The 62,500-nt window shown below is 48.5% G+C and overlaps 1 protein-coding gene across 3 annotated transcripts; it reads left to right on the top strand.

The window, feature by feature from the left end:
• Positions 1-13,058: 13,058 nt before the first annotated feature.
• LOC144097410 (neprilysin-2-like) lies at positions 13,059-55,288 on the top strand. 3 transcript variants are annotated; one of them, XM_077630137.1, is made up of 13 exons: positions 13,210-13,520; positions 31,843-31,905; positions 32,718-32,811; positions 33,199-33,393; positions 34,152-34,346; positions 35,493-35,914; positions 37,849-38,274; positions 39,234-39,455; positions 43,942-44,087; positions 45,000-45,708; positions 47,331-47,600; positions 50,553-50,710; positions 54,235-55,288. In XM_077630137.1, the coding sequence occupies exons 1-13, from the start codon at positions 13,287-13,289 to the stop codon at positions 54,458-54,460; spliced, it is 3,360 nt and encodes a 1,119-aa protein (XP_077486263.1). In that variant the 5' UTR covers positions 13,210-13,286; the 3' UTR covers positions 54,461-55,288. The 3 variants fall into 3 exon arrangements, with proteins under 3 accessions (XP_077486265.1, XP_077486264.1, XP_077486263.1); XM_077630138.1 differs by lacking the exon at positions 34,152-34,346 and having other exon boundaries at positions 13,185-13,520; positions 54,235-55,280; XM_077630139.1 differs by lacking the exons at positions 32,718-32,811; positions 34,152-34,346 and having other exon boundaries at positions 13,059-13,520.
• The last annotated feature ends 7,212 nt before the right edge of the window (positions 55,289-62,500 follow it).

The following is a 62,500-nucleotide window of genomic DNA, read 5'->3' as shown; positions in this document are numbered from 1 at the left end:
ATATATTTTCTCTTAATGTATAGTACGATCCATCTAGACGTCGAGGCAAGCACTGTCATTGCCCAGGGACCTTAGGGCATTGGCGTAAGGAGGGCGATGTGTGTGCATGCGCTGTAGCAACGGCTTCGTGAGCACTTGGCTTGCTAAGGCTGTTTCCCGTGACGTCATTACGTCACGCTCTCTGCCTACTTTTTTTTCCCTCCTTGCACTCCGCCCACCTACCAACCTAAACCATCCTTTCCAATCTCATGCATCCTACAAGAAAGCTTGGCTTTGTTGATCATGACCTCCCTTCTCTTGTGCAAAACTGACTCAGGCGAGCTGGATCAGCGAGAAGTTGAAGAAAAGAAAACCCAAGAAGTTGCCACGTTCAAGGCAGGCGGCATGCGTAGTTCTCGCCACGGTGCTTCTGGTCCTGGCCGTCGCTGTGGCTGTGGCGGTGTACTACCGCTACTCTCCACTGTCGGGTGGCCAGCGCTTCGGAGCCGACGACCACGGGGTCTGCGCCTCGGCCGATTGCAAGCTGCACGCTTCGTTCTTCCGGAGAAGACTCGACACCCGGATCGACCCGTGCGCAGACTTCGACGCCTATGTCTGCTCGCTGTGGTCGCCCGCCAGTGGATTAGCTCGCGACCTCGTCGAAGAGATGGCGCTGTCCTGGACGCTGAAGGCAGCGCGGTTCCTGACGAAGGAGACGAGCGGTGGCCGTTATGACGCTAATGGCTCCTTTGCGCATGACCAGGTGAGTCATCCCTTACAGACTTTTTTTAGGCAGTCTGTAGACTGTCTGAAGACTTTTGTCTCTAAAGTCAATAGACTTCCTGCAAACAAGCCCTGTAGACTACCTTACAGTCAATACAAATCATATAGAAAGTCTATAGACTGTACACAGACGCTTGTCTTCAAGTCAATAGACTTTATATAGAAAGACCTTATAGACTACTCTATAGACAATACAAATTCCATAGCCAGCCTGTAGACAAGCTATAGATTTATGGCCATACGCTTTTAGTAGACTTTTGTCACAAGGAAGTCTAAAGGTGAAGACAAGACGAAGACAAGTCTCAGACGAAGACCAGTCGTCTTGTTGAAATGCAGGCAAGCACCCCGAGGCTTTCCCTTCTATGTGAACTTTGTGATTAATTATCAACAAAAGCATTTTTAAACGGGAAAGACTTTGTGAGCGCAATTTTTTCCATATATAGTAAGATTTAACTGTAAGAATTAACATATCCGCAGATCTGCCGTCGGCAGGCTTGCATTTTTTCGCTGTTAACGTTTTTGCTGTCCCATTGGTTTTCTACATTCGTCTTAACTACTCGATGCGAGCGAGGGACCCGAAAGACGCGGGTTCAATCCCGACCGCGGCGGTCGAATTTCGACGCAGGCGAAATTCTACGTGTACAGTGCGACATCGGTGCACGTCAAAAAATCCTAGGTGGCCAAAATTTCTGGAGCCTTTCACTCCGGCGTCCCTTAAAGCCTGAGTCGCTTTGGAACGCTAACCCCGCACAAACCATGCCAAATATTACAAAATAAACATTTCGCTGCATTTCGAAAGACCGGAGCATTACCTTCAATATTTCTACACCACTATCGTACATTTTTCCAATTTTCAAAGTTTTTGTCCGAGAATGTTGGACATGGTCAACGTACTGACGTGTTGAGTGAAGCGCGAGTTTGCGTCTTCTTTCTCCTCTTCGTCGCCAGGAGGAGGCTGTGAGCACCGGTCGCAGAGCCGCGGCTGCGTTCGTCCAAAAGTGCATAGCGCAGAAGGACGACGACGCAGACAGCCTGCGCATGGTGCGCCGCTTCGCGGCGTCCATCGGCATCCCTTGGCCTTACGACGAGTCGGCGACGAGGCACAGCGCGCACCCATTCGCTGTGCTAGGCAAGCTGGGCGTGCTTTGGGGACTCGAGCTCTGGTCTCAGGCAAGCGAACTTCCTAAGCGGCTCTGCCAATAGACGCGTTTTCAAGCGAAAAGCTTCATTACGCCAGGTTAAGCAGACTTCGGGTAGGCAGCGCAGCGACTTTGAACGTCCTTCAGCCCAACCAAGGATAGCCGTGTATGACCAATGTGGTACAGTTATGGTGTCTAACTCCTGACCCTGACCTTGATCCATCATCTTCAGTTGACCCTTGACATTGGGTGCACTTTGGGTTGACCTTTGACATTAAGAACATTCGATGGGGTGGTGTGAAGCCACGCGGTGAGTAACCATGTGTGCAGAAGCTTTTCGCTGAATTGCAGGGTTAGCCAAGGCAATCCACTGCCAATTTTTTTGAACACCTTGCAGCCTTTCCTAGGAGCCCAAGAAAATTAGAGTACTACGAGAAAATTTCCTCACAATGAATGAATTCGAGCGCAAAAACCTTAGGAAGCAAAAAGAGAAAAAAAAATGCAGCGCAATTGCTCCCCTGCTGAGTTTTACGCCTAAGAATTAACATGCACTAAACCAAAGTAATGTTCCACCGTTTATAGTAAGGAAACCACAGCTCACAATTGGCAGCGAGGCACCGGAAGTAGCAAGGAAATACGTGTACTTAGGGCAGGTAGTGACCGCTGATCCGGATCACGAGAGGGAAATAACTGCAAGGATAATTACGAGGTGATATGGATCATGAATGGCAGTTTACCAGTATCCTTCAAGAGAAAAGTGTACAACAACTGTATTTTGCCGGTACTCACCTACGGGGCATAAACGTGGAGGCTAACGAAAAGGGTTCAGGTCTAGATAAGATCAACGCAGCGAGCTATTTAAAGAAAAATTCTAGGTGTGACGTTAAGAGACCGGAAGCGTACAGAGCGGGTGAGGGAAGAAACGCGGGTCAATGACATCGTAGTCGAAGTAAAGAGGAATAAATGGGCTTGGGAAGGGCACGTAATGCAAAAACAAGATAACCGCTGGTCCTTGAAGGTAAAGGAGTAAATACGAAGAGAAGGCAAGCCTAGCAGCGGGCTGCAGAAGGTTAGGTGGACGGATGAGATTTAGAAGTTTGCGGGCATATAGGGTGGGCGCAGCTTGCAAAGGACAGGGTTAATTGGAGAGACATGGGAGAGCTAGACCTTTGCCCTGCGGTGGGTATAGTCAGGCTGCTGCTGCTGCTGATGATGATGATGATGATGAGAGTTTGTCTCGGTCTCTATGCTGCAGACGGTCGTGTTCAAGAACAATGGCGGGAAGGCTAACCCGCCGATGCTGGTGATTCGCAAGACGGGAATGGCTGCCGCCTGGCTGGACTTTGTGGACCTCCTCGACAAGAACGGAGGTCGGCGGGCATACTACAAGGAGATTCAAAGGTACGTTGCACCATTGTTGCCTGGGATACCAAACAATTCTGGACAAAGACGTTTTTGAATGTGAAAGAGTTTTTGAGTGCAGTTTTTTCATACATTATGAAATTTCACTTTAACAATCCGTATATCCGCAGATCTCGCTTCAGTAGGCTTGAATGTTTTCGCTATTAACGCTTTTGCTATCGTCAAAAGCGGTCGCCGTTGGTTTTCTTTGGCTGACTGGACTGCACGATGCGATCGATGGAAACACTATAAAACAACGATTTTGCTACACATTAGATGAATGAACCATTATCTTCAATATTTTTATGCCAGTACCTTACAGTTTTCCAATATTCAAAATTTTATTTGAGAATGTTGGACATGAATAAATCAGTAATCACTCATTGGAACGCATCCCTTGTAGTTAATCTAGTCATCATTGTCATCATCAGCCTGACTACGCCCACTGCAGGGCAAAGGCCTGTACCTCTACCAATGTCTCTCCATTAACACTGTTCTTTGGCCGCTGCGCCCACCCTATCCCCGAAGACTTTTTAATCTCATCCGCCCACTTAATTGTCGCCCCCTGCTACCGTTGCCTTCTCTTGGAATCCACTCCGTTACCCTTAAGGACGAGCAGTTATCTTGCCTTCGCATTACATGTTCTGCCCAAGTTCATTTCTTCCTCTTGATTTCGGCTTGGATGTCAGTAATTCGCGTTTGTTCCCTCGCCCTAGTTAATCTAGTATCTCAAGTCTACTCCACTTCGTGGGACTCCCTTAAATACACTGGAATAGCCGAAGGCTTCCTGTGAGAAAAGGTACTAATAGGGGAGGTGCTATGAAAAAAATTGGTATGGTTTTAACGTAGTTAAAACGAGTAGACGTGTGAAGGCGCCACAGGATTGTAGGGTATGATAAATATACAAATACCGTGCAGGCTCTACGGGTTACCAGTGCCGAGCGAAGCGACCATGACCGCACACCTCATCCTGGAACGGGTGGTCTTGACCACTCTTGCGGCCAGCGTCATCGAGACCGGCCGCGAAGCCGTCTACACCACGGTCGCTCGTCTCGAGTCCCTCTTCAGCAACCTGAACGGCTACCCGCTTTCCAGAACCATACTGTCCGTCTTCAAATCCTCGGGAATCGTCGCGCAAAGCGGCGTCTACATCACCGACCGCCACTTCCTGGCCGCCACGGACTGGCTGCTGGGCAAGTACAGCAGGCGACAGCTCATGGAGCACATCGCCTGGTGGTTCGACCAGATATGCGTGGTGATGGCATCGCGCAAGGCGAGGATGCTGGTCATGAGCAGCGAGGACGGCTCGCGGATGCTGAAGACGTCCCGATGCCTCGAAACGGCCGCAGCCTGGTTCGGCCCGGCGCTGTACTACATGAGCGACGCAGAGGATTTCGCGGCAGAGCGAAGAGAAGGCGTGGACAGGTTCCTCCGAGGTCTGACCACGCAGACGCAAAGGGCACTGGCGGCGACCACGTGGGTAGACGAGCATACGAGGCGCGTCATGGAGCAAAGGCTTCGCGACCACAGAGTAATGGCCTGGATGGAGCAGCTGGAGAGCAGCGGTGGCCCGCCACAAGATCAGAGTTGGGGATCGTTCTCCAACTACTGGTACGATCCCAAAAAGGTATGGCCATATCTGTTGCAAATGCTGAGATTGAACCATGTGATGAGAACGCGGAAGAAAAGGAAGACGATGCTCATTGTTTGGCGTTTTTAAAGAAAAGGGCGCGAAATGTTCAAGCTGGCCCACAGATGGAACCGTACCAATGCGTCCAGAAGAATGCCATTTGTGAATAAAGATAACAGACGATCTACGGGGGCGCAGAATCACGAAGGGGGCGGCGTATTTGATTCCTTGCGGTCTTCGTTCATATATGTAGCGTCGTTTTCATTGAAGATTCATTAATAACAAAGACAGCGAGCTGCTGTGTAACTACACTTGGCATTCGTTGTCTGTTCCGTGCTACATATGCTCTACAAAATCATCATCACTATCATCTGCCTCACTGCAGGGAAAACGCCTTTACCATGTCTTTCTAAATAACCCTGTCTATTGCCAGCGGCGCCCACCCTATCCCCGCAAACGTCTTAATTCATCTGCCCAACTAACTTTCTGCCGCTACCTGCTACGCTTGCCTTCCCTTGGAGTACACTCCGTTCCCCTTAAGGGCCAGCGGTTATGTTGCTTTGGATTTACGTGTCCAGCACAAGCCCCTTTCTTCCTCTTGATATCGACTAGGATGTCATTAACCCGCGTTTGTTTCCTCACGCACTCTGCCCGCTTCCGGTCCCTTAACGTTACACCTATCCCTTTTCTGTCCATAGCTCTCTGCGTTGTCCTTAACTTGAGCTCAGCCCTTTTCGTTAGCCTCAAAGTTTCTGTCTCTGGGCACTCAGATTATCAGTAAGGTACAGTTGTACTTTACAATCTCTCCATTACTACTAAGCTCGCGTCGACAGGAGAACTTGCATGTTCAACATTCTCGCAAAAAATACTGAGCTTTGGAATATAGTAAGATACTCTTGTTCAAATACCGAAGGTAATGGTACATTCTTCTGACGTGTACGAAATCTTTCTTTTGATCTGTTTCCTTCCATTGCATCGAACAGTTAAGACGTCCATAGAAAAGAAATGGGGAAAGCTTTTTACGATTGCGAGAACGCTAATAGAAAAAAACCCCGCTAGATTGACGTTGAGTGGTCTGCGTACTGTTACAGTGAAATAGTATACACTATATGACAAAAATTGCGTTCGTCAACGGGTTCCCGCTCAAATTTAGTTTTTCATAGAATTGTTGTTTATGATTATGAACGGCAGCTGCTAAAAGTTAATGAAGAATATCCTGATAATCTCCAATTTTCCCTATAACATGGCCTGATGACAGTGGCGTGACGAGAACTGGGTATTCCAATGTGCGAGGCATTACACGGCTTGCGCGCGACGAAACCGTGGAGCAGGAATTCCTGGAGAACTGGATCGCGGCAGCCGGGCAACGACTGCGGGAGAAGGGCGCGGGTGGGCTCATGCGTGAAGAGAAGTACTGGCTTGCCTCGCCGTATCAAGGAGTGCTGTACGCATACCTGACCAACCTGGTGGAGGTCTCCCATGCTGCGCTTGCCGGGCCGCTGTTCTACGCCCAGAAGGAGGCGGGGGTACTTCGTGCCGCCAGCTTCGGAGGCCTGGCCACAGCCTTCCTCGACGCAGCGCTCAGGATGTTCGACCTTCGCGTGAGTAAACAGTGAAGCGCGCGTTTAGCGAAGAGGTTCTACAAGTTAAATGGGCTCTGAAAGGGGCTGTAATAAAGTTCCGGTATGCCTGGGGTATTAAAGCACGCCTCTTCACGAGTATTGTTCAGGAAGTATTTTTTAATGCGTTTTGTAAACACAGAGTTATCTGTGGTCACAATATTAATAATAATTGGTGTTTGGGGAAAGGAAATGGCACTGTATCTGTCAAACATATCGGGGGACACCTGAACCGTGCCGTAAGGGAAGGGATAAAGGAGGGAGTGAAAGAAGAAATGAAGAAAGAGGTGCCGTGGTGGAGGGCTCCGGAATAATTTCGACCAGCTGGGGATTTTTAATAATAATAATAAAATTGGTTTTGGGGGAAAGGGAATGGCGCAGTATCTGTCTCATATATCGTTGGACACCTGAACCGCGCCGTAAGGAAGGGATAAGGAAGGGAGTGAAAGAAGAAATGAAGAAGGAGGTGCCGTAGTGGAGGGCTCCGGAATAATGTCGAACACCGGGGATCTTTAACGTGCACTGAGATCGCACAGCACACGGGCGCCTTAGCGTTTTTCCTCCATAAAAACGCAGCCGCCGCGGTCGGGTTCGACAAAATTTGAATTTCAGCGTCTTCGCGCCTTTCCCTTTCCTCTGGTCACATTTTGCACGCTGGAAGGTCGGCGCTCCTTCGCCGACCCCACCTCCGAAGGAGAGCTTCCTGACCCGCTGGAAATAAGCGGCTTATTGGTCGCGGCCATAGTAGCTGCCTGACGTCTGAAAGAATCTAACCAGTAGCCACCTCTCAACATGTATACGTATAGATGCGAGCGACGAAGGATGGTGCGAGCATAAAATAATCGCCGGCAATGGCTCGCCAACTTTGATGTGTGATTGTGGGTCCTCCGCTGCATGTAGAAGTGTATTATTTGGCTCAGATGTTCATGACAGAATGTAGTGATTGAGCGAGTTGATGCCCTCTCCTCGGAAAGTGTTTCCGAGCCCCTTCAAGCCGCGAGGCTATAGCCATAACTGTTGGAACGGGCATTAGCATATACCGGACACCCTTGCTGAATTTAACCAAGATGTTGAAGAACACTGAGTAACATAGACCGGCGCAACCACTTGAGTACTGTATTTCCTGTACTTAATACACTGAAAGTGCTGAATGTATTTCTAAAGCCAGCCGTTACCTCATAGACTGTTAAGCTATAAGGTGTTTTGCATATATGGCCATAAAGACTGCTGGCAGGTTTTCAACATCATGGTGGACCACAACATGGTTGCCATCTGCCGGAGGCTTCGGGCAAAGAAACAAGCGAAATTTGGGGTTGGAGGTTGTAGCTCCGGCGCACTAAGTAATGTAGAAATAACGGGCACTCCAGCTAAATATAAGCAAGATTTAAAACAGACTGAGTATACTGTTCAAAGTCGCATGGTCTAGTGAACAGCATATTACCGTTTTAAAAGTAAATGATTACTAAATTATAATTAGGCACGTTTTTAAACCATGGTGTAGGCGGCCGCAATGGCTCAGTGGTTATGCTGCTCGGCTGTTGACCCGAAAGACGCGGGTTCGATTGTGGCGGTCGAATTTCTATGGAGGCGGAATTCTAGAGGCCCGTGTACTGTGCGATGTCAGTGCACGTTAAAGAACCCCACGTGGTTGAAATTTCCGGAGCCCTTCACTACGGCGTCCCTCATAGCTGGAGTTGCTTTGGGATGCTAAAGCACCTATAAACCATGAACCGCAACAATGGTATAAGTATTAAAGTGTGAATTCGGAAGTTGTAGATCGGCTTCAAGAATAGGTAGCTGGAATGTTTGCTCCAAGGTACCATTTATGTAGGTTTATTTTACCAGTCTGAAATAAAGCCTGGAAAACAGAAAAAAATTACCACGTAACCATGGTGCTATTTCAACTTCACAAGCCGCATCTCCAAGAACAAAATTCGATTTTCACTGGGACGCTGTCCTGGGCGGGGCTTCGTCTGTTCTTTGTACTTGCGATTGAGATATGCACCAGCAGCTGTCAGTGGTAGGTTTTGCATTTCGCGGGATTTTTTAAAGGCCGCTAAATGAAGCTGCGGGAATGATACTCTGGTGTAAACATTCCATCGAGTTGTTTTGCAAGACAATCTGCAAGTCCTCGACTGACACTTTGTTTGTGCAGCTAGTGTGTAAGGCTAGATATTTCTCCTTTGATAATTATTAAAGAATAAAAATATATGCTGTAAACGAGATCAAGTGGCTGTTGACCAAGCGACCAAGCGAAGCTGATCTGTTCGCGCCTCCGCGGGTTCGCAACCAAGGCGTGGCTTACGTGGCAGCATTTATTTTATTTATGCGCCCTCAAGGTCAGGGAGGACGCAGGATTCTTGGATGGGTTTGACTCCGTGAAGTAGCGCTTTCGCACCAAAAGCATGTTTTCCAAACTAAGTTAAGAATTCCTTCATGAATTTAATTTTTGGGTAAACAAGTTTTCCAGACTTCTCATTAATTCTTAAGGAAGCTGCCTTGAATTTATAGATAATCATAACTGGTTTTGGGGGAAAGGAAATAGCGCAGTATCTGTCTCGCATCTCGGCGGACACCTGAACCGCGCCGTAAGAGAAGGGAAGTATCTGTCTCACATCTCGGTGGACACCTGAACCGCGCCGTAATGGAAGGGGTAAATGAAGGAGTGAAAGAAGAAAGGAATAAAGATGTGCCGTGAATTTATATATAAAGTTCGATTCTAGGATGGTTACTTTCAGGTTACAGAAGTCACGGCGAGCAAATTGTGGTCCCGAATGGGACCACAATTCCAAACTTTCATGTCCCTGCTGCTTTAAAATACCGTGCGTTTCCCGCATTTACTATAGCGCACTTTGTACACGCAGGGCATCCGAATAGAAGGAGGCCAGCCCAGGTCTTGGATGAGTCCATTCGCCGAGCAGCAGCTTTACAAGAGGCTCAGGTGCAGCAGTGTCAACGGCGAAAGCCTGGTCCAGGTGGCGAGCCTGCGCGTCGCCTGGGACGCCTATAAGAACGACTCAAGGTATGGCGCCGTAGCCTTGGCTCATGCGTTCATGGCCTAAATATGCATAGTCTGAAGAAGTGCGCTGCGCTCTAGTTGCCTCCAGTTGTGTCACAAGCGGTCATGCGCCTGAGCATGACGAAGGCATAGCCTTCACGTGTTGGGCTAGCCTATTAGACATGGTTCATGAATAGTCTTCACCTGTTAGGCATAGTCTATTAGGCTTTGTTCAGGTCTTGTCTTCACCTGTTAGGCATCGTGAAGGCGTAGTCCTCACATGTTAAGTATCTGTTGGGAATAGTAAAGGCGTAGTCTTCACCTGTTCACCTGTGTTAGGCATCGTAAAAGCCTAGTCCTCATTTGTTAGGCGTCGTTAAGGCGTAGGTTTCACCTGTCTGGCGTCTGTTAGGAATCGCGAAATCGCAAACTTCACCTATTAGGCATCTTTAAGGCGTACTCTTCACCTGTTAGGCATCTGTTTGGCATCGTTAAGGCGTAGCGTTCACCTATTCGGCATTTGCTACGCACAGTTCAGACATTTCAGGCGGGGTCATGAGCTTTGAGTCCTTCCCTAGGCATGTGCCGTTTTTAAAGTAACACTGAAAAAAAAGGAAAATAAGTTCGCCTACATTTACTTATTACGGACGTCTGATCGCAAACAGGTGGATTTTACTGAATATAGAGCTGTTATTAGCTCAAAAAGTATATAATCTATGAAATAGAGGTATCCCCGCTACCTACAGGTTTTCAAAAGTCTGGTAGCATCTATTGTTTTGTTGTTGATGATCTATGAGGCTAGTCTACATCGCCATTCACTCACAGCGATCACTGGGAGTTTTATTTTAAGTACAGCCTCGTCAAAACTATACAGTCCAAAGTGTATGCTTCTAAGCTGTTTAGCGGACCTGCCTACAACATCCAGCAGTCCAAAGCTTGGTAGGATGGAGGGCTCGAAGCGATTTATCATTCGAGAGATTACGGTCGCTGAGTATGCATAACCAGGCACACTGAAGTCCTCGCAAGCAAACCCCTTGGGCTGTATACTTTTGACGGGGGCTGCACGTCACGAGTTTGATAGTAACAATATTTGTATGTAGTTATCAGGTTCATATAAAACGACCGGAACCACCAATGTTGGCTTATTTACTTCCACTCACGCGTTCCTGCAGTGACTTGACGTCGGGCGAACAGCTGGGCATATTGGACTGGTCGGGCAGGCTTCAGCTCTACACGCCTGACCAGATTTTCTTCCTCATCTACTGCCTCCGGTTCTGCAACACAGGCACCAACTGCGGCGCTGCAGTGCGCAGTCTCCCCTACTTCGGGACGGCCTTCGGCTGCGGCAAGCGCCTCACTGGCGAAGACGAGAAGGACCAGTGCCGCTTCTTCCCATAGTTTCGTTTTAGCTGTTCAACTGCTTATGGAGCCCAGAGATAACTCATTATCTGACATAATTTATGCATCAATGAAGTGTGGGCCACGAACTTACCGGCAATGAACTATGGTAACATATAGATGCCTCTGAACGACATGGTTCGTGGGTAATGACCTTAATATTTGTGCTTGGCACATAGTTGTTCTAAGTTGGCGCTGGACGTCGATATGGAGTGGAAACGGCGAGCGCAAAGGCGCGGTATTCTTCCTCTTTTACTTTTTAGTCACTACCGCGATGCATTTCCTGTGTCATTTTTGATCGTTTAACAGTTTTAAGGAAGACTTGTGTCAGCAAAGCGCTATGAAAATAAAACGCATCAGTTACGAACGATAGCGGCAGCTTGACTGCTTGCAGGAAATTTGCAGCCAAAATTTTTGTTTAGGAAAATTTTAGTTTCTCTCTGTTCTCGAGTTTTGTTCTCTGATTTATTTATCTGGTATTTCGTACGTGCAAGCAGTAAAACATTTTCGGCAATATGTGTTTTGCCGGAGTGGAAAGGGGTAATATATAAATTTGGTTTGGGGTAGTGCTCTCACCTTGCCTGCACCGAGTTGCAAAATGAATGGTGTGATATGCTGTGTAAACTTGGCGCCGCCAATAATATATAACAGCTCTAAAGGTGGAACCTGAGAGTTTATATCTGGGTTTTGCCTAATTTTCTCAAATGTATAATAAACCACGGTTGAAAAGCTATCTGTTTCACAAAACCAGAAAATACTTTACGAGGAGGCAAGCTTTTTGTTTTCACTTGTCTTCAGTGTGTAAATAAAGACTGCAACATTGTAAATACCTAACGTGTTGTGAGTTATCGCGAAGTCTACTAGGTACCTCCGCACACTGAAAAATCACCATCAAACGCCAGATGAGAGAATTTATTTCCAGCTTGGCCCAAGAGGCACCATACTTGCGTAAATCTGGAGAAAGGTAACAAAAAGTGGCTGTGGCTCAACTCAGCCGAGCCAGGATATACAGAGCGAGAGCTCTGGTAAGCATGGTGAGACACTGTTTATCTTTGGTTCACCTTTATTGTTTGAAGACTTTAGGGAGAGCAAATAACGTGGTGCATGACGTGCCACAAGTGCAAGAGCGAGCGTCCAGGGCGGAGGTTGCGCAGCTGCCGACGTGACTGCCAATCGCAAGAGCGAATCACGTGACATATCACGTGCCACAGCTGGCGAGGAGCAGCGGCCGAGCAGCAGCCGCGAAGCTGTGGCAACGAAGGGAAAGATGAAGATAGAGGCAGCTGCCTCGCGCGACCGTGCACATGCGGCGCACCTACTGTTAAAGAGGTCAAATCTTAGAGCCGGATGACCTTCAGACTTGGTATGGGAGGAGTAAAGCTCTTCGATCTAAAAAAATAGCAGAGGTTTAGCGCTGGTTAAGCTTAGCGATACGAGTGAAATCCATGGTTTGACGCCGGAGTCGGTCCGGCGCTCGCCTCATCCATAGAAAGACAGAGCGCCAGGGAAGCAGCTGTTATACCCCCGCTAGTCATTTGGTACAGCAGCGGCCAGGCTCCGAGCGAGCGCAGCTGTGGCGCCTCTCAACAGAGAGTCACGTGGTATGAATTTACTTGCCACACCTCCGCTCCGTCGGCTAAAAGTCAAACGCGTGCTTTTGGCTTGCAGCCGCGGTAGGGTTCGAGCCCGGGTACTCCGGCTCAGCAGCACCAACAGCGGCTGACTGCGCTTGTTCGGAACTGGTTTTCGCTCAGTTGTTCGTGTTCAGCAGTAGCTTAGCCGATGTAATTTTTGTCCGTCGTAGCATACGCGTGTGTGCCTTAAATTACAGCTGCTCCTCATAATAATTTGGCTGCTGCCAGTAATATGTCTAGAACAAGAAAAATCCAAGGCGCGCTTTTGTCAAGAAAAAATAAAACGCAATCAGCTTCCCTGGCCCGCTAGGATGGCTGTCGATCGCGGCGCCTCTACAGTGATTGCGGCGCGTCTTCACGACGAGCTTGGTCGCGCCTTCTTTTCGTTTCAAGCGACTATCGCTGCTGTTCGCTGCTCGTTATTGCGGAAACACGCACGTGACTGCGCTTACCCGGCCAGCGAGGTGCGGGAAATTCGCTTGCTGGATCATGCTCGCTGCGACTCTGGCCGCACGCTTCGCAGCTGCTCGTCGTGTGGCAGCACAGTTTCATGCAACGGAAGAGCGCTACGCATTATGTTTTCACTCCGTGGGTTACGGCGTCGCCGATCGTCGTCGGACGACAAGGCGAAGTCGGTCAGCTTCGCTTCGATGATGAGCTCTCGTGCTCCAGTGTGGCTTTCAGGCGTGCTACCTGCTCCTCCGGATGGCTGGCACAAGCGTGGTTTATTGTGTGCCTCTGTGCGGGTGTGTGTCCGGGCCAAGCGTTCCCTTGTGTGAAATGCGTGCTGCCGACCATCTTTTGTATTTAGACGACACACCCGCCCTGAGTGATGTCTGGCAGTTCGCCCAAGATGCCCAGGCCGCAACGTGGACCCAGACCGGTGCCTACAAGGCTTCCGCTCAATGGACACCGGTACACACTGGCGAACGTCTTATGGTGAGCGAGGGTAAAGATGCATAAGTAAAAAGAAATATTAAGGCTTAGTAGTGGGAGGGAGTGCCGTCAGCATATTCTCACCTTAGCAGAAAGCAGCGATTAATAGATGTCGTTGCCTATAGAAATGTAAGCGCACTTTGTGTGGCTTTAGAGGAGTTTATTGCGCATAATTCTGTACAGTGGTAACGTTTGTAGCATACTTAGTTTAACAAAAATGACGAAAAAAGAACAAAAAAGTAGTTATCAAAATGGGCCGAGCTATGCGTTGTGTGTGATGAGCGTGTGGACTTGTATGCAGGGGCGAATTCATAAGAACCTTTTGTAAAGGGCAGTTGACAATGAAAGGGTGTTCCTGTAAGCACCAGTAATGTTTTCAGCTTAACTTTCAGAAAAATACGTACTTTTTGTGGCAGTTCAATAGAAAATTACTCGCTGGAAGGGGAGTATAATAATGCAAGCCCTTGGTTTTATAGCCACACAAACAAGCTACCATCTATCGTGGTGGCACGCGGAGACCCCAAGGTAGATGTATACTGGTAGCGAAGGCTCCATAGACGCCCATTGGTCCAAAAAATGGCGGCTCATAGGCACTTCAGCGCCCCCTGGATTTTGGGGGGCAAACTACGCAAACGTGACGTAGAATGACGTCACGCATACGTATGCTTTTGGCGCGAATTATAAAGCGGTCTTTCTGTAGAAACCGCGTTTTCGAGCCCGTATCTCTCGAAGGTTGCTGCCTTTCAGCGCGCCCCAACCTTTGCCAGTCAAATGTGCTCGAGTTCCTGCTAGTTATGGCCTTGTTAATGTGCAATTGGGAACGCAATGAAAGTGACTGGTAAAGGAGGGGCAGCATAGAAAGGCAGGCAACACTTCCAGACACTGGCGAAGCATGCATGATTCGTAGTGCAAATACTGGTGCTAGTACTTTTGAGAGCTTTTGAGTACAGCAAGGTATGATGCACAAAACACTGGCTCAAGTGCACAGTTCGCAATAGAGTGTACGGCAAGTATGGTTTTCATAGTTTCATATTCATTGTTTATTGCAGCAACCAAACAAATACAGTCACAAAGCACACCCTTGGCACACAAACAAAAAATACATGTCACAGGCAGCACAAGCAGTATTGTTTAAGTTGGCTAATCATCTCAATAGTCACAGTGCAGATAGGAAAAAGCCCTGAAGTGCCACGAACGTTGTCAGTTAGGAAATTGAAAAGTATAGAAAACAATGCTACGACAGCTTCAATTGAAGAAAACATAACATGACATAAGTAGGCGCATCAACACAGACCATAGAGCACACTGGGATTATTCTTCACATTTAATTTCTTCAGCTGAAAGAATATAGCAAGTGCGTTTACTTCTGCAAGGCAATGTTAAAGCCAGCTTTAGCACCCTCAAACGTGCTCAACGTAGGAGCAAATACCATACATTGAAAAAGACATGAAGCCAAGTACGCACAAACGGGTTACAGCTATGAAACACGAGCGAACAGCCCGGCGAAACCATATCGAAGCTATCGCGCATACCTCGAGCAGACGACACACCTGTGAAAGTCCAGCGGGAATCGGTGTAGCGTGACACCAATGGTACTATCCACGCTGTCGCAGTGTACCACGGAGCATCGTTTCTTCACATGCCGCAAGCTCATCTTGAAATGAAGCGCTAAGCGCTTCAAAAGAAGAGCGCGAAGCGTGCAGAGACGGAAAAAGACTTCGCACTGGCCGCACGCCGAAGGAAACGACAAAACCGAGAAAACTGCCGCAGCGGTGCAGCGGGGTGCAAATCTTACCGAACGGTGACAAAGAAGCGACGTGCAAGGACGACGAGAACTTCGCAAAAGGAGCATTTTGAGACCGGCGAGCTAAATTTATACGCTTTACCAGGCGCGCCATCGCAGGCAGCTGGCGATAAGAAATGGCCACTGTGGCCGGGTTAGCCGGGTATCGAAACAAGGCCTGCAAAGACGCGCTGTAATGCACCGCACACTCATGAATAGGGGGCAGGTCAAGAGTGTTGCAAAAATACAAAATTTGCCAGGTTTTAATAAAATGACTTACCTCTTTCATAAAACAAGGTGCTAATATATTTTTTTTTCTATTGGCAGATTACATTCCAATTTTGTAGTTTTATCATTTATTTATATGAGTGTTTTGCCCCCCCATCCTCTGGTTGTGCTGCAGTCGCGCTAAACCACTTTTCGGCCCAGCCTTCGCCACCACTATAAATCCGCCTTGGAGACCCTTTGAGCTCATCTACAGGATTCGCACCTGCTGTTATCAAGCTTATCATCATTGCCCTCTCAACAGCTATAGCTCTGAACATGCATGGTTGAAGTGTAGTATGCGCGGGTAACGGATGGTTATCATATCTCGTCGGACTCGGCGATCAGAAGTGATTCAGTCCCATGCCTACTACGGGCGATACGGACGGTTGTCGCAAATGCGATCGTCAAACTACTCACAAGAAATGAAACGATAACTGTGCGGGGACAACCGTTTTTACTGCTAGCAATTCCGAACACGCCGTCAGTTCTCGATGCTCTACCCTTGCGCTGTGCTCTTGTCTTCGCAGAAGCTGTCCACTCGAGACGTGTGTGTTTGAACTTTTGTTGATGCATCGTTTTCTAGTTTTTTTTCTCATAACACCGGTGGGTCGCACTCGGCGCGAGCATTTACTGGGTGAAGCAACGTTTCAGTCGGGTGTTTTCTCACCGCCTATTTGCCTATTCTCAATTTTTTTTCTCTGTGCTCGCTTCGTTTTCACTTTGGCTACCAGGAAGAAAGAAAGCCGGGCTGCATAGCAGTTTAATTAACGAAGACACGGCGGCTACGTAGTGTCAAAGTTCCTCAACAAAGGAGTTAAAAATAACATCCTTCATGGCCTTCCTTCAGAATCCTCTGTTTTTGAACTTTTTTTCCCGTGTTTTTGTTAGTCATCCTACACCTCTTTTCAAGCGGTTGCCTTTTATCATTGCTGATTAGTAAGGGAGTTTTTGCCTTGGTCGTGCTTGTTCGTTTTTGTAGCGAAAGCACTACTACTCGAAGTACAACACAGTTTCGCCTGACTTCGCGCGTTCGACATTGAAGCCTCACCAAGGTCAAACCAAGCGCGCACCCCCAAGACTACAATGTATGACTGTGTTTCGCGGCGCATAGCCGTGATATCCTGTATCGTATGGTCACATGTAATGACCAGCAACCACGTGACCACCGACCAGTAGGCACGTGCCCTTTGACCTTAACCTATATATCTGAGATTCGCGTCGCCTGATGTGACTTCATGCGATGACGTAGAAATGACGTCACCCATTCTTCGCTATATATACCGCCGGCTTTGCTTTCGCTCCTATACTAAGTTCAGCCGTGTTGAACCTCAGGAAATTTTTTTCAGCTGGTGTAGCCTAGTTAGCTCTTTTGTCCCGTTTTGTTTTTCTTCCCCTGTATGGCCAGGTTAAAGAAATTGCTCAATGAATTGCTCCCCATGCCTCGCTTATGGTATTTTGTTTGCTAATCAGATGTACGGTGTCGATAGTGATTCTTTTTGATGCATCTTTGATGCGGTTTGGCTAGATGCGATATAAACTCAGTTGCAAGTCAAGTTTATCCTGTCGTTGTCTTTTCTGTCCCCGTTGGTTGCACTGTTTTCTTGTTGTCATCATGAACCAGCTAGCCCAAACACTAGTCCTACTTTATCTCACTAAATCCGTTTTTTTCTTTATAACATAATTTTTGTTGACTTGTTTTACTTGCATTTTAAATTTATACCCGCATAAGCACTCTGGTCCACTGATGCGATGTGCAGCGGGACAAGTGAATTGAAATATTAGCGCTGCTGCTCTCTTAGGTTCACGCGTTGCTTGGACTTCTATCGTTCATAGGTCTGCTCGGCTTTGCTTTACCATAAGCATCGTCTCTGTGGCAGTGCGTGCTAACATTTTTTGATTCATTTGCTTTAAAGAGGGTCACTCCAATTCTCTAGACAAGTCTGCTGACCTCTGCACTATTTGTTCTTACATTGCCTCGGCTACACATGATATATCTCCATGCAGCATTATTAAGAAATGAATAAATGAAACGAATAGCAAGTACATTCCTTGTCCTCGCTGCTCTAAGAGAAACAAATATGGGCAAGGTATATTGCGACGCATTTGTGGCACTGATTTTGAGTGCGAAAGCTCTTCGTGTCATTGCGTACAGACCTGTAAGGAACACAGGAAACAATTATGACTTTCGGTGGAGTTGAGATTATCTTCGCATGGCAATGAATGACTAAATATGTCTTTGTCGTAGTGTAATTAGGCATAACATGTTAACGTCAATTCTTGTGAATATCATTGTTTTCCAGTAGTGGGGCAGAAATGATTGGTACAGAATTAATAGATTTTTCTTGTCCAAGAAAGAGTTTTTATTTCTAATCTTGTGGCTTCTTCTTATGCTACTATACAGAAACGTTGTCGAACTCAGCCGTAGTGCGGCATTTAGTTCATAGTTAACTGATTGGTGCCTCTTTTATTGGTATGTGTCTCGTAGAAGCTTCGTGCTGGAAAAAGATTATTTCGGTCGTGTTTTCTAGAGGAAGGTGAGGTGTATATAGTACTATATAGTCCGTGACGTCACGACCGAGACGTTCTAGCAGGTCCCACAGTTCGAGAAAACGTGGCCAGCGGGAAGCAACACAGGGGCCTCAAGACAAGTCCAAACGGGCGAACACGCTTCGACTTCCTTTTCCCTGCTTAATTTTTCTTTCCTTTCGGGAGACTTCAGAAAGCCCATAACTCTTTCCCCTTCGCAGGCGAAGCCCCCTGGGCGAGTCAGGCATTGGCGGGAGGGCGACTGAGTTTCAGCCACACAACTTGACTGAGTTCAGTGCGGGCTGAATGTCAGCCATGCACTTCTGATGAAGCGTGCAATCCGATAGGTGAGGTCGCTGACTACCTCCAATGTAACATAGGGACGAATATAGTTCACAAGCATTTTATGGCTTCAGCCAAGCTTCCTGATTGGACGCCAAAGCCAGACCAGCTCTCCAGGGGCGTAGTTCACTTGGCGATAGTGGTCGCCGCAGTGGGCTTTGGACGCTCTTGGGAGGAGAGAATTCTCGGGTGGGCTATCCGGAGGACTTCTTCGTCTTGGCGAATATGCTCAGCAACCACATGATCTACGGCGGGAGGTTGGTATCGAGCGTGCATCGAAAAGAGCGGACACACAGGAGGAAGAACTGGCTGTAGCCTTTGGTTTCGTGTGTAGCGTTGTTGTACGCGTATTTCATAAAAGGTAGGACAGAGTCCCAGTCCTTGCCGCCAGAGGCGATGTACGTAGAAAGTATGTCTATCAGTGTCCGGCTGGTTTGCTTTGTTAAACCATTAGTTTGTGGATGATTGGGGGTAGAACGTCTGAATTGCGATGCGCACAAACGAAAGAGTTCTTAGACCAGGAACAAGTGCCGTGAGGCATTTGCGACCCGCACACATGGTACAGCAAGCCTCATACACTGTCTCATCACGCATCCGTGGCCAGCAAAAACGTTCTTGGGTTCGGTAGTGTGTCCGTACAGATCCCGGGTGTCCCGAAGTGGGGTCGCGTGCATGATGCGCGAAACAGAGGAACGCTGGCTTTCAGGCAACACCGTAAGAAAGCGGAGACTAGTGGGAAAACAGACCTTCTTGTAAAAAAAATCTCATACATAGAATGTACTGGAAGCCGTAGGGGTCTGCGCAGCTTTAAGGAATAGCTTCTTGAGGCACTGTTCTTTCCCGACGTCAAGTGTACCTTGGGGTGGCATAAAGTTAGCTGGGCGAATGATAGTTTGCATGAATGCCTCAGGAAGCATGAGGAGAATAAGGTGGGTGATTGACAACGCTGAGCTTGCTTCGTGGGAAGAGTGAACTTCGCAGGGAAAGACAGCCCAGAGGGAAGGCTACTTGTCTTTAATGCAGCTACAGTCTTCGCTGCGATGAACGTGGTGGCTGTTATATACACGTGCTGTCAACACGTTTAAAGTTCATTAATTCGATTGCAGGCCGCCGTGTGCTGTGGGATGTCAGTGCAAGTTAAATATACATGTGGTAGAAATTACACCGCAGCCATACACTGCGGCACCTCTTTCTGTCCTACACGCCAGATGCAAACAACAACTAGGAGTGATGTACGGAGACGCAGCCGACTGTGCAAGTAGGAGTCACGAGTTTGAAATTCGCGCGGTGATTGAAGCACCAAAAACTCCGAAACCGCGGAGGAAGTGGCCATAGCCATTGCCAACACAGACGCTGACGTAATCAGCAGCGACTACAATACTCGATCATTACAGATGTCAACGGAAAGGCTACTCATCCCCACATAAAGGGCTTACCAAAGAAGAGGCGGTAGACTGGCGCAGACTACAATCCGGTACCTACCCGCACCTGCACAAACTACACAAGACTCTCCCTACACAATATGTAGATGAATGTCCGTGGTGCCAGGGTAAACCTGCACTAGAGCATGACACATGGACCTGCCCTAAGAGAGACTTAGAGCCTAGAATAGAAAAGCCGAGTGTGACGCAGTGGAAGCACTTGCTGGCCAGCCAGGACGAGGGAGCGCAACGTTTTCTCGTACGCCGAGCCACGATGGCAGCATTCAATCGCGGCATCCTGAACCAAGGATCGACCACGGTGCCCTGTGGCCCGTAATTTGGTCAAGAGCACATTAACTTTGTCGCGAAGAATGTTTTTCCATCCACCCATCCATACAAATTGACCATACGTAACTCTGCCAGGGGCCGCGTCTCATCCACCTAATCCAGCTTTCTAGCAGGATTCAATTGGATGCCCGGCCCATTCGGACAATACAGGGAACGAAGCTGCCCACAATCACGCTCGGGGTTTCGTCGGCTGAGCAGTGGGTAATTCGCACTCTGGTGTGGCGAACGAGAGTGACTTTCACGTGACAGTACGACCGCCACGTGTTGCTAAGCATGCCGCCATCGTACACGCCGCTCACCAACAATCATGATATAATCTGGCGCACACTCCAGGAGTACTATCATGCCTGCCCGCAGGTATATGAGACACAAAGGCGCTGTAAATATTGGCTATCACTATAAAAATAACAGCGGAGGGGCTTCCTTCTCGGTCGCGACAGCGCCCAGATTCTCGGACAGCCAGTCAGAAAAAAAATTATTTACAAAAAAGGAGGTCAATTGAGGACGATGCACTTCTGCAGATGGTGGCGCCGTGTCGCGGCAGCCGCGAGCACCATATGAATCTCTCGCAGAGCGTTACGGAGAAGTTTCGTCACGAGAAAGCATTAAAGAGCTCTTGCATTACAAACGCTGTCATTTGCGAGACGACCATGTTTCACTTCGGGTGGTGCTGATGTCGAATTTGCAGATGTTGATGCTTCACTGTTCATTTCACGAGCCCACGCACAAACTGTCGCAGTGAAATCCAGAGACGAAGTATGATACTATCTACGGAAACAGGCGCACGTGTGACACCACCTGGAACGCTCCAGCGACGAAGTATGGCCCTACCTACGCAAACAAGCGCACGTGTGAAACCTCCTGGAACGCTGTACAACGAGCCGTTGCATCACAATCTTGATGCGAAATTGGTTTTTGAGGAAAGGAAATGGCGCAGTAGCTGTCTCACATATCGGTGGACACCTGAACCATGCTTTATGAACGGAGGTAGAGTCTGGAAAGGCATACAAATTAAGGTGCAATGTAGTCATTTCGAGTCACTGCCGGAAGCTGTAGCTCGCGACCGGGATTCTATCCGGCGATTATGCATGTTGGAGGCTACAGCCTCTATTATGTAATCAATATGCAACGAGAAATCGTATGACACCACCCGGAACGCTGTACGACAAACGTTTGCGTCACATATTTTGTACAAATGTAGTCGGGAGAACTGGCGCCACAATGAGATCGGCCAGTGGGGAGTGCATACTGACGGACGAAGTGTATCATCATCAGCCTGACTACACCCATTGCAGGGCAAAGGCATCTCCCGTATGTCTCTCCTATTGAGGTTGATTTTTGGCTGAGCGAGGCACCATGGAGGGATCGAAGGTCTCGCAGCCGGAATGAAACAAGCTGGCAATGATTCTTCATATGCAGTTATCGTTTGGCTGAAAGATGTGTGTGGCCTGTCCGCTGGTAGAGAGGCTAAATGGTGACGAGGATTCTTGGCTAGATGCCTTATATGGGTCCTGAGTACTTCAATTTCAATGTGGGTCTTGACAAGGTGGTCTCTAGCGATTGCTATCGTAGCCACTGTTGAAGCACTCTGAGGCAGGCTTAGACAGATCCGGAGCACTTGACCCTGGAGACTTTGTATTGTGCGTAGATTCGTTTTGCCTGTAATGATTATTGCTGGCAAGCTGTATCGTAGAAATCCTAGAAAAAGCACCCTGTACAGTTTTAACATGGCATCTCGAAAAAAGCTGATCTGTCACCACCAGCCCTTAGACAGCTCACGCTACTACATTTGTACGAGAACTACCGTGACTCCACGCATATTTACACTGATGGATCTGTTCTTCCAAGCAGCTCCGCGGCGGCAATCGTCATTCCAGCGAAAGCTACAACAATCAAATTTAAGACGACCCACGCGACAACATCGACGGCAGCAGAGCTCGCAGCGCTCTTAACTGCCGTTCATCACATTGGTGATGAACCGCCACACAAATGGACAATTTTCTGCGACTCGGAGGCGGCACTGCAGTCTCTACTGTCATCTCTACGACGTGGACCGCACGAACAATTAATCTTCCATATTGCAGAGACGTTACACCATATAAGTGATGCCGGCCACGAAATAACGTTCCAGTGGCTTCCAAGTCAATGCGGGATTATCGGCAATGACCGGGCGGATCACGCTGCCCGCTCGGCCCATACTGAGGAGCGCCACGTCCCAATTCCTCTTTCTAGAACTGACGCGGCACGGAAGCTCCGCCTACTTGCTCGGCAGTGCACCGAGTCGCAATGGAATGAGCCACATTTAAGAAATACGCGACTGTACTCACTTGATCCAACATTAAGTCTTCGAGCGCCATCACAGCTTCGCCGTAGAGACGCCACGCTTTTATATCGACTTTGGTTGGGTGTTGCCTTTACTAAAGCCTATGCCTTCCGCATAGGGATGACCGACACCCCAACCTGTGACCACTGCGGCCATGAAGAATCAATTGGCCATATATTGTGCTCCTGCCCGCAGTACAGTCCACAGAGGGCATGCCTTGGCCACGAACTTGACCAACTGGACGACCAACCGCTATCCGAAAAAAGAATTCTGCAACATCGCAAGGACCTACCGTCTCAGAAGAAGGCCGTGCAAGCGCTTTTGCGCTTCTTACAATCTACCGGGCTGTGTGAAAGACTTTAACTGGAACGCCTTGTGTGTGTGTGTCTCTCCATGTGTGCATGTTCCTTTTTTTTCCTTTTTTTGCGTTTACCTCTCTGTCATCATTCTAACCCCTATCCCCCATCCCCAGTGTAGGGTAGCAAACCGGAGACTCACATCTGGTTAACCTCCCTGCGTTTCCTTCATTCTCTCTCCCTCTCTCTCTCTCTCCTATTGACCCTGTCTTTTGCCAGCTGCGCCCACCCTATGCCTGCGAAATTTTAATCTCATCCGCCCACCTAACCTTCTGCCGGCCCCTGCTACGCGTGCCTTCTCTGGGAATCCACTCCGTTACTCTTAAGAACCAGCGACTATCTTGCCTTCGCATCACATGCCCAGCCCAAGCCCATTTCTTCCTCTTTATTTCGACTAGGATGTCATTAACCCGCGTTTGTTCCCTCACCCACTCTGCCCGCTTCCGGTTTCTTAACGTTACACCTACCATTTTTCTTTAAATAGCTCGCTGCGTTGTCCTTAACTTAAGCTGAACCATTTTCGCTAGCCTCCACGTTTCTACCCCTTAGGTTAGTACCGGGAAGATACAGCTGTTGTACACTTTTCTCTTAAGAAATATTGGTAAACTGCCATTGATGATCTGAGAGAACCTTCCATATGCGCTCCACACCATTCTTATGCTTCTAGTTATTTCCCACTCATGATCCGGATCAGCTGTCACTACCTCTCATAAGTAAAAGTATTCCTTTACCAAGTACTCCACTACGGCACCTCTTCTTCCTTTCTTCTTTCACTCCCTCCTTTATCTCTTCCCTTATGGCGCGGTTCAGGTGTCCAACGATATATGAGACAGATACTGCTCCATTTCCTTTCCCCCAAAACCAATTATTATAATTACCACTTCCAGCACCTCGTTGCCAATTGTGAACTGCTGTTCCCTTGCTAGACTACCCCCCGGCCTCAATCCCACTCATTCTTCCTGGAAGGCTGCTTTACGGACCGCTCAGCCCGTCGGCCAGAAATGGCTGACGGATCGGGCCTTATGTGAGGCACAAGCCCGTGGACTCCTGGACCTGTTGGAGACTACCCTGGAAGATTTTTTCTTTTTTTTTTTCTAATAAAAGTTGTTTCAGCCATCCATCCAACAAAAAGCTGCTGATGAGCATCTTGACGAAGGTTGCTGCCCTTATATTTGACAGGTTGAAAGGCGCTAACATACAGCTTCTCATTAAACAATTAAAGGTGTCGGATTAAAAGCAGAGATCAATTATACATATGTTGTAGACATTCACATTGGACACAATCAAGCTAACATATTACAAGCAATAAGACAACAAATAACACTATTGGACATACATTGGTGCATATTTTACACACTGCAATGCTATTCAAGCACTTGGCATGTCATGTCACTATAATACACATAGTAATAAACGCATCTTGTTTATTTTGCAGTAACCTCACAGGAGAAAAAAAATTACATAATACTTAATACAACGAAATGTAAGGGAAGCCAGATTAAACCATCACTAGACGAAGGACACAGAAATTATCGATACAATCGCGACAAATTGTCATTGAGGACCGGAAGTTACATTGCTAGGCTAAGTTGCAGGATCTGTTCTAAAAATGATATTTTTTCCAGTCTTTTCTTGAGATATTCTTTATATCTAGATCCTTTAAATTATTTAACAGTTTTGGAAGATGATTTGCTATCCTCTTGCACCCTTGGTTAGGTCTAGAAAATGGCAGCGTCCAACTCTTTCTGTTTCTGATGTCGTAGGAAAGTTGCGATGTTTTTGTCAGGTCGCACAGTGTGAGAAAGTAGTCGAGAGAATTTTCAAGCTGTGTTTGTATTTTAGCAAAAGGTTGAATTCGTATATACGCTTGACAGGAAGAATATCAAGAAGTGCAAATAATTTGCTTGTGTGGGCGTCGTACGAAACGTTTGTGATGTGACGGATAGCTCTTTTTTGTATAGGAAATGGTTTGTGAAAGTTCTTTTGGAATGTTGTGCCCCATACAAGGCTGCAATAATTTAGATGAGGAGAGAATAGGCCGGTATACAATAAAATCTTAATCCTTGGAGGAATAGTGTAGCGATGTCGAGAAAGTAGACCGCAAGTCTTCGCGAGGCCTGTACTTATCCGGTCTACATGAGCATCCCAGGTTAAGTGTTCATTAAAAATTGCTCCCAAGGTTTTTATCTCTTTGACAAGGTCTAGCCTACCATTTTCAAGGTATAAGTTAATGTCAAAGTATACAGGCATTTGTGATGGTGCAAATAAAACGGCCTTCGTTTTTAATGTGTTAATTTTTAGCAAGTTAGTCGCACTCCAATCAGACAACAAAGCGAGCGTATTATTGGCTAAATGTTCAGGTTGCATGACATTATCTGACTGTAGAAACATACTTGTGTCATCTGCGTAAACTGTGAAATATGCGCTGTCACTGATGTTAATTATATTGTTTACATATAAGTTAAAGAATACCGGCCCTAAAGTACTACCTTGCCGGACCCCCGCTGTTAAGCCTTGTAGAGATGAAAGCTCTTCACCAATGGCAACGCTCTGTTTCCGATGTGTGTATGATTTTAAAAGTGTCAGATCGTTGAACACCTGAACCGCGCCGTAAGGGAAGGGAGAAAGGAGGGAGTGAAAGAAGGAAGAAAGAGGTGCCGCAGTGGAGGACTCCGGTATAATTTCGACCACCTGGGGATCTTTGACGTGCACTGACATCGCACAGCACACGGGCGCGTTAGCGTTTTGCCTCCATAAAAACGCAGGCGCCGCGATGGGGTTCGAACCCGGGAACTCCGGATCAGTAGCCGTGCAGATCAGTAGCTTCAGCACCGCAAGTCCCTGCGTGTGTGCCTGGGCCTTCCCAAAAACTCGCAGTGCGCCGCAACGTTGGCCGAGGCAGGAGCGTGGCCACTTGAGCTCCAAGCAGCGCGCAGGGCGTTGAATCTAATCGACCGGCTTCACCGCGCACCGGACGGCGGCTCGCTGCTGCAGCGTATGCGCTCGCACCCGCGGTCACGAATGGGTGCGGCGCTGCTCGAGTATGAGCAATTGACCCAAGGCCCACCCCCCTACGGCTCCTGCGCGCCCTGGCCTGCTGCCTCGGAGGTACAGCGAGAGATCGTCGGCATTGCGGGAAAGCGGAGCACACCCCTCTGTGCTGTGGAGCAGCTGGCCAGAGCCGTCATACACGAGGAGCTCCAGGACCATCTCCTCGTGTACACCGACGGCTCAGTGGCCCGCGACAGCTGCTCCCTTGCTGCGGCGGCCACCATCCCCGCCCAGCGACTGCACAGCCAGCAACACGCAGCCTTCCTGGGCTCCTCCACCACGGCGGAGTTGATGGCGATCCGGCTCGGGCTGGACCTGCTGCTCACCCTCGGCCCTCCGCCGTTCAGGAGTGCTCTGCTGTGTGACTCCTGCGCCGCCCTCAGCCGTCTGCAATCTAACGGCCGCGGTACCCCACTAGTGCGGGAAATTCGCTCGCGCATCGAGCGCCTCGCGCAGAGAGGATGTGCACAGTGGATGCCCGGTCACTGCGGCATCGCCGGCAACGAAGAAGCTGACGACCTCGCGACCGCTGAAACCAACTACCTGCCAGCGATCTGCCCCTTGCGCAGGAGGACGTGCGTGCGGCCATCCACGACCATCTCCGAAAGCAGCACCCCGACCCCCGCATCGCGGGAGGTGAGCGCATCGACAGTGTCACCGGCTGTCACGCACATACACGGTCACAACGTGCAATGATCATCCGCGCGCGCATTGGCTGCGTGTGGCCCGGGGAACGACGGGTGCGTCACGGAATCGCGACAAGTGATGTGTGTGACGGATGCGGTGCAGTGGAAACACCAGAACACCTGCTCCTTCACTGCGCCGCGTTCGCCGATGCTCGTCGCGATATGCTCGCGGCCTATAGGGCGCAGGGCAAACTAGCAGACTCCATCAAGACGCTATTGTGGCCGCAGGGCAGTGCGCGCACTCGTGAGCGAACTTTGGTGAGCCTCTGAGGTTGAGGTTGAGGTGTTGAATGAGGTGTTGGCTGAGGTGAGCCTCTGTGCATTCCTCGAACACACGGGCTTGACGTCCCGTCTGTTCTCCGTCAGGTAGTTACACGCAGTGACCGAACGCTCCGCGAGCGTTACATTGAACTATTAATAACTGGACGCCCCATTCCAGTTGTAGCCAACACAGTGCTGTGCGCGAGTGTGATTTAATTCCTCTAAAATGAACTAATCACGCGCACAACCTGGACCCAATTCTTATTGTGTAAATAGTTTGTACATATTACTTCTCCCCATATCCTCTCTTCCTGTCCCCTCACCTCTTTCATTTCATTTCTCCATTCTGCCTGCTATCCTTTATTTCCGCTGCCCCAGCTCAGGTGCTTCAGTATCGATGGCAGATGTCGGGGCTAGCAAAAATCTTTTCCTTCCTTTTTACTATTATTTTTAATAAAACCACTACCACCACCAGCCGTGCAGAACCAACTTTCATTACCGGCGCATACGATGCCGGTAGACGCTTTCCCGCTTGATCGAAGGTCAAGGTCAAAGGTCAGAAGTGAGAGGTCAAGGGTCATTGGTGTAAGAGCTGCCTGTGTCGCTGCTGCAGCTGACTAGCACCAGTTATGCACATGGTTTGACCTCCAGCTACATTAAAGATCAAACTTGCGGCCCCGCGGACCTCTAGCTACATTCCAGGTAATAATTTGAGGCCCGCTGACGGCTCAAGACGCTGGCGTAGTGAAGCTTTGCGCTTCAAAATTCTGGGATCACGAATCATTGGGGTCCTACGGTTGACTGTGGCAAATTCCAACCCTCTATTTCACAATATGCGGTGGTCTACCAAATTATATATATATATAATTGGTGTTGGAGGGAAAGGAAATGGCGCAGTATCTGTCTCATATATCGTTGGACACCTGAACCGCGCCGTAAGGGAAGGGTAAATGAGGGAGTGAAAGAAGAAAGGAAGAGAGAGGTGCCGTAGTGGAGGGCTCCGGAATAATTTCGACCACCTGGGGATCTTTAACGTGCACTGACATCGCAAAGCACACGGGCGCCTTAGCGCTACCAAATATGGGTGTTCACGTATTTGGAGGAAACGCATCCTACAAGACTTCCCCTATCATGAGGTAGTTGTTTCGGACAACGAGGCAGTTGTTTAAATGGGCGCTTCGTTGAGTACGAACGTTGCCTGAAGCGTGTCCGTGTTCTAATTTGAGCATCTTTATGCCACAGTGAAGCGTCTTACCGCACAAGAATCAAACTGTCATGGAGATAGAAGCATTTATCGTTCGAAAATCTGACGCTACGTGCGTTAGCACACCTATCGAACTATTGGACCGCGAGACTACGATATTACAAAGCGTATTGTGAACATTACCAGATTATGGATCTTGTCAACGTGTGTTTAGTTCCATTCTGCGTGAATAAACCTTCTGTTGCAAGTTAGAGCTGTGAATAAACCTTCTGTTGGAAGGTTGAGCTCGTGCGAAACGAACTAGCCGAAATTTCTGTTATATTGAGACGAGCTGGGGCCGCTTCACCACATGGCCTTCCTCACTTTTTCAACATATCTGACGGCGTACCGAGGACCCGAAGACAGGTGTTCACGTATATGAAAAGAGTATTGGGGACGACGAAGCAGGTGCACACGTTGCGAAACTTTTGACTGCAGGTACCCTGCTAGCGGGGCTGAGGGTAAAGAGTGCAAATGGCGATAGGCGCTCGTAACTGATAGACTTCCATGTTCTGAAACAGGACGCTATATATGTCATTGGTTGCTTTCCGAGGGATGTGGTGATACTACATTAACATGCCTGTGATCATCCGTTGCACGGTACTAAGAGGTCAAACTACACTTATTGCGCGAAGTTTTTTACGTCCTGTAAGTGTAAATAGAGTTTAGGGAGTGTAAATACGTGTTTCAAATTCAAAATTACATATAATTCCATGTGATATATGAAGATTGCTCTCTCTCTCTCTCGCGCGCGTGTGTGTGTGTGTGTGAAATGAAAATGACAAGTGGTTTTTGAGGAAAGGAAATAGCGCAGTATCTGTCTCACATTCCGGCGGACACCTGAAGCGCGTAGTAAGAGAAGGGATAAAGGAGGAAGTGAAAGAAGAAAGGAAGAAAGAGGTGCCGTAGTGGGGGGCTCCGGAATAATTTCGATGACTTGGGGATCTTTAACGTGCACTGTAATCACAATATTGCAGGAAGGATGTAAAGTGTCCTTCAGAAGAAAAAAAAAGCGCTGATGTGTCAGAGATGATAGGCTAGCGTATATAGGTTATGAATTTAGGAGTGAGCGATGAGGGACATAAAAATACACAGGGGACAGGACACAGAAGAGAAGCGGAGAGGACAAGCGTACCCGCCGTGGTGGCTCAGTGGTCAGGCCACTAGGCTAGTGATCCGGAGTACCCGGGTTCGAACCCGACCGCGGCGGCCACATTTCGTTGGTGGCGAAACGCAAAGGCGCCGGTATGCTGTGCGATGTCAGTGCTCGTTAAACATCTAGAGGAGGCCTAAATTATTCTGGAGCCCAGCACTCGGTACCTCTTTCTTCCTTTCTTCTCTCAGTCCCCCTTTCTCCCTTGCCTTCTCGCGCGGTTAAGGTGTCGGCCGATATGTGAGACAGATACTGCGTCATTTCCTTTCCCCGAAAACCAATTACCAATTTACCCAAATTGGTCAAAAATTTTCGACCTCAAGGCGGTAGGGGCCCGCTCGCCTTGATGTATTAAAAAGTAGTCTAATCGCGTGGTAATACATCGCATGCACGATAGATGGCGCTGCGAAACAGCTAACACTCAAATTTTACTCCTTCCAGACGGTGGCGGCAGCTTTTTTTTTTGCTTGCGACAACTACATGAAAGCGCAAATGCAATCGTTACAGGGAAACATGTGGGGAGAAAGAGCGTGCTTCGCATTGTTTGAAGGCGCTGTTATCACACATTATGCGGTTTGCATTTCACACGAGGTCTTCGAATTAGGGCAACCCCTTTCGAAGGAGCTTTAAGCCTATGTTTAACGGAATACGCGGTTTTAATTGTCATCACTGCGCGTCGGAAACATTCCTTCCCTTACAGCGTGCCTAACCTTTATCAGGTTAGTCGTCGTACGAAAAGTGCCGCGATGAAAGCTTAATGAGCAAATTGGTGAAAAGCTACGTAGTGGATACAAGTAAGAGCCAAGTCCCCGACAACGAAGGGACTTGAAATGAAACACTAGACGCACCCATCACAGAGGCCGAAGGGGGGGCAGGAAATAGTTACTCGAACCAAGATCGGCCCCTGCCCAGATGGGATGACGAATAGCATGCGAAGAAACCAAGACGATAACTCCAGAACAGCCCTAACGGGTTACATGCAGGAATGCTGGGAGAAAGGAGAAATTCCCCCTTAGTTGAAAACGGCAAATTGCTCATCATTCCGAAGCCAGAAAAGAAGCCGCAAATAAAATGTCTCCGGTCCATATCTCTAACATCCTGCGTAGACAGACTCGTGGAACACGTCGCCCAAACTGGAATGTCGATCTAAATGGAAGAAAACAGGCTGTGGCCAGGTGAGATGCATGGTTCGCACCCTCGCCTCAGCACGCAGGATGTCATGATGCTACTAAAAACATCACTCACTCTAAAAGCAACAGCGCCAAAGTCATGCTAGTGTTTGAGCTAAAAAGGGCCTTCGATAATTTTAAACACGGATCGGTACTAGATTGGCTCAGCCAGGCTCGGGTAGGACCGAAGACCTACGGCTACATAAAATACTTCCTTACAAATCGGAAAGCAAGTATAAAATTTCAGAAAACCCAATCGGATGAAATACAACTGGGAAGCAAGGGTACCCCACAAGGGAAGGTGCTGTCGCCCCTTCTCTTCAACATGGCCATGGGAAAAACTTCCCTATGAACTAAAAAGCATAGGAAGCCTCAATTCATGTGTGCCATGTGATCATCGGAGAAGGAAGTGCAGTTCGTGCTTTTGAATTCTTGGTTGCATGCTTAGACAGCAAGCCCCTCTAAGCTTTTTTTGTGGTTTTTGTGTTCCGAATACATTTTGTGGGTACCCGTTCACGGTTGTCCACCTCCAGCCTGGACACAGCTCCGACTCGCCGGCGCAGAGGCCTCGATGCCCGCGCCTTCTCATTTGTATAGAGTACGGACACACTTTGTACGAACGTTTGTACCCACGGCGGTCGAATTTCGATGGAGGCGAAATTCTAGAGACCCTGTGTACTGTGCGATGTAGGTGCACGTCAAAGAACCCCAGCTGGTCGAAATTTCCGGAGCCCTTCACCATTGCGCCTCTCACAGCCTGAGTCGCTTTGGGACGTTAATCCCCATAAACCAAACCAAACCAGAGTTTGCACCACCCCGCGGCGCTATTTTTTCCTCTCCGCGACATGCTGGGTCTCACTCGCCGGTCGCGTACTGCGCGCTACGCGTGTTTGTGTGTGGTGGCGTGGCTGTTGCGGTAATGCGCCTGAACTCTTCATGCGAATGACTTGTCGTAGCTAAAGCGAGGATAGATAGAGTAAGCTTTTGTTTAGGTGATTAATTCGCAGGAGCCGGCTGGCCGGGGCCCCTAGTCCAGATCTCCGCTGGCGGCAGCTGACTTGCGGACTCGCTGGAAGAACCAGCTCCGACATCTTTGAGGTTCTGTCTTTTTTTTATTGCGCTGCTCGTATTGCGGGGGCCTAGTGTCAACTTCTCTTTTGTCCGGCGCCGTGTCGTGGCCTGCGTCCAGAGCGCGGCGCGAGGGGCGGTACAGACTCTTCATTAGCTAGCGGCCTTTTTATTAACTCGATCAATTCAGCACTTAACAGCCAAGCTTTCCTCCGCGAACCGGCTGTCTTATAATTTCCACCCTTATTATTTCATCTATGGTTTAAAGGAGTGTAGTGTGCATGACAACTCCAGCGCTAGGGCCAACTCCGTCTCTCTTCTCGTGCAGAATCTCCAAGAAGACGAAGAACTAAGGACGCTGACGGCTGGCATTCGGCTCGTCTCTCGAGAGGTAAGCGGCTACTTATGGTTACGAAAGCTTCAAGGCAGACACGGTCGCACAGCACAGCCCTTCTTCTCCGCAACTGTGCGAGAACGGTGAGGGAGCTAAATATAAAGGCAGAAGAAGCAGGAGTAGCCCTGCTCTTGGTCTTGTAGGCATTGTCGGTGTTTGCAGTCCTCACTGCATGCAACATGCAACTTGCGGTTGTGTGTGTGTTCGAGGGGAGGTGGAGGAATGTGGTATAGAATGGCGCTGCTTGCGTGCATGTGAGGTCGTTTCATGTCAAGTGTGGCTCAGCACACAGATGATCAGTTACGGCGGAATCGGCCGTGTGAACAGTCCCCATTATTGAGGTGTTGTGCATCGCTGTGTCACAGGTATGATAGGCGTCGATTCTGATTTATTGTTTTAGGGACAGGGACTAGTACGATGCGATTACTAAGCCTCGTCTCGTCCCTTGTTTGTACACACGGGGCTGCTGCCAGCCGTGGGAGCGCCATGACGCGTGGCGCTTATTCAACTCGGAGATTCGATTTGCGGCAGACAGTATGAGACACGAAAAACCATATTGCCATATGAGGCTTGAGTTTACGATATATTATATCTATTACATTTGCGCAAATGGTGAAGAAACGTTAGACATGGAACACAAGTTGGTTCCTGGCGGTGGCGAAACTTGATTACGTCGGCCCAAAGTCTTTTTTTTCATTAGGCACTAGGGGGAGAAGGGGCGGGGTCAGACCCCGTCAGCTGGCCATGAGCCCTTGGCGCTCTGCGGCCTCTATGGCTCGTGTCACTACCCGGAATTGTCTCATCTGCAGACGGAGCTGAATAACGCGGCCTCCCAGTTTTCGGTGTTCAAGAGCTGCAATTCCTCCGGTGGTTTGTCCCGTGGTCATTCACATAGTACACGAGGTAGGGTGTCTTTTTAATGGCCACACAGCTTGCTTTTGGGGGATAATTCTCCTGAAAAAGCAATGGAGTTAATGCAGGGGTTGGGGGAAGGTCGTAGTTTGGTTGTTGTCTCCAGGCGACTTGAAATTATTAATTAATTGTACATAATTAATTAATTAATTATTTATTAATCAACCACTTCATCAATTAACTGGATTATCCGTTGCTGCTCGCGCTTTCCTTGTTACGGTGAAATAGCAATGAACACATTGCACGTTACAAGGTTCTCTTTGTTTTGCCCTTGGCAGCCATTGTCACCACTTTCCTCAGCATAGTTCCAAGCGCAGTTTCATCATGATTCAAACAGACACTGACAAAAGGAAACAAAATGAAGTCATTGTCGTCCAGGTGGCGCCATGGATCCCATACATGGTGCGCCGGCGACCAGTTTGCCGAAATCGACAGTGCCTTCTCACCAGAGCTCGTCTTCCCATTCCGCGCTGCCTGTCCACTCATCGGGGCATCCTTCGCACCAATCATTCGCCTCCGGTGCCTCAGCCACGGCGCACAAAGACGGCAGCAAGGAACGCAGCCCGAAAGGAGGTAAACATATACTGCGGCGACACCCCCCGTGATTCGTTATTTTATGCATATTGCCTCTGGAGCTACGCGAAGCAACATTTTATTTTGAAAAAAAATCTCTTTTGCGGTGCTCAGTGGATCGCTTGAATGCGTTAGCAGCCAAACAAGCGTACTTTATATCCGAGGTTGGCACACTGCAGTTCGTCATATTACGCTTCGGTTCGTTTCATTGGAGGTCAGCATCCGAAGCTCATTACATACGTTGTGAAGACGCGAATAGGTTAGTTATATCTGAGGTAACTCAGGGAAGTTCGGCATATCCAAAGTTAAGCATTATGAACAGCGCAGAAGGACCAGGACGAGGAAAGAAACAGACACTTGTCCTAATCCTTTTGCGTGTGCATTATGCAAAACTCATCAGATCGCCCAGTTTTTCGTTCCATCTGAGTTTAACACGATAGTTATTTATAGCCGTGGTTAGCACGCGATAGTTCGTTATATATGTGATGAGGCGTACATAGGTTCAGCAAATTCGAGGTGGCATACTAACGTTCGTTATATGCGAAGTTAACACATGAATGGTTGTTATATCCAAGGTTGCTAACTAAGGCTCTTTTAGATTCGATGTGGTATGTCAACTTTGCATAGATAGTATACTAAGATTATTCGTAGCCCGGTGGGGAGGTTTCAGCCTGCTACTGGATACTGACACACGGCAGCTTTGCACTGGCCCTTCATATGCTAACGCATTAATAGATACCGAAGTCACTGCCACCCAGGACCCGCCACGGATTCAGGAAAAGCTGCGTCGACTACCACCTTGGCGAAGTCGACGACGCCATCACAACGTAGCTGGTCTTCGCATTCTGCAATGCCTGTGCACTCACCGCGGCATTCGTCCCACCATTCCGTGAGCTCCGGTGTGTCTTCTAAGGCCCGCATCAGCGGCAGCAAGGAACACAGCGCGAAAGAAGGTATAGCATATGCAGCACTAACCTGCAACTCTCTTCAATACGTATGGAGTCACCGCCTGTTGGCTAATCCCAACAGACAGACAGGTCGGAAAAATATTAGCCGCGGTTTAACTATTGTCGAACATCGTTAAAGATCGAAAGCTCTGGTGTTTCGGGAAACTAGACGCGGCTTGGCGTCGGTAACTATGAGCGCGTTCCGGACAACTGTTAGCACTAGAGCTCTTCGTAGCAACCGCTTCTTCATTTCCGTCCATGTCGCGCCGTCGTCTGTGGCGAGAGCAGCCTCGGTAGGCGCCTTTTCAACGCGCCAATTGGTGTCATGGTACGTCACGTGACTTGCATTGCGTTATACCGTATATGACGTCATCCGTTCACCCGCTGTTATTCTTGCATTTCGCTAAATTTTTTTCATGGTCAAGCTGAGAATCACGTCACATGTTTAGCATCTGTAGTTATCCATTGTTATAGCAACACACATATCGACTGATTAATGACCGTAATTAATCTGCCTAATAAGTGTCAATTAGGCTAAGCTTCTTCTTTCTATTGACGTATTACATGTGGGTGTTCGTATGTTAACTACTAATTATGCTCATTATTGTACTAGGACGTCGTCATGATTAATCATATAACTATAGCATGCCTATATACTATCATTGTCTAGCAATCAAGCGGAGCTATGCCGCGGCAACGCGTGGAGGTCGGCAAACCGATCACGTGTTGCTAAAGTCGGATACAACCTAAAAAAAACAGCAGTTGCGAACACTGGGCCACGGTCCGCAGCGTCTTGTATTACTCCGGTAGACAATCAGATCAGTAAACGAAATCAGCTTTCTAATGTTCGGCTTTATTAAACAAGTTATTTATCAAAATTCTAGAGCTTTTAATTTTTTTCTTGTGTTTGACTTCTTGTTAAGGCAACGAGAGAAGTTTTAACGACGGACTGCTTTTTTTTCTTTCATGGAAGAATTCTGTGCGGCGGGCCTGAATGTGGGCGGAGCTTCACTGCAAAGTTGTATCAGACCATTGACGCAGATTCGGTTGCTAGGGGCACTGTTGCTAACCGCCAGCGACACACAGCGAAGCATTGTTTCGGACAAGCCCAGTAGAGCTTTCGCTTAAAACATTACAGTCGTTGTCATCCAGGTCATGCGACGGAACCCGGAAAAGACACGTCGACTCACATCTTGGCAAAATCGACGACGCCTTCTCACCGCAGCTTCTCCTCGCACTCTGCGCTGCCCGGGCGCTCAAGGCGTCACCCAAGCCGCCGCTCATTGGCCACCGCTGCGTATTCAAGGGCGCACATGCGCAGTAGTGGGGAGCACGCCGCGACAGGTGTTGAGGGGAGCAGGCCGGAAGAGAACCACCTGTCTAACTTCGAGATGCACGGAAAAGACCAACGGCGTTCCTCTTGTACACCCGCAAAACAATCGGACACGAGCAAGCCAGCGGCAACAGGAGCGTCGCCCACTTCGACGGTGTCCGCATCCGTCACTTCTCCGGAGTCCAGGAAGACTCCCAGCGCCGAAAAGGAGACCACTAGCAACTTGGGGCTCACCCCTCTGGTAAGAAAACCGGTCTCTCTCGGTGCACTACTTCGCCGCGCTTTTCGGAAATACCTGCTAGCAGCCGGAATATCTCGAGTATACTGTGTTCACTTCTTTCAAGTAGGAAAGTAGTTCTCGATAAAGAACAATGGCAAAATGATTAAATAAAAAATTGATAAATACTGCATTAGTATTTAGGCTGTCGTCTTGCACTTTCCGGTTCCTCCGTAACAAAATCCTCTGATTGGTCGAGAGAGGTCACATGACTGTTACTTCATCACAACATGACCTGATGGATCATCCAGATTGGTCGATAGAGGCACGTGGCATTGTGACGTCATCACAACCTGCTCACTGTGGCAGGTGTACCCCTATAATTATTTTATGTTGGACCACCCCCGAAAATTTCAAAGGAGCCCCAAACTTTTTGAAAGTAGGCCAACCCCAGAAAAACGGATCAAGGTGGTTTAGTGGCGATTAGTAGGTGGGATTAGTGCAATCTCTTGTGATAATCGGCTATAAGCTGCTCGAAAATTCTAGAAGGCGATGACTCATGCATACCATATAAGGGCAATGGGACCGGTTCCAACAGTTTTGGCGGGAAAATTGCGAGAGCATTAGCACTCATTGTAGACACCATAACAAGTTAAAGGCCATTGTATTTTCTTCTTTATGAACATGTTTAAGTGTTATCCTACTAGTAGTCTTACTTCTCTAACACCTAAACTGACTTTTCCTGAAGTCTGGACAACCTGAACAAAGGCTATCATGATGTTGATCATTCATAGACAGCAATGATATTTTTGAATATTTATTCAATTTTCCTTATTTCCTAAGGCCGTCGGAACTGGTCGGCTTGAGTTAGGCAACCATTCTGTAAGCCATTTTACTGCAAGTAGGAAGCGTAATTCGTCACTGTAAACATGTTCGTGCAGCATACTGCACTGTGTAGTTTTCTTGCAATTACGGGTGAAAATATTCCCAAGTAGCGCCTTATTCTGTGCTGGAGGTGAACTGATGACGCTAGCAGATGCTGTGTCATCATGCGTTTCAAAGTGGAAGCTCCGTCCATGCATTCACACATGCAGTAAATCTGAAGAAGGAATAGAATATATTTTCTTTTAATGCACAGGACGATCCATCTAGATGTCGAGGCAAGCACTGTCATTGCCCAGTGGCCTTAGGCATTGGCGCAAGGACGGCAATGTATGTGCATGGGCTGTAGACGTTCGAGTAAAACGGATGGATGATTGGTGGCTTAAATGTAGGGTAGTGATCTATGGATAGAAGTTCGGGATTTAAAGCGGGCACAACCTAATTGCAACAGGAATCTCTAAACAAAAATTATTATTTTGAAGATAGTAGCTTTTGAGCCGATCGGAACAGATCAGAAGGTTTGAACTGATCGCCAAAAGAATATATAAAAATATCCTCTGGCCTGGCGGCATCCCCTACAAGCCTGTTTTAAAGTCTGGGCGGTCATTCATCCATCTCACCGAGTCCGTACCACTGCGCCATAGAGAGAGAGAAAAAACTCAGGAGGGTGCGTCCGGCGTTAACCATGAAGCCTAGACAAAAACAAAAGTGAAAGGCAAAGAGTTGGTCCCTCAGGGGATCACACCATATGACAGGGTGCTGTGATATCTATCACCACTGCGCACGCGCATCCGTAGACGTCGCCGCCGCCATGATGCGCGCGCAGCAGAACATACGAAACCAAAACATTAGGGACTGGCACGGAGAGCGAAAAACCGGGGGAGAGAATAGCTTCATGAGCATCTGGTTTGCTAAGGCCGTGACGTCATGACATCACGCTCTCTCCTGAATTTTTTTCCATCATGCACTCCGCCCACCTATCTACTCAAACCATCCTTTCCAGTCTCGTTGCATCCCACAAGACAGCTTGGCTCCGTTGATCATGACCTCCCTTCTCATGTGCAAAACTGACTCAGGCGAGCTGGATCAGCGGGAAGTTGAAGAAAAGAAAACCCAAGAAGTCGCCACCTTCAAGGCAGGCGGCATGCATAGTTCTCGCCACGGTGCTCCTGGTCCTGGCCGTCGCTGTGGCTGTGGCGGTGTACTACCGCTACTCTCCACTGTCGGGTGGCCAGCGCTTCGGAGCCGACGACCACGGGGTCTGCGCCTCGGCCGATTGCAAGCTGCACGCTTCGTTCTTCCGGAGAAGACTCGACACCCGGATCGACCCGTGCGCAGACTTCGACGCCTATTTCTGCTCGCTGTGGTCGCCCGGCAGTGGATTGGCTCGGGACCTCGTCGAAGAGATGGCGCTGTCCTGGACGCTGAAGGCAGCGTGGCTTCTGACGAAGGAGACGAGTGGTGGCCGTTATGACGCCAATGGCTCGTATGCGCATGACCAGGTGAGTCATCCGTTACGAACTCTTTTAGGCAGTCCCTTGACTGTCTCCAGACGTTTGCCTCTAAAGTTTATAGACTTTCTATAAACAACCATGTAGACTACCTTATAGACAATACAAATTCTATATGCAGTCTATAGACTGTCCACAGAGGCTTGTCTATAAGTTAGTAGACTTCCTATAGACGCAACGCTATAGACTACTCTATATGCAATACAAATTCAATAGGCAGTCTTTAGACAGTCTGAAGATTTATGGCCATACACGTTTAGTAGAATTCTGTATACAGAAAATCCGCAGGCGAAGACAAGACGAAGAAAATTCGCAGACGAAGACCAGTCGTGTTGATATGTTGGCACGGATCCCGAGGTTTTCTCTTCCTTGTTCACTTTGTCATTAATTATGGACGAAAGCATTTTTGAACGGGAAAGACTTTATGAGTGCATTTTTTTTCATATATTGTAAGATTTCGCTTTAACAACATATTCGCAGATCTGCCGCCGGCAGGCTTAAATTTTTTTTTTTGCTGGTAATGCTTTTCCTATCGTCGAAAGCGTTCCCCATTGGTTTTCTATGGCAGTCTTAAGTGCTAGATGCTTGCGATGGACCGGAAAGACGCGGATTCGATACCGGCCGCGACATTCTAGAGGCCCGTGTGCTGTGCGATGTCAGTGCACGTCAAAAAATCCCAGGTGGTAAAAATTTCCGGAGCCCTTCCCTCCGGCGTCCCTCATAGCCTGAGTCGCTTTGGAACGTTAAACCCGCACAAACCAAACCAAACGTTATAAAAGAAAGATTTCGCCTACATATCTAAAGAACGAACTGTTACCTTTAAGATTTCTACACCACTATCTTTCAAATTTCCAATTTTCGAAGTTTTTGTCCGAGATTGCTGGACATGTTCAGCGTACTGTCGTGTTGACTGAAATGCGAGTTTTCATCTTTCTCCCCTTCGTCGGCAGGACGAGGCTGTGAGCGCCGGTCGCAGAGCCGCGGCTGCGTTCGTCCAAAAGTGCATAGCGCAGAAGGACGACGACGCAGACAGCCTGCGCATGGTGCGCCGCTTCGCGGCGTCCATCGGCATCCCGTGGCCTTACGACGAGTCGGCGACGAGGCACAGTGCCCACCCGTTCGCTGTGCTAGTCAAGCTGGACGGGCTCTGGGGACTCCAGCTCTGGTCTCAGGCAAGCGAACTTCCTAAGCGGCTCTGCCAATAGACGCGTTTCCAAGCGAAAAGCTTCATTACGCTAGGTAAAGCAGACTATGGGTAGGCAGCATAGCTACTTTGAACGTCGTTCAGCCCAACCAAGGATAGCCGTGTATGACGAATGTGGTACAGTTATGGTGTCTGTTAAGTGGAAGCCCACGAGGCCGATGCCCCCCCCCCCCTCCCCCCGCACCTGTTACCAGGAGCGATCATGCCCGGGGCGGGCCCTGGGCTCCGCCCACTAGTACATACGATGCAATTGCTTTGCTACTGGTCCAAATTGGACGAGAGCTAGATTACTCAAGCTCCGCCCAATTATCGGAGGGGTTAAAACCCGCGGGAAACGACGACTTGAGACGAGCGCGCCGAGTCTCATGCTCAGCCTTTTTTTAAACAGCCTTTTTTAAGCAGCCTTTTTTAAATAGCCTTTCTTTTCAGCCATTTCTTTAACTGCTTTGTCATCATCACCTTGTATTTCCATCCCGTCTTTAATAAATAAGTTTTGCTTTGAGAAGTTGGAATTTCTGCCCCAACCGGCAACGTGTCGCCGGACGACGACCTGAAGTACTCTTCGTACTGCTATAAGCCGTTCCCATCGGTAGGAGGGCAGAGGGAAGTTTAACTGGTGCCGTGACCAGGATCGTCTGAGCGGCTTCCTGCAGAGCGGTTGGAGGCAGTACCTTCCTGAAGATTGACGGGGCACAAAATCTTGGGGAGAAGCCCCGGGGACCAAAGTCCAGGCGAGGTCTCGGAGTCAAGGCTCCACGTCACTGCCGAGGAGCGAGAGAAGCGGACCGACGGAGCGAAGCGCGGTGTCTTCGGCGGCATCTGTGGCTGGCGACTTCATCGGCTTGGAGGACGCGATAGGTCTACGGCGGGCTCTGGATTCCGGCAACACGTCTGCGACTCAGGACGTGACTTGCTGCTGCCACGAAGCAAGTGACATGGCCGACAGCCCGACAATGGAGTGAGTTTCCCCATTCTCACTTTACTTGCCTCGGGAGTGCTTGAGCCGCAGGGTTAGACGTAAACAAGGCACAATGGCTACTATAGGCTGGGTAGGTCGATACGACTATGAGTATGGCGCTGAGCGCGCAGAAATGTCAGAGGCCAAGCGGGCCTTAGAAAAGGAGCGAGGTGACGCTATCATTCGAGAGCTCAAGCGCCAGTTAGCTATTGCCGAAGAGAAGCTTCGGCAGGAGAGGAAGAGAATTGAGGAGGAGGAACGCTCACGGAGAGCGGCGCGTGTACCGCTGAAGACGGCACAGACACAGTCATGCACTATCATCGCAAACGACGCTGATCAAACGCTGATCGATGCAACGATTAAAGAGGATAGCGGCATTCATTCGGTGCCTATTGAGGACAGTCAGGAGGAGAATCAGGTTCCTCCAGACGGTGCAGCGATCAGTAGAGTCGAGGAGCCGCACGTTGTGCAGTCAACCACGGGTGTTGACACACACCAACACCCCTTGATCCCTAGAGCGGAGGTCGGCTCTGCGCACGTGCCCGGGAAAAATTCGACCAGCGATCAGACCATGCAGGCCGAATATTGCGAAGCAGCCGAGCATGTGCATAGTAAGGCTAATGGCGCTGATGAGCGAAACGGCACGGACTGCCTTGCCGGACGGGTTGCCCAGTGTGACACGTTGTTGCCAGTAGAAGCGCCAGTAGGCCAGACAGCGTTTGGCGAAAGCGGCGTGTGCGTGCAAACAGCATGCGCATCATTCACAGCTGCGTTGGAGAAGCCAGCCCCACAGCTGGGTAGTCGCGACTGTTTGGAGCCAGAAAACTCGTCTAACGCGGCGATAAGTTGGGCGGAAGATGAGTGGAGTCCCAGCAGCGACGACGGTAAAATTGCTCCACGCCCTGAGAGAAGCAAAGTTACAATGCCGCTTACAGCGGCGAACCGCGACCCATGCTGCGATCTCATTAAGGGTCTGGTCAACTGGCGGGTCGCAAACCTAGAGGCCGGTGATGATGAATGCAATGAGCCGACCATGCCACATTCTAAAAGGCTCTCTCGATATGAGCATTTAGAGCCGTTCGCGGAAGCTTGCGCCCCATATGCGCAGACCGTCGGCGGCTCCACCGAGGTAGAAGATGAGCAATGCAACCGGAGAGCAGGACAAATGCCAGAATGGTGCACGCTGCATCAAGTAATCTCCAGTTTTATGCCATCGGGCCACGTGTTCGATCCTGGTGGATAAAGACAAACGCCTAAAGATCCCAGCCTTAACTCACTCTGCCGGGTGGCGATAGGTGTAAAGATGTACTTGTGGCTCGAGCACACAACGAGGCAGGGGGTGAGAGTGGGGGAACATGAGCAGTTTACTGCTAAAAGACACTGAAGATGGTTGGAAAGGCTCATGCCAGTGGGCTTATTCTGTATTTTGTGAACTGTTTTCCTCTCTGAGGACATATAATCCATGTCTGGCGAATAGCGCCGCGTCACAACGTCTGTATTGCCCTCATTTGGATCGGGTTGCGGTGTATATGCAACTTCATGAAAGCTATGCATTGATTGAATGTTTCTTCATTCAGTATTTATTTACATGCCGTTGCTTGTGCGATTTTTGTAATGCTTTTACGAGAGGTTTTCATTTATGCTTGTCTTCCTGTAACTGAGATATCTGCATGCATGAAGGCAATTTTTTAGTACTCTTTTCGCTATTGCCATAAGTAGTATGTGAAGTGCCCCTCCTTGGTTTGTGTTTTTTTTGTGCTGGTACTTGTGCTTTCGCGCGTTTTGTATGTTGTTGAAGGCCGGATGCATTGTGCTATTGTGGGCTTCGGTATGTTGTTTGTACAGCAAGTGTCCCCCCAACATTCTTGGTGGGGAGGTGTTAAGTGGAAGCCCACGGGGCCGATGCCCCCCCCTCCCCCCGCACCTGTTACCAGGAGCGATCATGCCCGGGGAGGGGGGGGGGAATGAGGAATGTACGTCGAGGCGTGACGCCCGCTTAGGGTGAGAGCTGCGCATTCCACTGGGCTCGCGACAGCCCACGGGGACAATGCCCCCCCCCCGCACCTGCTACCAGGAGCGATCATGCCCGGGTCGGGCCCTGGGCTCCGCCCACTAGTACATACGATGCAATTGCTTTGCTACTGGTCCAAATTGGGCGAGAGCTAGATTACTCAAGCTCCGCCCAATTATCGGAGGGGTTAAAACCCGCGGGAAACGACGACTTGAGACGAGCGCGCCGAGTCTCAAGCTCGGCCGTTTTTAACAGCCTTTTTTAAACAGCCTTTTTTTAAACTGCCTTTTACTCACCTGCCTTTTTATGTCAGTGCCGTATTTAATAAATAAGTTTTGTTCTAAGAAGCTGGAATTGCTGCCCCAACCGGCAACGTGTCGCCGGACGAAGACCTGAAGTACTCTTCGTACTGCTAAAAGCCGTTCAATCCGAAGGAGAGCAGGGAAGTTTAACTGTGTCTAACCCTGGCCTTGACCCATGACATTCAGTTGACCTTTGACATTGGGTGACCTTTGGGTTGACCTTTGACCTTAAGAACATTCAATGGGGTAATGTGAAGCCACGCGGTGAGTAACCATGTGTGCAGAATCTTTTCGCTGAATTGCAGGGTTAGCCAAGTTAATCCACTGCCAATTTTTTTGCACACATCGCGCCCTTTCTGAGGAGCGCACAAAAATTCAGTGCTACGAGAAAATTTCCTCACAACAAATGAATTCGAGCGCAAAAAGCTTAGGCAGCAAAAAAAGAAAAAAATGCAGCGCAACTCCTTCCCTGCTGAGTCTACGTCTAAGAATTAGCATGCACTAAACCAAAGTAATGTTCCACAGTCTATAGCAAGGAAACTACAGCTCACAATTGGCAGCGAGGCGCCGGAAGTAGCAAGGAAATAAGTGTCCTTAGGGCATGTAGTGGCCGCTGATCCGGATCACGAGAGGGAAATAACTACAAGGATAATTACGAGGTGATATGGATCATGAATGGCAGTTTACCAGTATCCCTCAAGAGAAAAATTTACAACAGCAGCATCTTGCCGGTACTCACCTACGGGGAAGAAACGTGGAGGCGAACGAAAAGGGTTCAGGTCTAGATAAGAACAACGCAGCGCGCTGTGGAAAGAAAAATGATTGGTGTGACGTTAATAGACCGGAAGCGTACAGAGCGGGTGAGGGAACAATCGCGGGTCAATGACATCATAGTCGAAATAAAGAGAAATAAATGGGCTTGAGCAGGGCACGTAATGCAAGAACAAGATAACCGCTGGTCCTTGAAGGTAACGGAGTGGATTCCAAGAGAAGACAAGCCTAGCAGCGGGCGGCAGAAGGTTAGGTGGGCGGATGAGATTAAGAAGCTTGCGGGCATGTAGGGTGGGCGCAGCTTGAAAAGGACAGGGTTAATTGGAGAGACATGGGAGAGGCCTTTGCCCTGCGGTGGGTATAGTCAGGCTGATGATGATGATGAGAGTTTGTCTCGGTCTTTATGCTGCAGACGGTCTTGTTGAAGAACAATGGCGGGAAGGCTAACCCGCCGATGCTGGTGATTCGCAAGACGGGAATGGCTGCCGCCTGGCTGGACTTTGTGGACCTCCTCGACAAGAACGGAGGTCGGCGGGCATACTACAAGGAGATTCAAAGGTAAGTTGCACCATTGTTGCCTGGCATACCCAAAAATTATAGACAAAGACGTTTTTGAACAATGTTTTTGAGTGCAGTTTTTTCATACATTATAAAATTTCACTTTAACAATCAATATATCTGCAGATCTCGCTTCGATAGGCATGAATTTTTTCGTTATTAACGCTTTTGCTATCCTCAAAAGCGTTCGCCGTTGGTTTTCTATGGCAGTCTTGACTGCACGATGCGATCGATGGAAGCACTGTAAAAGAAATATTTTGCTACATATCAGAATGATGGACCATTATCTTCAATATTTTTATGCGAGTACCTTACAGTTTTCCAATATACAAAATTCTTATTTGAGAATTTTGGACATGACTAAGGCAGTAATCACTCATTGGAACGCATCCCTTGTAGTTAATCTAGTCATCATTGTCATCTTCAGCCTTACTAAGCCCACTGCAGGACAAAGGCATCTCCCATGTCTCTCGAATTAACCCCGTCCTTTGCCAACTGCGCCCACCCCATGCCTGCAAACTTCTTAATCTCATCTGCCCACCTAACTGACTGTCGCCCCCTGCTGCGCTTGCCTTCTCTTGGTATACACTCCGTTATGCTTAAGGACCAGCAGTATTCTTGCCTTCGCATTACATGTCCTGCCCAAGTTCATTTCGTCCTCTTGATTTCGGCTAGGATATCATTAACTCGGGTTTGTTCCCTCGCCCTAGTTAATCTAGTATCTCAAGTCTACTCCACTTCGTGGGACTCCCTTAAATACGCCAGAATAGCCGAAGGCTTCCTGTGAGAAAGGGTACTAATAGCGAGGTGCTGTGAAAAAAAATGGATAGGGTTTTAACGTAGTTAAAACGAGTAGACGTGCGAAGGCGCCACAGGATTGTAGGGTATGATAAATATACAAATACCGTGCAGGCTCTACGGGTTACCGATGCCGAGCGAGGCGACTATGACCGCACACCTCGCCCTGGAACGGGCGGTCTTGACAACTCTTGCGGCCAGTGTCAACGAGACCGGCCGCGAAGCCGTCTACACGACGGTCGCGCGTCTAGAGTCCCTCTTCAGCAACCTGAACGGCTACCCGCTTTCCAGAACCATACTGTCCCTCTTCAAATCCTCGGGAATCGTCGCGCAAAGCGGCGTCTACATCACCGACCGCCACTTCCTGGCCGCCACGGACTGGCTGCTGGGCAAGTTCAGCAGGCGACAGCTCCTGGAGCACATCGCCTGGTGGTTCGCCCAGATATGCGTGGTGATGGCATCGCGCAAGGCGAGGGTGCTGGTCACGAGCAGCGAGGACGGCTCGCGGATGCTTAAGACGTCTCGATGCCTCGAAACGGCCGCAGCCTGGTTCGGCCCGGCGCTGTACTACATGAGCGACGCAGAGGATTTCGTGGCGGAGCGCAGAGAAGGCGTGGACAGGTTCCTCCGAGGTCTGACCGCGCAGACGCAGAGGGCACTGGCGGCGACCACGTGGATAGACGAGCATACGAGGCGTGTCATGGAACAAAGGCTTCGCGACCTCAGAGTAGTGGCCTGGATGGAGCAGCTGGAGAGCAGCGGTGGCCCGCCTCAAGATCAGAGTTGGGGATCGTTCTCCAACTACTGGTACGATCCCAAAAAGGTATGGCCATATCTGTAGCAAATGTTTAGAATGCCCCAAGTGACGAGAACGCGGAACACAAGGAAAACGATGCTCATTGTTTGGTGTTCTTAAAGAAAAGGGCGCGAAATGTTCACGCTGGCCCAAAAATGGAAGCATACCAAATAGCCCAGAAGAATGCCATTTGTGAATAAAGATAACAGGGGATCTATACGGGGGCGCAGAATCATGAGTGGGGCGGCGTATTTGATTCCTTGCTGTCTTCGTTCATGTCTGTAGCGCCGTTTTCTTTGAAGATTCATTAAAAACAAAGACAGCGAGCTGCTGTGTTACTACACTTGGCATTCGTTGTCTGTTCCGTGCTACATATGCTCTACAAAAACATCATCGCCATCATCATCTGCCTCACTACGCCCACAGCAGGGTAAAGGCCTTTAACATGTCTTTCCAAATAACCCTGTCCATTGCCAGCTGCGGCCACCCTATCCCCGCAAACTTCTTAATCTCATCCGCCCACCTAACTTTCTGCCGCTACCCGCTATGCATGTCTTCTCTTGGTACCCCTCCTTTACTCTTAAGGACAAGCGGTTATCTTGCCTTCGCGGTACATGCCCTGCCCAAGCCCATTTCTTCCTCATGATTTCAATTAGGACGTCATTTACCCCCGTTTGTTCCCTCACCCACTCTGCCCGCTTCCGGTCTCTTAACGTTACACTTATCATGTTTATTTCCATAGCTCTGTGCGTTGTCCTTAACTTGAGCTCAACCCTTTTCGTTAGCCTCCAAGTTTCTGCCCTTTGGGTACTCAGATTATCAGTAAGATACAGTTGTACTTTACAATATTTCTTCTTCCCGCTCTCAGTCAGTACGACATTGAAACATTACAGGCATTGTATACTATTATGCACATTAAGCCATTGTCCCGTCCTCAATCTCCAAGTTAACAGGACCCCTTTCCTTCTGTCTTCCAATCTATCAGTCTACATCCTATTACCACTCCTTTTCCTGTCAAAACTTTCCTGGATCCAGCAATTAACCGCCTGTGTCTTGGCCACTCCCCCTTTGTGTGTATGTGCCAGCAACGTCTGAGGCCTTCCTTCCATCCTTCCTCTCCATTACTACTAAGCTCGCGTCTACAGGAGAACTTGCATGTTCAACATTTTCGCAAAACAATTCTGAACTTTGGAATATAATAAGATACTCTTGTGGAAATACATTAGGTAATGGTACATTCTTCTGACGTGTACGAAATCTTTTATTTGATCTGTTTCCATCCATTGCATCGAACAGTTAAGACGTCCATAAAAAACAAATGGGGAACGCTTTTGATTCTAGCAAGAACGTTAATAGAAAAAAAAAGCTGAAGATTGACATTAGGTGATCTGAGAATATACTGACTGCTACAGTGAAAGATTACACTATATGACAAAAATTGCGTTCATCAACGGTTTCCCGCTCAAATTTAGTTTTTCATAGAATTGTTGTTTATGATTATGAATGGCAGCGGCTAATCGTTAATGAAGAATATCCTGATAATCTCCGATTTCCGTTGTAACAAGATCTACAGAAAGTGGCGTGACGAGAACAGGGTATTTTATGTGCCTGGCATTACACGGCTTGCGCGCGACGAAACCGTGGAGCAGGAATTCCTGGAGAACTGGATCACGGCAGCCGGGCACCGACTGCGGGAGAAGGGCGCGGCTGGGCTCCTGCGTGAAGAGAAGTACTGGCTTGCCTCGCCGTACCAGGGAGTGCTGTACGCATACCTGACCAACCTGGTGGAGGTATCCCATGCTGCACTCGCCGGGCCGCTGTTCTACACCCAGAAGGAGGCGGGGGTGCTTCGTGCCGCCAGCTTCGGAGGCCTGGCCACAGCCTTCCTCGACGCAGCGCTCAGGATGTTCGACCTTCGCGTGAGTGAAGCTCGAAGCGCGCGTTTAGCGAAGAGGTTCTACAAGTTAAATGGGTTCTGAAAGGGGAGCTAATAAAGTTGCTGTATGCCTGGGGTATTAAAGCACGCCTCTTCACGAGTATTGTTCAGGAAGTATTTTTTAATGTGTTTTGTAAGCACAGAGTTATCAGTGGTCATAATATTATTAATAATTGGTTTTTGGGGAAAGGAAATGGCACAGTATCTGTCCACATATCGACGGACACCTGAACCGTGCCGTAAGAGAAGGGATAAAGGAGGGAGTGAAATAAGAAAGGAAAAAAGAGGTGCCGTAGTGGAGGGCTCCGGAATAATTTCCACCACCTGGGACTTTCTGATAATAATAATAATTGGTTTTTGGGGGGGGGGAAGGAAATGGCGCAGTATCTGTCTCATATATCGTTGGACACCTGAACCGCGCCGTAAGGGAAGGGATAAAGGAGAGAGTGAAAGAAGAAAGGAAGAAGAGGTGCCGTAGTGGAGGGCTACTGAATAATTTCGACCACCTGGGGATCTTTAACGTGCACTGACATCGCACAGCACACGGGCGCCTTAGCGTTTTTCCTCCATAAAAACGCAGCCGCCGCGGTCGGGTTCGAACCCGGGAACTCCGGATCAGTAGTCGAGCGCCTTAACCACTGAGCCACCGCGGTGGTCAAAATTTGAATTTCAGCGTCTTTGTGTCTTTCCTTTTCCTCTGGTCACATTATCCACGCTGGAAGGTCGGCGCTCCTCCGCCGGCGCCACCTCCGAAGGAAAGCTTCCTGACCCGCCGGAGCTACGCGGCTTATTGGCCGCGGCCATGGTGGCTGCCTGACGCTTGACAGAATCTAACAAATAGCCACCTCTCAACTTGTATACGTATACATGCGAGCGACGGAGGAGGGTGCCAGCATGAAAAAGTCGCCGGGAAAGGCTCGCCAACTTTCGCTCGTGATTGTGGGTCCTCTGCTTCGTGTAGAAGTGTATTATTTCGCTCAGGTGTTCATGACACAATGTAGTGATTGAGCGAGTTGATGCTCTCTCCTCGGAAAGTGTTTCCGAGCCCCTTTAAGCCACGATGCTATGGCCATAACTTTTGGAACGGGCATTAGCATATACCAGGCACCCCTGCTGAATTTAACCAAGATGTTGAAGAACACTAACTAACAGAGACGAGCGCAACCACTTGAGTACTGTATGTATTTCCTCTACTTAATGCACTGAAAGTGCTGAATGTATTTCTAAAGCCAGCCGTTACCTCATAGACTGTTAAGCTATAAGGTGTTTTGCATATATGGCCATAAAGACTGCTGGCAGGTTTTCCACAACACGGTGGGCCACAACACGGTTGCCATCTGCCGTAGGCTCCGGACAAAGAAACATAAGCGAAATTTGGGATTGGAGATTTTAGTTCCAGAGCACTAAATAATATAACGCTAAGGGCACTCCAGCTAAATATAAGAAAGATTTAAAACAGACTGAGTAATGTTCAAAGTCGCACGGCCTAGTCAACAGGATGTTATCGTTTTAAAGGTTAATGATTACTAAATTATAATTGGGCACCTATCTAAACCCTGGTTTAGGCCGCCGCAATGGCTGAGTGGTTATGCTGCTTGGCTGCTGACCCGATAGACACGGGTTCGAATGTGGTGGTCGAATTTCGATGGAGGCGAAATTCTAGAGGTAAATATACTGTGCGATGTCAGTGCACGTTAAAAAACCCCAGCTGGTCGAAATTTCCGGAGACCTTCACTACGGCGACCCTCATCGCCCGAGTTACTTTGGTACGCTAAAGCCCCCATAAACCATGAACCATGAAACACTGGTCTAAGTATTAAAGCGTGAATTCGGAAGTCGTAGATCGCCTTCAAGAACAGCCAGCTGGAATGTTTGCGCCAGGGTACCATTTATGTAGATTTATTTGACCAGTCTGAAATGAAACCTGCAAAAAAAACTACCGCGTAACAGTGGCGCTATTTCAACTTCACAAGCCGCATCTCCGAGAACAAAATTAGATTTTCACTGGGAAGCTGTCCTGCGTGGGGCCTCGCCTGTGCTTTGCACTTACGATTGAGATTTGCACCAGCAGCTCTCAGTGGAAGGTTTCGCATTTCGCGGGCTTATTTAAAGGCCGCTAAAAAAAGCTATGGGAATGGTACTCTGGGGAAAACATTCCATCAACTTGTTTTGCAGGACAATCTTCAAATCCTTGACTGACACTTTGTTTGTGCAGGTAGTATGTTCAATGATAGATATTTATTCTTTGATAATTAACTAAAGAATAAAAATATTTGCTGTAAACGAGGTCAAGCAGCTGTTGGCCAAGCCACCAGGCGAAGCTGATTTGTTCGCGCCTCCGCGGGCTCGCAACCAAGGCGCGGCTAACGTGGCAGTATTTATTTTATTTTTTCACCCTCAAGGTCAGGGACGACGCCGGATTCTTGGATGGCTATGACCGCGTGAAGTAGCGCTTTCACACCAAAAGCATGTTTGCCGAACTAAATTATGAATTCCTTCATGAATTTCATTTTTGTTTAAATGAGTTTTTCAGGCTTCTCATTAAGTCTAAAGGAAGCTGCCCTGAAGTTATAGATAATCATAACTGGTTTTCGGTGAAAGGAAATGCGCAGTATCTGTCTCGCATCTCGGCGGACACCTGAACCACGCCGTAAGAGAGTGGAAGTATCTGTCTCACATCTCGACGGACACCTGAACCGCGCCGTAAGGGAAGGGATAAATGAGGAAGTGAAAGAAGAAAGGAAGGAAGAGATGCCGTAAATTTATATATAAAGTTTGAATCTAGGATGGTTACTTCCAGGTTGCAGAATTCGCGGCCAGGAAATTGTGATCCCGAATACAGCAACCTGAACTTACCCGTCAATCTTTCATGTCCCTGCTGCATTAAAATACGGTGCGTTTCCCGCGATAACTGTAGCGCACTTGGTACACGCAGGGAATCCGAATCGAAGGAGGCCAGCCCAGGTCTTGGATGAGTCCATTCGCCGAGCAGCAGCTTTACAAGAGGCTCAGGTGCAGCAGTGTCAACGGCGAAAACCTGCTCCAGGTGGCGAGCCTGCGCGTCGCCTGGGACGCCTATAAAAACGACTCAGGGTAGGCCGCCGTAGACTTGGCTGAGGCGTTCATAACCTAATACGCATAGTCTGTAAGGCATTGCCTAGACAGAGCCTTCATGTGTCGGGCTAGCCTATTACACATAGTTCATGAATAATATTCACCTGTTAGGCATCGTGAAAGCGTAGTCTTCACATGTTAGGCATCAGTTAGTAATCGCAAAGGCCTATCCTTCACCTGTTAGGCATCTGTTAGGCATCGTTAATGCCTTGTCTTTACCTGTTAGGCATCGTTAAAGGGGTCATGACATGGTCGTTCTTCATATTGCATTTTTGTGCTTCAGTAACTAATACAAGAGCTTATGATTCAGTTTCCGAAATTTGGCAGCCCTGGACGTGCTCTATATTCCAAAAAATGCGATCGAAATTGAGAACGGGAAAATCCTCCCACCGGCAGTGACCGCCATATTGAATGCTGTTGTGACGTCACCAGGGCATACACGGAGAAACGTCGTCTGCTTAATTGCTCTCGTTGCTGCAATGTGCGCAGCGAGGTCTCTTGTTCCCTACACTTCCGCGGGCGATCGAAGAAAGCGTAAATAATAGTAACGCAGTTATTCTTCGGTATAGGTATAGGGTCCGGTTACACATGGGCCGATAGGACGGCGATCTGTTGGCTGGTCGGTGTACATATGCCATCGCAGACGCACTGGTCTGTCAAGCTAGACCGACGACGACGCCAGCACGACCAACGACCCCGTATCGCAGTAGTGTAAAGAGTGAACTTAGTGGGAACTGGCAGAGTGTGGTGGGGGACTAGCTGGTACGACATTCTATAAACTTAAGGCCTTTAAGTTTGATCATTCTAGCCACGGCGACGTACGCGATGTGCGTGCACCAGCGAAGATGTGCTTTCATTTGGTGCCTGCGCATGGAACCTATCGCCGATGCAATTGAGCGACACGGGCAGAAAACGCCGCACGACGGTGCCGCTCGTCCCTCGTCGCCTGGGCTTGTGCGGCCGAGCGAAAGCTTCACGCCGGGTGGATAGACGGCCCGAAAAACTGCGTTTGTGTGCCTTATCCGTATAGAAAAAAGCGAAACGAGCGGCTGCATTTCATATCTTCACACTGTCTTACTAATCAGCGGGGAACTCTTGCCAGATGCTTGAATTTCGGCCGACGGGGTACCGCCGGCCCCTTTCGTGACGAGGCCTAGCGAGTACGCAGGATTCGTGTGTGCGATTTCGGCGATCGCGGAGAGCGAATTCGCAAGTTTTAGCGCCTTAAAATAGCTGTAGAGCGTAATTTTGGCCACAGTGCCCTCAAAGCGAAGACTGCCTACATCGCAGGGCGCGAGTACAATAAGGGGAAGTGCCGATATGTGACCCGGTCTGCACAGCATGTGCTGAAGGCAGCCACCAGCAGCCGTCGGCATCGACTGTGGACAACAAATCTGGTTGTTTTCATTAATTCAAGTAATGACCGAACGTGTTTTTAGCTAGAGCTCATTAAAATTACTGATGACATAAGAGAAAGCAGATACAATGAGCGGGAGGCGCCGGTCCTACGCGAAGCGTTTCTGAAGCATGCGATATAGCATCAGCGGCGCTTATTGCAGTGTTATCATAGTGTGCAAATGAGTAAAACTACAATTTGTGAGCAATACTACGTAATATTTAAGATAATGAGAGCCCACCTTGCGTTTTATGCCAAGCAAACGAGCAGTACTGTTTGCGCACTGCTATGTGAACAACCCCAGCGCGGGGCTGCAGTTGTCGCGATCGTCGCATTCCTAGGACACAATGCGCACGCAGAGTAAACGCTAAATGATGTACTAATAATTTCATGCACTCATTTAGACGGCGGCGACTATTCCTCGGTGCGGGCAGTGAAAGCATTCGAGTCGCGTAGGGTTTTGCAAGCGGCTAGCTTGCTTCCTGCAAAAGGGTTCTATACGAGCCAAAGGGAATGTACGTTTGACTTACAAATGCACACATGCAGTGGGGAAGTCGTCTCATTCGGCACTTTTCTCTGCTTCTTTCGTGCCTCAAGGTTACTCTAGTGCCACCTTGTGATAACTGAAGTTATATTATCGAGCCGATGAATAACGGACAAGAAATTGGTAGCCAGCTATAAAACGCCGCCGCTTTCACGGCGCACATCGGCAAAGGCATGCACGGCACGTGCCACTTTTCACATACGGGAGCATTTGACGGCTCAAAAGAAACCACACTCATAACATAAAAATAACATGTTTATGAGCGCAAAAAATTAAACAGGTGTCCATCGATTTCTGTTTCCTCAACAATCAGAAAAGGGGTGCCACGAGCAAGTCCGCTTTTTTAAGGATCACTCAGGTCGCGTACTAAGCTGACGACGCGGGGTAGGTATGCCCCTCAGACGTCAGCGATCAGATGTTGCCAGACCAGCAAGCAGTTCTCAGAAGAAACGGAAAAAAATCGCATTAAAAATATTTAACGCACGGAATCAACTGAAACTTGGGGGAATTTTAATTTAACAAGTTGAGAATTAAATGCGATAAGCAGGGTATGCGTGAAAATAGGCTGTTATGGCCCCTTTAAGGACTAGTTTTCACCTGTTAGGCATCGTAAAAGCCTAGTCCTCACTTGTTAGGCATCGTTGAGGCGTAGTCTTCACCTTTTACGCATTTTTACGGCGTAGTATTCACCTGTTAGGCATCGTAAATGTGTAGTCTTCATCTGTTAGGCATCGTTAAGGTGTCTTCACCTGTTAGGCATCTGTTAGGCATCGTTAAGGCGTAGCCTTCACCTGTTAACCATTTGCTACGCACAGTTCAGCCATTTCAGGCGGGGTCATGAGCTTTGCGTCCTTCCTTTGGCACGTGCAGTTTTTGAAGGAACACTGAAAAAAATTGGAAAAATACGTTCGCCTACGTTTAGTTAGTACGAACGTCCTATCGCGAACAGGTGGATTTTACTGAAAATAGAAATTTTGTTAGTTCACAAAGTACGTAATCTTTGAAATACAGGTATCACGGCTACCTACAGGTTTTGAAAACTGCATGGCATTGATTTTTTGGTGCTGATCTCTGAGGCTAGTCTACATCGCCATTCACACAACGATCACAGGTATTTTCGTTATGTACAGCCTCCGTCAAAAGTATACAGCCGAAGAGGCTTGCTTATAAGTTGTTTAGCGGGGCTCCCTAGAACATCTAGCAATACAAAGCTTGGGAGGACTAAGGACTAGAAGCCATTTATCATTCTAGGGATTGCAGTCGTTGAGTACGCATAATCACGCACTCTGAAGTCCTCGCAAGCAAACCCCTTGGGCTGTATACTTGTGACGGGGGCTGTACGTCACGAATATGTATAGAAATGCAGGACAGAAACATTCCAGTTTCAACTCCACCTATAAAAACAATAAATTCGAATTTTGTTGCCAAAGGAACGTCAACGGTTCCCAAAAAAATTGATAACATTTTTATAGGAACCGTATTTGTATGCAGTAACCACGTTCCTTTAAAACGACCGGAACCACCAATGTTGGCTTATTTACTTTGACTCACGCGTTCCTGCAGTGACCTAACGTCGGGCGAGCAGCTGGACATATTGGACTGGTCGGGCAGCCTCCAGCTCTACACGCCTGACCAGATTTTCTTCCTCACCTACTGCCTCCGCTTCTGCAACACAGGCATCAGCTGCGGCGCTGCAGTGCGCAGTCTCCCCTACTTCGGGACGGCCTTCGGCTGCGGCAAGCGCCTCACTGACGAAGACGAGAAGAACCAGTGGCGCTTATTCCCATAGTTTAGTTTTAGCTGCTCAACTGCTTATGGAGCCCAGAGCTAACTCATTATCTGACATAATTTATGCATCAATGAAGTGTGGGCCACGAACTTACCGACACTGAACTATGCTAACATATAGATGCCTCCGAACGACATGCTTCGTGGGTAATGACCTTGATATTTGTGTTTGGCACATAGTTGTTCTAAGTTGGCGCTGGACGTCGATATGAAGCGGGAACGGCGAGCGCAAAAGCGCGTCATTCTTCCCCTTTTACTTTTTAGTCACAACCGCCATGCATTTCCTGTGTGATTTCTGAGCGTTTAACAGTTTTAAGGAAGGCTGGTGTCAGGAGAGCGCTGTGAAAATAGAAACGCATCAGTTACGAACGATAGCGGCAGCTTGACTGCTTGCAGGAAATTTGCAGCCAAAATTTTTGTTTCGGAAAAGTTTAGTTGCTTTATGTTCTCGAGTTTTGTTCTCTGATTTATTTGCCTGGAATTTTGTACGTGCAAGCAGTAAAACGTTCTCGGCAATATACGTTTCGCGAGACTGAAAATGGGTAATATATAAGTTTGGTTTGGGGTAGCGCTCTCACCTTGCCTGCACCGAGTTGCAAAGTGAATGGTGTCATATGCTGTGTAAGCTTTGTGCCGCCAATAATATATAACAGCTCGAAAGGTGCAACTTGAGAGTTTGTTGCTGGGTCTTGCCTATGTTTCTCAAATGCATAATAAACCACTGTTAAACGGCTATCTGTTTCACAAAACCATAAAATCCTTTACGAGGAGGCAAGCTTTTTGTTTTCACTTGTCTACAGTGCGTAAATAAAGACTGCAACGTCGTAAGTACCTAACGTGTTGTGGGTTATCGCGCAGTCTACTAGATACCTCCGCACATTGAAAAATCCGCATCAAATGCCACATGAGAGAATTTATTTCCAGTTTTGCCCAAGAGGCACCATAATTGCGTAAATCTGGAGAAAAGTAACAAAAAAGTGGCTGTGGCTCAACTCAGCCTTGCCAGGATATACAGAGCGAGAGCTCTGGTAAGCATGGTGAGACACGGTCTAGCTTTGGTTCACCTTTATTGTTTGAAGGCTTCAACGAGAGAAAATAACGTGGTGCATGACATGCCACAAGTGCAAGAGCGAGCGTCCAGGGCGGCGGTTGGCGCAGCTGCGGACGTGGTTGCCAAGTTCAAGAGCCAATCACGTGACACATCACATGACAACTGGCGATTAGGTGCGGCCCAGCAGCAGCCGCGCAGCTGCGGCGACGAAGGTGAAGATGAAGATCAATGCACCTGCCTCACGCGACTTTGCACCAGCGGCGCGCCTCCCGTTAGAGGTCAAATCTAAGAGCCAGATGACCTTCAGGGTTAGCATGGGAGGAGTAGAGTTTTGCGGTCCAAACAATAGCAGAGGTTTAGCGCTGGTTAAACTTAGCGATATGAGTGAGAGCCATGGTTTGACGCCGGAGTCTGTCCGGTGCGCACCTCATCCATGGAGAGACCGAGCGCCAGCGAAGAAGCTGTTTCAACCCCGCTAGCACGTGGTACAGCAGCGGCGAGGCTCCGAACGAGCACAGCTGCGGCGCCTCTCCACAGCAAGTCATGTGGTATGACGTCACTGGCCACATCTCCGCTCCGTCATACACGGATGCGGCGAGCGGTAGACTGGGAGCAGCTGTAGCCTCAGTGGTGGATGGCAAGGGTACAGCAATATCAGCAGCTACAATACGCAGCCGCAATTCGGAAGTAGCAGAAGAGGTAGCATTAGCGCTTGCTTGCGTGGGAACAGAGGCAAACTATATAATAAGTGACAGTAAAACAGCCATCTACAATTATGGAAGAGGTAGAGTCGCATCAGAAGCGGTGCGGATTCTAACGGGGAAACGATGCATAGAAAAATTAGCCTAATATGGGCACCAGCTCATACGTCAGTACCAGGCAATGAAGCGGCACACCTTCTAGCTCGAGATCTCTACTTCCGAGCAGCAGCGGAACCGCCAGATTGCAACGAACTAGACGAGAGGCTACAAACATACACAGAAATCATAGATAGTTACAGACTGCAGAGAGGAACTGTTCGTCCTCCGGACAAGGAGCTCGGGAACAGAGAGGCAGTAACCTGGAGAAGGCTACAGGCCGGAAATTTTATAAACCCGGTATGAGCTCACACGTCCTACAAGACGAGGACATAGAAGATAAATGTAAAAAAATGTGGAGACAGGGGGACCTTCGACCTTATAATTTGGCAGTGTGTACACTCCCCAGGGGTGTGGGAAGGAATAGATAGTAGAGAAGCCCGGAAAACCCTTCTGCAAAGCGCGGACCCTGCAACCCAGAAGAAAGCCATCCATCTGGTGGCAGAGGCCGCGAAGAGCCAACAACTCTTTGCCTGCATCTAGTCGCGGAGGCCCTGGCCCCTGCCCCTAGGCCTGCTCGCCAGGGGTAGGGAGTAGAGGACCTCCATTTCTGATGGAAATAAAAGTTTTTGGAACTGGAACCGGAACTCCACTCCGTCGGCTCAAGGTCAAACGCGCGCCTTTTGGTGACGCCGGTTTCTCCTCCATTAAAAAGCGGCCGCCGCGGTCGGGTTCGAACCCGGGTACTCCGGTTCAGTAGCCCCAGGAGCAGCTGACTGCAAAGTGTGCTTGTTCTGAACTTCGCTGCGGGGACTGCGTTTCGCTGCATTGTTCGTGTTCAGCAGTAGCTTAGCCGACGTAATTTTTGACCGTAGCCGCATACACTTTTGTGTTTGGGTACACCTACTCCTCATCATAATTTGGCTGCTGTCAGTAATATGTCTAGAACAAGAAAAATCCAAGGCGTGCTTTTGTCAAGAAAAATAAAACGCAATCAGCTTCCCTGGCCCGCTAGGATCGATGTCGATCGCGGCGCCTCTACAGTGATTGCGGCGCGTCAGCACGACGAGCTTGGTCGCGCCTTCTTTTCGTTTCAACCGACTGTCGCTGCTGTTCGCTGCTCGTTATTGCGGAAACAGGCACATGACAGCGCTTACCAGGCAGCGCATTGTGGGAATTTCGATTGCTGAATCATGCTCGCTGCGGCTCTGGCCGCACGCTTCGCAGCCGCTCGTCGTGTGCCAGCGTAGCTACAGGCGACGGGACAGCGCTACGCATTATGTTTTCACTCCGTGGGTTAAGGCTTTGCCATTCGTCGTCGGACGACCAGGCGAAGTCGGTCAGCTTCGCTTCGATGATGAGCCCTCGTGCTCCAGTGTTGCGTTCAGGCGTGGTACTTGCTGCTTCGGATGGCTGGCATAAGCGTGGTTTATTGTGTGCCTCTGTGCGGGTGTGTGTCCTGGTCAAGCGTGCCCTTGTGTGAAATGAGTACTGCCGACCATGTTTTGTATTTAGACGACACACCCTCCCTGAGTGATGTCTGGCAGTTCGCCCAAGATACCCAGGCCGCAACGTGGACGAGGCTTCCGCTCAAGGGACACCGGCACACCCTGGCGAACGTCTTATGGTGAGCGAGAGTAAACATGCATAAGTAAAAAAGAAATTAAAGCTTAGTGGCGGGAGGGGGTATACCGGCGGCATAAGACGCACGTCACGGATTCTCACCTTTGCCGAAACAAGCGGTTAATAGATGTCGTTGCGTATGGGGAACCTGCGCTGCCAAGGTGGCACTGCAATTGTTCCATTAGGTGACTCAAAACTGCTTTTGTCAGCCGTTTGGGTCACTGCAAACGCGAGAACACATTCTGCGCGATTAGATACCCGCGTTTGGCTGACAGCATTCATTGCCTAGCTTCTCTCGGCGTAGCCCAGATAGGTGACGCACGGCACGTGCGCCTTCGACAGAGCGCGGAGGTTCACGCCAATAAGCGCCTGGAGGTGGCACGGAAAATTAAGAGTACTACCCAAAACTGCTTTCTCTTCTCGCAAGGCAGTGTGTTATGGCGCTGCAATCGGCACTGCAAACTTCAGCGCAAGTTCCCCATAGAAATGTAAGCGCACTGTATGTACCTATAGAGAATTATATTATACAGAACTCTGTAGAGCGATAACGTTAGTAGCATACTCAGTTAAACAAAAAGCACAAAAAAAGCAGAAAAAGTTGTTTCCAGAAGTTGCCGAGCTCTCTGTTACGGATTGATGGACTTGCATGCGGGGGAGAATTCGTGTGTCGCTTTCGGAAAGGGAACTCACCAGTATAAGTGCGTTCCCGTATAGCCAATGAATGCTTTTAGCTTTATTTTCACAGAAATAAGTCTTTTTGTGGCAATTCAGCAGGAAATTACTCGCCGGAGAGGCGAGTAGGAAGGGGGAGGGTGTAAAGCAAGCCTTTGCTTTTATAGCCACACAAACAAGTTACCATCCGTGTTGGTGGCACGCGCAGACACTTTGAGGTCATCTACATGATTCGCGCCTGCTGTTATCAAGCTCATCATCATTGCCCTCTCAACAGCTATAGCTCTGAACATGGTTGAAGTGTAGTATGCGCGGGTAACGGATGGTTATCATATCTCGTCGGACTCGGAGATCAGAAGTGATTCAGTCCCGTGGCTACTACGGGCGATTCGGACGGTTATCGCAAATGCGATCGTCAAGCTACACACAAGAAATGAAACGATGACTGTGCTGGGATCGTCGTCTTTACTGCTGGCAATTCCGAGCACGCCGCCAGTTCTCGATGCACGACCCTTGCGCTGTGCTCTTGTCTTCACAGAAGCTGTCCTCTCGAGACGTGTGTGTTTGAACTTTTGCTGATGCGTCGTTTTCTATTTTTTTTTTCAGAGCACCGGTGGGTCGCGCTCGGCGGGAACATTTACGGGGTGAAGCATCGTTTCAGTCGGGTGTTTTCTCACCGCCTATCTGCCGATTCTTATTTTTTTTTTTCTCTGTGCTCGCTTCGTTTCCACCTTGGCTACCAGGAAGAAAGCCGGACTGCATATCAGTTTAATTAACGAAGACACGGCCGCTAAGTAGTGTCAAAGGCCCTCAAGAAAGGAGTAAAAAACAACGTCCTTCATGGCCTTCCTTCAGAACCTTCTGTTTTTAAACTTTTTTCTTCCGTGTTTTTGTTAGTCATCCGACACCTCTTTTCAAGCGGTTGCCTTTTATCATTACTGATTAGTAAGGGTGTTTTTGCCTTGGTCGTGCTCGTTCGTTCTCGGTGCGAAAGCTCTGCTACTCGAGGTACAGCTCAGTTTCGCCTGGCTTTGTGCGTTCGACCTTGAAGTGTCACCAAGGTCAAACCAGCACGTACCCCCAAGACTGCAGTGTATTTATTTATTTTATTTATATACATACTGCAGACCATGGTTAGGTCCAAGCAGGACGGCCACTGTACTGAATGAGTGAATCAGAAAAATCACATGGCAACTTGCGGTTTACAAAAACAAGAAAAAACATATGCATACAGTTACAAAGCATGGCTCATGTCAAATATGTCAATGTTGGTCCGTGGGGGGCAGAGAGTTACAGTCCGCTATTGTGCGCGGAAAAAAAAATTGAAGACATTTGTGCGTGCGAAGTATGGTGCTAATAGGCTGGTGCGATAGTGGCGGGTGCTTCTTGCGGGCTGAGGGAAAATATATAATGACGGTTCAAATCCCAACTAACGTTTTAGCAAGAGGGAAAGAAAATCTAAATGGGTACCGTTTCGACAACACTCAAGGCGGGGGATACCATGAGACTGCATTATTTCGGAGGGTGAATCAGATTTGGAAAATTGGGAGAACACCAACCTAACTGCCTTCCTTTGTATTTTTTCAATCTTCTTTATGTTGGATGCCGTATGCGGATCCCGGACTACACACGCGTATTCGAGTTTTGGCCTGATCAAAGATAGATAACTAAGAGGCTTTACGTTGGGAGGGGAATTCTGAAGTTTATGTCTCAGAAAACAGTTTTCTGAACGCAGATGAACAGACGTCAATGTGGGCGTTCCATGACAGATCATGAGTGACTGTCACACCCAAGTACTTGACCGAAGTAACCTCCGTAAGCGGGGATGACCCGAGAATATATGCATGTTTTATCGGATTCCTCAGTCGTTGGGGGACTGCACCAGTTCACTATATTAGTGAGGCTATTATTCAGGTCTGTTTGTTGGCGAGCACTCGAGATTTCGCGAAATAACACACAGTCATCGGCATATAGTCTGATCTGAACACCGGGCACAACTTCATTGACAATATCGTTAATGTACAGTAAAAACAGTAAAGGCCCCAGGACGCTTCCTTGGAGCACACCAGACGCAACAGGAAGAAAGCCGGATTGTTGTCCACCAAGAGCGACGTATTGTTTTCGGTTATTTAAATAATCACTTATCCAAGAAATAAGAATATGAGGGAGGCGAATGGAATGTAGTTTTAATATGAGGCTGCTGTGGGGGACTAAGTCAAACACCTTGCTAAAATCTAGAAAGATTGCATCAATCTGATCATTAATATCTTGTACTGAGGCAAAGGAATGAACTACGGATACTAGCTGCGTCACGGTAGAGTAACCTTTCCGGAAACCGTGGTGGAAAGTTGTTAGTACCGATTTACACTCTAAAAATTCGTTAATGCGGGTGGCGATAACATGCTCCATCATCTTGCAGCAGGACGAAACTAATGATATAGGGCGTTAGTTTTTTAAAACGAGTCGGTCACCTTGCTTAAAAATGAGCACAATTCAGGCTGCCTTCTATTCACTTGGCACTTTCGCTGACAACAATGAAGTGCGAAACATAATAACAAGAAACTTGGCAACAGATTCGGCATATCTGCGGAGAAAAATGTTTGGAATATTGTCAGGGCCGGACGATGTTTTAGTTTTCAAGTTTAGAAGCATTGAAAGCACACCTTCGTAAGTAATAAAATTCGCTTCAGAGGGATAGGCAGGTGCAGCATCAAGTGTATATGATTGTGACACCGTGAACACGCTGTGGAAGTATTCGTTGAAATGGTGAGCAATGGCCCTTTGATCATTTACTAATGTATCAGCAAATAATACTTCAGAAACCGGTTTCTTTGTGCCACTTATAAAACCCCACAATTTGCTCGGGTCATCTTTTATGAAGTTTGGGAGAGATATTTTTAAGTAAGAATCTTTTGATTTGCATTCCGCGCCAGCGAGTGCCCCTTTAAGCTCCGAGATCAGATCAGGTTGCACGTGTTTTTTTTTCAGCCTTTTTATTTTGCGCTTAATGTGAATAATGTTCCGATTCATCCAAGGCGTTTGCTTACGGACATTTTTGCGCTTTGTAGGCACAAAATTATCTAGACAGTAATGGCAGATTTTCTTGAATTTGGTCCAAAGTGCGCATGCGTCCGTTCCATCAGACTGTGTTTCGATGCGCATAGCCGTGATATCGTCAATGGTATGGTCACAGGTAGTGACCACTGACCTGTAGGCACGTGCCCTTTGACCTTGACCTTTATACCTGAAATTCGCGTCGTCTGATGTGACTTCATGCGATGACGTAGCAATGACATCACCCATTCTTCGCTATAAATACCGCCGGCCTTTGCTTTCGCTCGTGTACTACGTTGAGCCGTGTTGAACCTCAGCACATTTTTTTTTTCAGCTGGTGTAGCGTAGTTAGCTCCTTTGTCCCGTTTTGGTTTTGTTCCTCTGTATGGCCAGGCTAAAAAAATTCCTTAATGAATTGCTTCCCATGCCTCGCTTATGGTGTTTTGTTTGCTAATCATATGTACTTGCGTCGGTAGTGATTCTAAGAGGTATTGATAGGTCTTTGTTTGTAGTTTTTGATGCATCTTTGATACGGCTTGGCTTTCGCACAGAAAGGCAGGCTAGATGCAATATAAACTCAGTTTGCAAGTGAAGTTGATCCTGTCGTTTGCCTGTCTTTTCTGTCCCCGTTGGTGGCACCGTTTTCTTATTGTCACCATGAACCAGCTAGCCGAAACAATAGTTTGACTTTGTCACTAATACAGATTTTTTTCTCCTTTAGAACATAATTTTGTTGACTTGTTTTACTTGCATTTTCAATTTATACACGCATGAGCACGCCGGTGCACTGATGCGATGTGCTGCGGGACAAATGAGTTGAAATATTAGCGCTGCTGCTGTCTTA

Source organism: Amblyomma americanum, chromosome 7, assembly GCF_052857255.1.
Source record: "Amblyomma americanum isolate KBUSLIRL-KWMA chromosome 7, ASM5285725v1, whole genome shotgun sequence".
Classification (NCBI taxonomy): domain Eukaryota; kingdom Metazoa; phylum Arthropoda; class Arachnida; order Ixodida; family Ixodidae; genus Amblyomma; species Amblyomma americanum.
Note: the sequence above shows the minus strand (reverse complement) of the source record. Positions and strands in the feature narration are given on the sequence as shown.

Excerpts from the sequence above, each read along its gene's own strand:
- LOC144097410 (XM_077630137.1), top strand. The coding sequence starts at position 13,287 with ATGGCTGGCACAAGCGTGGTTTATTGTGTGCCTCTGTGCGGGTGTGTG. Across the intron at positions 31,906-32,717 it reads TTCGGCTCGTCTCTCGAGAG|ACGGAGCTGAATAACGCGGC; the intron begins GTAAGCGGCTAC and ends TCTCATCTGCAG. Across the intron at positions 38,275-39,233 it reads GCTCGTATGCGCATGACCAG|GACGAGGCTGTGAGCGCCGG; the intron begins GTGAGTCATCCG and ends CTTCGTCGGCAG.